General features: G+C 40.6%; 2 protein-coding genes across 2 annotated transcripts in view; one reads left to right on the top strand and one right to left on the bottom strand.

Moving 5' to 3' along the window:
* RNF11 (ring finger protein 11) overlaps nucleotides 1-10,883 on the top strand; it is a 32,905-nt gene extending 22,022 nt beyond the window's left edge. The window contains exons 2-3 of the mRNA XM_026086885.1: nucleotides 8,919-9,088; nucleotides 9,671-10,883. Of these exons, the coding sequence (XP_025942670.1) occupies nucleotides 8,919-9,088; nucleotides 9,671-9,842 (342 nt within the window). The 3' untranslated portion in view covers nucleotides 9,843-10,883. The remainder of the gene's footprint in view (nucleotides 1-8,918; nucleotides 9,089-9,670) is intronic.
* Nucleotides 10,884-17,225: 6,342 nt separating this feature from the next.
* Nucleotides 17,226-58,494, bottom strand: TTC39A (tetratricopeptide repeat domain 39A). Its single transcript, XM_026086938.1, has 19 exons — nucleotides 58,360-58,494; nucleotides 53,088-53,219; nucleotides 52,343-52,419; nucleotides 51,761-51,828; nucleotides 49,169-49,233; nucleotides 46,645-46,744; nucleotides 43,023-43,088; nucleotides 36,632-36,740; nucleotides 35,601-35,668; nucleotides 35,411-35,470; nucleotides 34,479-34,640; nucleotides 32,672-32,763; nucleotides 31,479-31,599; nucleotides 29,024-29,135; nucleotides 26,164-26,278; nucleotides 25,347-25,463; nucleotides 19,017-21,461; nucleotides 18,105-18,296; nucleotides 17,226-17,313 (listed from the first exon to the last, which is right to left on the bottom strand). Exons 1-17 carry the CDS (start codon nucleotides 58,440-58,442, stop codon nucleotides 21,341-21,343), a joined length of 1,668 nt encoding a protein of 555 aa, XP_025942723.1. The 5' UTR covers nucleotides 58,443-58,494; the 3' UTR covers nucleotides 17,226-17,313; nucleotides 18,105-18,296; nucleotides 19,017-21,340.
* Between the last annotated feature and the right edge of the window lie 13,595 nt (nucleotides 58,495-72,089).

Here is a 72,089-nt window from a genome sequence, read left to right as displayed (position 1 = left end):
TTTTTTGCCTGGCCAACAGCTCCACAGCAGTGAACGACTGAGACGCAGGAGGTTTACTGAGTTGTACCCTTCGTCACCTAGCAGAGGAGACCATCTCACCGAGAGGCTGGTTTGGTTTTGGCTTCTCCCGCTACTGACTCGGACCAAGTGCCTCTGTTTTATTTTTTTTCTTCTTCTCAAAACTTCAGGTTTTTATGTGCTCTTAAATCTGCTCCTCATTTCTCCAGCTACCATGTGTGGTAGCTTGAACCATGCGTGGTGTGTTTAATATAGTTACAGCGTTATAATAACTGCCTCTGCCTGCCAGGCCTAAGAAGGGGTTTCTGCAAAGATAACCGCTTGGTGCAAGCAGGAGAGAGAAGGCGCCAGCGGTACAGATGCTGYGGTTTGCTTATGGGTCGGGTGATTTGTGTACGCGTGCTGCTGCGCTGCGCTTCTGCCACCAGCTACACAAATGACTGTTTGCCCCTTCCGCTGGGTTTCCTCCTCTCCCTGCCAGCTGCTTTGCTTCGTAGTCTTCGGGACGTACAAGTCCCGCGAGGCCGCGCTTTGCGTGCGAGTCTCCTTAATTTAATGCCTGGGGCAACTGTTGCGCGTTGGCTTTGCTCGTTGCAACGGCTTGACAGAAGAGCGGGGATTTTTGTAAACTGTTTACGGATCCTTCCCCTGCCCGTATAAAAATAACCTATTAAAGTAAACACCACGCTAGGCGCTGTGGGAGGAGGGCTCTGTTATCTTAGAGGAATTGCGGCCTGATGCCGCAGGTCGGTCTGTCCGTGGGGCTCTGCCTGGAGATGGAGCCAGTTCCCCGCCGAGCAGCGTGACGGATCGGGACTAGTACGAATGTTTTGGTGTCAGCGTTATCCGTTGAGGTTTGCATCTTTCCAGGCGAAAGGCTCGTCCTGATGTGTGACGGGATCAGCGGAGAACGGAACCAGGAGAGCTAAAACTGATAAACTGGTGAATGAAAATTCGTTTAGTTGAAACGTACCCAAGGATAAGGTCCCGGAGCCAGAGAAACCCGCTGTGCAGTCTGGAAATGTAAAAATTGCCTGGTTGCGTCAGGAAATTGTGCTTCTAGGGATTAATTACTACTTTTTAATTACTGCTTTTTCCCTACAACTCCGTGCTGATCTTTTGTGTTTGTTTGCGTTGATGGTTAATCAGATTTTAGAACAGCAGGTAACGGCCTCTGCAGCGCACGACGAGGTGTTTGCACTGGCCGAAGCGGGAAGGGCAGAGTCAGCTCTCCGTCTTGGCAGCGGATGGCCGCTTTGGTTTTGCGTGACAGTGCCTGTAGGAAGCTTGAAAACGAAGCCCCTGGCTGAAGTAACTCCTGCCGCTTGCTAGGAGAGAGCAGGCGGCGCGGTCTGATCCGAACCTTCCCTCTCCAAGCCCCAGCCGCGTTTCCAGTAGCAAAGCTCTGCTCTGGAGACAGGTAACGTTTTAGAGTCAGCAGCCGGTATCCGCTTTTTGCTTGGTGCTTACGTACCCTTTGTAACGCAAATGCGTTTCTCAGCAATCTCAGTGGATTAACTGTAAAAAACGCAAGGGACTATTTTACAGTTTTAGTAACGGGTTAAATAAAGCTGCTCCATCAGTGCAGAACCACTGTGGCTTTGACCAAAAAATACCACCCTCTGAAACAACAGCGCTCAGACCAGTTGTCGCTTCTTAATTGGTGCAGGCAGCTGGGGAGAGACATGCAAATTCCTTTCCTCCCTTGCAAGCAGTTTTCTTAGTCAGTTGTTATATTAATTACCTACCATATTTACAGGGCCCAATTCAGAATTTTTATTAATCTTTACATAAGAGTGCACTGGTAGGAAGCATGTACAAAACTAAACGTGTTCGAAGTGAAGAGAGGTTTTATTATTTCGTAGGGGGCTGTTCGTCTAGCTATGGACCAGTAAGATGCTAGTGCACACATTTATTTCTGCATGAAAATTGTTTAAGTAATTGTAATACTAATTAAAAGGGAAAACTGAGATGTGAAATGTTTTATGTTGCGATTTTCTTTTGTCCTTCAGTGCTCTCAGACTTAGCAATGAATGCTTCAGAGGAAAATACAAGTAAGGTGGATTTGTTTAAAATCATCACAAACAGTTCAAATGAGCTTTCTCTAGCGAGCAGTGATAGCAGAGCAATCCCTTAATACATCTTAAAAATGAAATACACGTGTATTGTCTTAAAGTTCCAGATAAATCAAATATATCTTTAGAATTTCTATTGTATGATTAGTCGTCCTAGGGAGAAATGCGAGGATCCTGAGAAATGCAAAGAATCAGAGCCATGGTGAATATATATTTAGCAGAGTGGTGCAATGAATCTGTTTTGAAAAGTATTATCATCATTTGTGCATTTGTTGGGAGAGGACTACTTGCGTCTTCGTGCTTCTTACATAAGCAAAGGACATCAAAGTCTTTGGCACGTTTGAAAATCTGGTAAAGAACCAGTTGCAGTTTTACTTAATACAGTGTTAATTTAACAATTAATCTATTTTCTGTCTGCATTACTCTTAAGGGAATCGGGTCTTCTAGACAAGCTCGTTCTTCAGACCCCAGCTTACGCCAGGACTGCTCTTTTGCCGGTGCGTGGGTCTAACCTGGCTGTCGGTCCTAGGTGTCTCTTGCAAATGGGAGAGGTGAGAGGAAGGAGTTTTCCTTTCAAAAGGTCTCGTTAGCGCAAGTGCTCAGCTATCGCAGTTATTTAAATTGCCTACCTGGAAGCAGCGAGATAAAAGATTGGGTGACAATTTCATTACATTATGTTTTACAGCAACTCGTATTCAGCTTTGTAAATGAACTGTTCTCATCTGTGTGACAAGAAAAGCTTTTTATAGCTGGCAGACTGCTCATAATATTCAATATTCTAAAGATTATTAAAGTAAGCTGTAGTATAAAGCACAGTATAATGGTGAGTGGTTTTAAAGTAATGTGTCTTGGGAGAGGATATTATTTTGGAATGTGTAGTACCACACGGATGGAGTTCCACCAAAATCAAAATGGCATTTACAGAAAAGGCCTCTGGACCCTTATCCCAGTTAGTCGCTTATGAGTAATGAAGTAAGGAGAAGAGAAAATTTTGTAAAATGCAGTGGGGATTTTGCCAAAAACACAGAAAATGGAAGATTTTTTTCTTATTTTTACCACCTCCTGACTTTACGTACATAAATGTAAGACTGGGAAGCAACAGGGCTGAAAACTTCYGTAGTGATAACAAGCGTCGTAGTAAACGGTGCCGCTGCGGGAAGGCCAGTGCCTTCTGCAGGCGAAGGTTTGCAGGCGCCGCGCTGGCAGCGGCGAAGCACGTGTGGCTCCGGCACAGTTGTCCGTGAAGCAGCGCAGCTGCTTTCCGGCAGCACGTTTCAAGAAAGACGTTTGCATGTGGAAGGGATTTCAGAGAAGAGCTGTGGCAACAACTGGGGACGTTCAAATGGAGCTGTTCCGTTCGTATTGATTGATTATTCAGCRGCCGCCCGCAGCATAAGCTCTTCACCTGCTGGTGCCTGGAAGCGGTGGTGGGGACGGTGGGTCTGCTTGGTGGCTCTGTCCCAAGCCCCCAAGGAACGTGCTCTCCAGTGCAGGACCTGCCACTTGCTTTCCCTTGGCTTGTATCGCTCCGTGCTCGGGGGAATGTCCATGGTGATACTGCCTTGCTTTCTGTCTGAAATGTCATCATCAGATTAGATCTTAAGTCTCCGTGCAAAATGTTTTTAAAATAAATACAGATATTAAAATTATGCTTGCCCTTCTGAACCTGTAATTCTCCCTTACTGCTCCTCTGTCCGTCTCTGGTCAGTTCGTACCTGAATTAACGATAGAAATTATCTGGCCAATTTTTGTTAACCTTACAGAAACGAATATTTTCATTTATCTGCATTCTTGTTTTGCTTTTTATGAATTCAGTGGGGAAAAACCTTATTTTTATGCAGTCAGGCAAAAAAAAAATCTGTGATTTTTTGCAGCATTGTAAGAAAATAATACTGGTGTTACCAGACTTCAGACTTGCATGATTTTTTTTTTTTCCTTTCAGTTTAGGAAAAATACAGAAACAAATCACACATCTAAGCTATAATAATATAGCTGTGTTTTTTTTTTTTTTTTTAAGTATCATTTAAGATTAAAATTCACTTCACATTTTAAATAATGTTTATCCCCCCAAATATGTTTGTTCCTCACAGCAATCACTAGTAATTCCTTCTTCTGAAGGGCAGACAGATGGATCTCTGGGTATGTTATGAATTATTTGTCTCACCTTTTACCTTCCTGTAACCTTGTTGAAAGGGTTTGTGCACGTTGGTGCAATGATTTAAAAACAACAAACAGAACAACCCCCTGATAACACGATGCTGATATGTGGAGTAGAGGGATCTTAAAATAATCTTTATCCAAGGATTAAGAGTTTCTGATCTACCACTGACCTGTTTTCGGTGTATTAGAAATTCATTACACTTGCAAGAACAAGACGAAAATGTTATAACACAAAAGCCAAGCAGTTTTACGGCAGCGTAAGCAACCAAGTTAAGCTGCACTGATACAACACTTCAGACTAACCACGGTGCCTTAACGAAACCTTCTTTTTCCAGGCTGGGCAATCCACCCGCAAACGCGTCGCCTGGGCCTTTTGGGCAATGTGCAAAAATGCCTGAAGTTTTCATTCCTAATGGAAACAAACATCCCGATTCCCCGTATGATGGTTTTTCTCCTGAAGAGGAGGAGGAGGAGTCAGGGTGCGATGGAGACGTGAACGCAGCTGCAGGCCTCCAGCCTGTTGTTTAAGGACTGGATAAACATTGGGAAAGAATTATTTGTGCGCACAGACAGCCAGGGGAGCTTGTCCTGACACCTCCTCCTCTGTGGGCGAGTAGAAGGTTGTGCCTCTCCGCGACTGGCGCGCTGAGATGTTTCATCATTATTAAATTCATACAGGAAAAAGTAATTAATTGATTACAGCAAGCTGAGTGCCAGAGAGTGATTTTTACTTTGTTGGCTGACATTAATATGTGATTTTGGTTGTTTGTTTTGGCCTTTTCTAGTTTTTTGCATGGAGGAACAGAGCTAACATGAAATTCATCTTAGCCTGAAACGTCTGACATCTTTATCAAATGATAAATAACAGAGGCTTTGGCTGGAAATTCAGTATTTCATAATTATGTCTGCAAAACCATTTTCTGTGGTAGATGAGAGAAAAGTGAGACAAAAGAGCAATAAATTCACGCTCCTCTTTGCAGTGTAACAACGCTCACTTGGCTAATGAGCTCATTTGTGTGTGGATAGATGGCAAAGGGCCTCCAGCCGCAAACGTAGCGGGACGGAGGCCCGGCGCCCCCGAGCCCTTGCTCTTCAGCAGCCCGGCTGCGTTAGCGGGGGTGAGAAAATTAGCCCTTATAAACTGCCAAAGACTCGCGGAGGGGTGACAACCCCCCACTCTGTCCTTAGGGCTGCGTGGAATTGCCGTCGCGCGGGGCCCAGCTCCCCRCACCGCTTCCGAGGCTTGGCGGCGGAGAGCAGAGGCCGCAGCTCTCCCCGTCTGTTACCGAGACCCTGCGGTAGATGCTGTCGCGTGGCCTTTGCCAGAACCGAGGCRGAGAAAGCTGGGTTCTCCTGTTCTGATGAATAAATAGTGTTTTTCAGAATAATACAGATATGAACAGGCCTTTTCTTAACGCCTGTTGGAGGAAAAGGCTGATTTGGAAAGGCCGTTGTTGGTGTAACCTATAATTTGACTCACCGCAGTGTGTGCGGTTGTGTTTTTTGTCTTAGTAGCATGTTTTTATACAACGGACAAGCAGCTCAGTTTGGGCAGGCTTTTAATAGTAATTGGAGAAGCGATTAAGGGTCCCATCAGCCGTTGCGTGTTCAGGAAGGGCACCAGAGCACACGTATGGAGCTGTCACTCAGTTCTAGTTACAATAACGCAATTTATGTGTTTTTCACAACTGCTCGGCAGCTTCCCCCCCGCCCCCAGCCCACACACCTTTATTATTTTTATATTCACAGGTGTGAGGACCTCATGCTGCAAGCTAGCACCCTTCTCAGAGTCACTCGTTTGACAGGAGACTCTGGTGCAGTATGCGCAACTGCAGACGCAGAGCGGGCGGCTCTAACCCCCCCGAACAGGGGACGTCAGGCACGTAGCCGCAGTCTGCCTGGCGCGCGGAGGGGCACCGGGGCGGCCCGGGCCCCGTCCCGCCGCGTCCGTCTGTCCGTTCCCTGCGGGGAGGAGGCCGCCGGTGGGAGAGGGGCCTGGAGCGATGTGGCAACAAGCAGCAAGCAGCTGTAAAGAACTAAAACACAGGCGCGTTCTCCTCCTTATTTGGCCTTTAGATGCTTAGAAGTTGTGTTAATTTACTGTCCAAAACTTAACTGAAGCAGTCAGCGGTTGGGCATCGTGATTAATTRCACATTTTGGCGTTGTCCAAAATGCATAGGTTTCACTCACAGCAGAGTCTTATTTAATGAACTGTAACTTCATTTGCTATAGAATTTATAYGGCTTTGCTAGACTTCTGAGTTAGCAATTCACTATCAATTCAGTGTGATTGCTGCTTTTACACCTTTTAAGAGCATTCATCTTCTTTTCTTCCTGTTTTTTGCCTTTCCCAAATGATCCTTACGTTCCTGTGCAATCACTTGCAGGCACAGGTCTACCAGTGGGCAAGGTTTTGGGAATGGGAATAGCCGCTGCCTCTTCCTGTCCTTACTGGCACCAATCTGTGCAATGCACCTAGGTATTTACACCTGCTCCCCTTTTTTATGCAGCAAGGAGGGTGCATCTGTGTCCAAATGCTGTGTGTCGCGTGCCTCTTTCTCCGTGCCTCCGAAGGGAGCCAGCACTAACGTCCTCTACAATTAACTGAATAGTCATGTTGCCATAGAAGTGCAGCAAAGCAGTCAGTATAAAAYGTTGTTGATGATTGATAGTTTGTGGTGTTAACTTCTTGAGACATTAAAACAGGACGGGGCTCTTCCTCACGCTGATGTGTTTAGTGCAGAGGGTCTTCAGCAGCTGGGAAGGGGAGGACTTGCTCGCCCGGCACCCCAGGCTACAGAGGCACTTCATGAACACCCCATACCTGCCAGGTCACCCCCAGCTTCAGTGGCAGTTCTTCCTTCTCCAAATAGCGATTGGAGAATACTTCAGAGAGTTTAAACTATTAAAAGGCAGCTGAGCTGGAAGAAATACAGCCTACAGTAGTCCAGAAATTAATCAAACTTGCTGAAGGACTTTTTTTTTTTTTTTTCCCCTGAATCATGGCTGTACTATCACTCTCTTCCCACCTTCTCATAAATCCTCTGAGTTCTGGGGAATCTGAAGGGGGAAACCCTAGTGTAGTGAAATTAAGGGGAGAAGAAGACCATGGATTCCCACCCYGCAGCAGAATTGCAAGTGGCAGTGTTAAAAGAAGAGGTGCCAGACAAACTTGTACTTTGGACTAGTGTTACTTGTAAACAAGGACTGCTGTCGCCAGGAACTCCCGGCATCGGTGAGCGAGACCCTGCATGTCCTTCAGGATGAGCCTTCTTTCCCAGCCTTCCGGAGTCTTGTAACAACTCCTGTGGGAAGCTACAGTCTCGCTGCTTGCCATCCCTGCTAGTGGTGAAAGAGGAATGCCTTCAGCAGGTTTTACAAGCTCCGTACTACACGTGCATTTCGCAGAGGGCGAAAGCTGTGCCTCTCCCCTGTCAGTGCCAGCAGAGCGGGGTGGGGAGAGGGGGGCTTTGCTGAACGGGCCCGTGCCACGGCAGCGCTTCCCGCGGCGCAGCCTCGCGCTCCTGCGACCTGCTCAATTTGCAGCAGCGTCCTCTGAAACGTGAACTTTTGCTTTTTCCAAACACACTGATCAGTGTTACCATGCCTCTGAAACACCAGGTTTATTTTCAAAACATTCCTAAAAGTAGAAATTTTCAGTTTAAAAGAGGCACTGTTAAAATAAGCTTATTGCAAGGAATTTTCTTCCCATTAACAGTAGATTTATGTTTATTAGCCAATACTGTCCTAATATCGCCTGTTCAAATTATTATTCATTCCCCAAAACGCGATTTAAATGTATGTAAAATAAGTACCATATTAATATAAAAGCCTAAATAGCTGATCTAAAGTTCATTAATGCTCAAAAGAAGTCTTGAGAATGTGGCAGAGGAAAGAGTGCACAACATCTAGAAGTTGCATGTTTTTTCTTTGGGAAATATGTATTCTAAATATATGCCAGTTGAGATCCAGCTTGGGAGAACTTGTAAAATCACATTAATGTATGAGAACAAGTGTAAAACTTGAAATACTAATTTAAGCAATTCTTTGCTTACATTTTTAAGCATGCAAGAATTAAATCTACAATTCTGGATCGTTGCTTGGGTGGCCTAGACTAGTTCCCATTATATATATATATATATATATATATATATATATATATAAAAATTTATTTATTTATTTATTTCAGAACCAACCAAACATTCTTCGCTAAAGCTCTAAGAACATACACTGTCCTTATCTTTGCAAATAATTGCTCCTAAGTGTAAAAACAAAACTTTTTTTTGTTACAAGTACTTGGGTCTCTTCCTTAGCCATTACATTGTTCAATTCAATATCTACCACTTGGCCAAGCACCTGGAAGGTTTATTATTTACCTGTTCTCATGTGGCATTTGTGCATGTATTGAATCTCTGAATGACTCCTAGAGACAAAAGCCTCTGCAGAGAACAGCCAGGAGGAGCTCCTTGCCCGTCTTCCTAAGATATTGGCCTTGCGTTTTATCCCTTTCTCCATATAATTATAATCCACAATTTGCAAAGCAGGATTGGAAAATCCTACAACCATTTGTAGGATTAAGAGAGGAAAGAGCTCAATGTATTGCCTATGTTGTGCGAGGAAATACTAGGAGAGCAATTTTTTTCAACTGAAATATTTTAATTTTAGGAGCAGGTCCCTGTTCCCGTTTATCATCCGACGCCTAGCCAGACTCGGCTAGCAACGCAGCTGACAGAAGAGGAACAAATCAGAATAGCGCAGAGGATAGGCCTTATTCAGCACCTACCTAAAGGAGTCTATGATCCTGGAAGAGACGGCTCTGAGAAGAAGATCAGAGAGTAAGTTATAGAAATTTAACTGAACTATTTTGGGTGATGGGACGTTGCCATGGGAAAGCTGATCATGTGAAATAACCTGTTCCTTTTCTCTTGTCCTCCTGTTTTTGCCCTATTTTCAGAGAGTAGAATTTGATGTCTCCAACACGGTTGTGCAGAAGTCACTTTCCTTTATCCTTCTTTGCTTTCATGTTACAAAGCAAACTTACTTTCCTCACCATGTAATTCATATCCTTTTAGGGTTCTTCCTTCTTTGTTGCCTCTTCATGGGGGAAATAAATAATTTCAAGCCGCGGCTACTTCCTCACCTGTAGGGCTCCCTTTTGCACGCCACGGAGCTGCCCCCTCCCTGCCTACAGACGGCTTCCTGGCCCCGCTAACACGGGAACGGGGGGGATGGTGCAGAGGGAGCACCGAGAAAGCTAGTGCTGGAGGCAGCATCGATGGGGCTAAGAAATGCTCGCAGTATCTGCGAATAATACAAGTTTGACACAAAGATAACCAGGGTGGATGTTCTTCCTTTTACATTTCCAGTGTGGTAACAGCATTTTACATGTTTCACAATTTGTTTGTTTTTCCCTCCAGATGCGTCATTTGTATGATGGACTTTGTTTATGGGGACCCCATCCGATTTCTGCCGTGCATGCACATTTACCACCTGGACTGTATAGATGACTGGTTGATGAGATCCTTTACCTGTCCTTCCTGCATGGAGCCAGTGGATGCAGCACTGCTTTCATCGTATGAGACTAACTGAGCCAGGGTTTCTCCACTGAACCTTCAAAGAGACCATCCACTTTACTGGGTTTGATCCTTTTGTCATTCAGCCCAAAGAGCCAGGAATTAGGAATTAAGGTCATGCACAAAATATACATTTCCTAAATAAATAAATAAAAATTATTCCTGAATGGCTGCAAATATTGGAAAAAAACATAATATTTTAGAGACTATAGAAAAAGTAGGTTGTTATTTTTAATGTAAAGCCTTGACCCACCATTGTCCTTTAATGTTTGTTCTTACACCCATATATAGGAATTGTGTAAAGTGTTACAGCAACTGTAAATGTTTAAACTGCGTGTATCCAATTTTATTAGCAGCAAGATAAGAGTATTTTTTCCTAAATAAAGTAACCAGTTTTGTTCTGATTCTTTTCACAAGTCCTGGCATTTGGGTCAAGGCTTTATTAAAATCTACATTTTATAACACTGGCACAAAGAAATAGTTTTAAGCTTGTTTGCACAGTTTTGTTTTTTTTTTCCTTTTCCATTGGAGATGGAATTCATTGCCTTAGGTCTTTTTAATAGTGTGTTGTTATTGTTGGGCTGGCTCTGTGCTTGAAAACCAGTTTATTTATAACCTGTTAAAAGTGCTATATTTTGTTTGCAGTTAGGAATATGCAGAATTCAAAGTGATCTCCTAGCTTGTAAGCAAACTGAGATGCATTATCCCTTTTCTGCAAGTGATGCTAAATAAGAAGATATGAAACAAGTCCTACACTAAAATTATGGTTTCRTGGTTTTTTAACTTGCTTGGCTTTCAATGAAACAATGATCCTTAAACTTTAGTATGTCGTCTTTAACTTGATCAAGTTAAAAGTGGGCCAGATAGATAGACAATAAATGCTATCACGATTGGAAAAAAAAGTATTTGGAACAAATGTAGTATTAGTGTTGATAACTTGCTCAACTTTTTTGCTCCCTAAAAATGGTTGGTTTTGATCACAGCAAAAGGATACTGCATCTCTTGTTCCTGTAGTTCTTAGGTTATCAGAAGTTAAGAATAAACATACTGTATCTCAGTCTCCTGTATTAACTGTATCTGTTAAGCCCTGCTGGCTGACACATCAGTCCACCAAGCAGCTATGGAATCAGATATGAGAAAAATATATTTTATGTTCTGCACATAAAGGCAAAGTTTATATAAACACAGAATTTCATAGTAGCAATCGAGTGGGGAAATAGTACTGCTAAAGCCAGAATGACACAATTATCTAACTTTTGCAGCAAAAAGTACGTGCTTGTTAAGAGATGGTCTAGCAAAGACTGTAGCTGTAAAGTCCTCTTATCCACTTAGCATGTTTGTTTTTTTCTTAATGTACCCTACTGTGACTTTTATACGTTCAGTGCAGCACCGATGCATTGAGAAGTCTTGGTCTGGCAAAGTGAGATGCAATCTCAAGTTAACCACAGCAAATCAGGGATCATTCTTGATTGTTTTGCATATATAGTTTGAGTACTTGGTATAACAAGTTGCGTTTAAAGAACCAAGTGCTTTGAAGACTCTGTGTACTTACACTATAGAGGAGTTACACGTCATGGATAATTTTTGGAGGGTTGGTCAGCAGAACGTAGAATCAATGTGTTGGTTTATTTATTACTCCTGCTGCTGACAGCAACCTGCTCTCTTAGAGAAGAGCTCCAGGGAGCCTTCAGAAGCAAGCTGAAGCAGCCAACAGTTCTAGATTCACTGAAATTGCTACACAGTTCTCCGGCCACAATTTTTTGCTTAATTCATACTTACTTAATTCCATTCAGCAAAATCTGAGAAGGCAGATCTGAAGTTGTGCAATATTTTTCAGTGGGAAATCGCTGTTCCTTTGCATCATTCCATGTGTGTTCTTTTGTGTCCTTCTTTTTGTCTGTTTGTTTTGGGGTTTGTTTTTTGTTTTTACATAAAACATAATGTCCACGTAAAATATTAGTTTCTTTTATCTTGTTAAAACTGGCAAATGAACAATTTAAAAAAACACCTTTGTCCTGTTGGTATTGGTCTTTATTTATTACAAGACTTGATTAAGAAAGATCTGAAAGAAATATTAAGTGACTGGTTACTGAGCTGAATGCTTTTCTAGGCACTTTGTATAGCTGAACTGTTAACACTGATATACTTACCATGCTAAGAGGAAAAAATTACCTTTACTAAAATACTTCTTTTTAAATAACAAAAAGGTGTGAAGGGCTAAAACTAGAGCTGATCACAGAAGAACATTCCAAAAAAATCAAATTTTAGCTTAAAAAAACAGTTGTGTAAATATAACAAATAAATCAATTGATTTTTCAAGTTTTTAGGTGTAATGCTGTTCTGGATGATTTCTCATTCAAAAAAGTAGTTTATCTGAACTTAATGCAAAATAATGTGTAACCTGAGCTTTCCAGTCACCTGAGTTTAGAGCTGTGAAACCATATCTGTCTCTTGATTCCACCATCTGTAAAATGAGGATTATATTTGCCTCCTGCCTCAGAGGTGTCTAATAGATTACTTACACTTCCAGCGCATTAGGCAGCCCAGTCACAGCACAGCTGTTTCCTAACCAGTGTCTACTCCAGCTCAGTGAATAGCTTAGCTCTTTCTCCTCTGGACCTGCTTGACCAGAGCCAGCCCTACGATGTGGCTGTATGCTTCAGGGCAGGCAGGGCCACAGTTAAATGTCTGCAAAGTGTTTTGAAGAAGAAGAAAAAATACTCTCACAGCTACTGTGCACAAGTAACCAGGACTGTAAATGCCCTATTTGAAAACGCGTAGCTGCATCAGGCTTAGCAATAGTCAGCAAGCGAAGCTAAGAAAAAAAGTTGCTTTAAAGCCTTTCATGGGTGGTCTGCTCTATCGCGAAAATGTTCAGTGCGACACTGTTCACAGTTTAGAAACTACCTGGCAAAACGAGCACAGGGGCGCACACCCCAAAAGGACTGAGTGGAGCATGACGCTCAGTCCCCTGCAATTTCAAGCAACAACCCAAGAGCCAGCGAGTCTGAAAGGCCACCGCACCGCTCCTCACTGCCAAACACYGCACTTCCTAACAGCAACCTGCGGTCACACTTAAAAAGACCAAAAGCTGAACTACTCAATAACACAGATACAGAGCAGGGGAGGAGCAAGGGCATCAACCCACATCCCAGATGCTTGCAACAGCAGGGAAAGTGTTAGGTTATGGTCTCAGATTGCAGGGGAAGTGGGTTTTGTCTCATAGAGCAGAAGAAAACATTCCTACAAACCTGAAGCAAAAAAAAAAAAAAAAGCAACGATAAGTAAAGGGTACTCAGTTCTATAATGACCTTTATGTTTAAAAATGATTGCATGCTACTGGGATTACCATTTAAATAATTTTACTTCTAAAGACAATAATCCCTATTACTTATTGTCATCTCATGATGTAAATCTGAGAGATATAAACATTAAATTTTTCCATAAACAAAAAAAAAAAAGTCCAGAGAATTTTAAAGTCTGTGAAGGGCTAGAGCTGTAAAAAGGCTTTAACTGAGTAATATTTTAAAAGTTCCTACTATCTTGCAGCTTCCCAAGGTTGAAAGCAATTACAGGTTTGGAAAGCTGACAGCCCTCTTTTCTTGCAGTGGTGGAAATTGCACGCTTCCAGGCTAAGGGATTACGAAAGGCCGGAACTTCAACTTGTCACAGATTGAAGCCTTGATATTTCCTGTCCTTGTGCAATCTTGGTAAAGATGAAAATTCTTCTGAGTCACACTGTCAGTTAAACAAATAGATGGCTGAAGCCTAAAATACAGGGCCTCCCATCAGTTAAAGCCTGGATTAAAATGGCCTTACAAAGTGGCAATTAGTTAATTGGAAATACAGGTAATTACAGACACCTTATGAGTGCACACACCTCTTGGACACCATTAGAGACACCACATTTTTATTTAAAGCATACATACTAGTTGATGACCTATAACAAGCTGGACACAAAAAAAAATCTGTCCAGAAGAACACTTCTTGATTTGATACCCAGACTAAAAATTAGCTTCAAGGATTAAGTTTTCCTTTTATATAGAATTTTAGCTTTGAGGAATATAGTTTCTGCTAAGCATCCCTTGCTGACTATCTTGCATTTAAACCTATTCTGGGATAAGAATTTGGGGCTTTGGAATTCTTTGCGTACAATGCAGTTTATGCCTTTTGATAAAAAGCATAGTCTGCAGAAGTGTTCTTTTGATTTAAACAGAACTAACAGTATTTGCATTCTGCCAACAAATTCCTCACAATATCCGCTTTGCATATAGGCTCGGAACAGCTAAGGAAAAACTGCAGACGTGAACCGATACATAATGGAAAAAATATTTTTGAAAACGCCTGTATCTTTTTCTAGCAGTGCAGAGGTATGTACGTGCCTTACTTAGCCGGAGGGGACCAACCATATTACAAACAAACAAAAAAGCGCCCAAACCTCTGTCCTCTCGGTTGAAATAGAAGAAATGCCTTCATAAACCCGTTCTTTCCAGCCTCAAACCTTGGAGATTCATTTATTTTTTTTAATAAAGCATTTCAAAGAGAACTGGGCACACAACAGTAAACGTTGAAGCTGCCACACATATTAGGTGTACTCTGGCTCACTAGACGCGTGTTTGCCAGGGCTCTCACTGCAGGACAGGCACTTGGAGCTTCTTAGCATCTTCTGTCCTTCTGCCACACACCCGTCAGTGGTAGCTGCATGGTCGTGCTTGTACAACTCTGCAGCGTGTTGGAGATGCTGCTCCTTTTTTGTATCTTCAGATGCTATCAGCAGAGGCAGCCGTTAGGCAGTGCCACAGTCGCAAATGAAAAATCTATATATTGCATCTATGGCACTAATATCCCCCAACTTCAGCACGAAGCAGTTCCTTACCTCCACAGCCCCCACTTGTGCTGCAGAATAAGAGGAACACGGTGAGCGATGAGAACCGTCCAGAATCCTGCAGCTTCTACTCCTCTTTCCCAACAGACGAAAGGCTCAGATCAGTTATGTGCTTCAGCAGAGCAACTGAAGTCCTGTAGGACCTGCTTGTGTCCCGGATGCAAACACTGCATATGCTGCTCAGGATCATTTGGGAGAAAGAGCCAAATAACCAGAAATTCAGCAAGCTGCTTCTCTGAAAGAACTGAAAGAAGAAAAGTGAGTGTTTGAGCAAAGCCAGATCATAGGATACTAATCCAAATTCCATGAAACTCTCAGTCTGTATTTTCTTGGTAGCTCTTGTTTTAAAATACAAATCAAAGTCCTTTCTGGATCTTACAGTTTTTAGCTTGCATTCTGGTAACTACCTTTTCCGTTTCTGGACAGTTTGGTAGGAATAACATTAGATTAGAAAGCTGTCCATCAAAAAGGGTTTGCAAAAGCGAGAAACCTATCTGGGCAGAAAGGACGCGTTTCACCCATACAGCAGCACCCTCGCACGGGCTGGGGCAGGGATCCCCGCACCAGAACGATGCAGAGCGCAAATCTGTGCACTGACCTGCTCGTTTCCTTGCCGACTTCCAGACTGAATGGAAACCTTGGCCCTGCAAGGAGCGTTCAAGGATGCCCACACGCCTTGCAGGAGCGCAGCATCCATCTTAGGTCCACACAAGCAGAACCGGACTCTTCGTTACCAAGCAGTTGAACAAAGAACAGGTTGTTGCTCTCCAGCACCCGCAGGTGTTGAAGCTGTCCTCTCCGCACAGTTCCCAAACTGCCTCGCTAATCTAAATGATCGCGATGTTAATGGGCCCAGAGACTCCTAATTTTCTGGCTTCTTTAATTGCTCCACTGCCGAAAGCAGAGTGCATGAAATGTAGGCACGCAACGCCGGCACAGACACAGAAATGGAATCTATGGAAACTATGGACTCCAAACAGCCACAACTACTGTATCCTACGTAATCCTTACTCCAAAAGCCCTCCACCATCTGCATTCCAGCAGCTTGCCTGTGCAAAAGTTTAAGGGACAAGTAGCATTTTTGATAAGTATTTAAACAAAACATTACCTGTGCTACCCAAAGCAGCATTTTTATAATAACCTTAGATATATTTTCTTAATAAAAGGCTGTGAGCAAAGCCCTTTCATCAAGGGTTTTCCATCACTGGCATCTACTAGTCATCATCTTTCAAACTCACAAGCTATGAAGTCACGAAGAGGTGAAGATATCTTATATATGCAATTTACTTGATTATATTGCTTTTCTCGGTAATAAAAAATAAGTCACACGCATAAAAGAGAGAAAACAGTGTTGCTTTTCTTTTTTCTTACAGTTACGATTTACTTTTGGCATAATTACAAACAACTGCATTTAGTGCTAGYTGCCAACTGCAACATAATTAGAAGAGAAAATCCAGAGCATAGAAATAGGTCTTTCTGCAGATTTTTCTGCATTTGCCACAGCAATTTTGATTCACTGTTAATAGAGAAGTTCAGAGAGTTCAAAAAAAATTACCTAATTCTGCAGAACAGAATAGCATTTTCCACTGTCCAAGTCAAAAACACAGGCCCTAGATGCCTTATTTATACATAAGTAGTAACCTTTAACTATCATTGTCTCCCTCACTAGTACTGAATGTCAATTTAATAGATTCAAACACTAGATATTTCCTCTAAAATAGCTGGACATCATGGCCCCTTCATGAAGCTCATTACTAATTRGATTAATAGGTCAGAAACACAATTAATGTAAAAGCAAGAGATAAAAAAAGAGACTATTACACTACTATTCATCTGCAGACCTGAAACAGTTGTTACAGTACTTGACTAACATGGGATAAAATGTTTTTTGGCTTTTTTTTTTTTAATTGAAGTAGCCAATAAAGACACTGTGCCAGGGGGCTTGGGAACACTTAGTTTTGTATTCTTCCTGTAAAATAGCCAAGGACAGTGAAAGCACTTGGAATTCACCACAATCCATAGTTTTAAACAAGCATTTTGCCTATGTCTAGCCAGCAATGAAAGTAAGTAGGTTCAGAGATTTAAAAAGCCCAGAAAATAATGGAACATAGCCTAGTCCTACAAAAATATTGTTGAATTTGGAAAAAAACACCATGCAGATTTTTACCACAGTGCAATGCAATTTATTAGCTCTGTTCATAAGTCTTTGACATAGGGATTTGCTGGGATTTTTTTTTTTTTAAAGAAAATATTTGTATCTGGCTTTTTTTGATGCATTTGAAGCGAACCTAGAGAGCATCTTAAATTTACAGCATCTTTTAAAAATACTTTACGCTGACAAATCATTCAGTTAAAAAACTCGCCAACATACACTGCATAKTATCACAAGAGGGTATTGGCAGAACGTAACTCAAGAAGCAGCAAGTTCATTTCTAGTCTGTTCAGGTTTTCAGATCTTGTTCATCAATGACATTTCCAACTCCTTCCCCGTAGAGCAGTAAACAACATGACTCACCTGTTTATCTCCTCCTCTTCCTCCCAGAGGGGGGCCGCATCGTTCGGGTCGTCTCACGTACATGTGCATTGCTGCTGCGTTTTTACGCTAGAGAAGGGAGAGAAACGTATCTTGCAGTTGGAACCGGGGGCTGCGAGGGTTGCATTTAAGGTCCTGGGGTGCCTTCTGCACTCCGGGACTGCCCTCTAGGAAAGCTTTGTGCCATGAGGAGGAGCACTACTGTTACTGCAGGTGCTTCTGCTGGGCCACAGTCATGCAAGGTGCCGTAGCTATCAAGCCGTTACCTTTTAGCTGTTTGGAGCCAGGCCTTAGATCAACTAGCAGGGAAATAAAAAGGCATGGACTTGATATAGAATTGAATGCAGAAAGCAGTGCGAAAAGGGAGGAAAGGTTTGACTCGATCCTGTTTTGTGCTGCTATGTTTTATAAATGACAAAGTCTCCTAAGCAAAGTTTTGAATGCTGTATCACTCCAGCGTAAATAACCTGAGGCTAGGATAGTGTCTGTCCGAATGGGACAGTCTTTAAACTAACCATCCATGACAGAAGGCATTAACTGGAGATTATACAACTGCTTATCTGTAATAAATCAAAATGTGCTCCTATGCTATTGGTTTAGTTAAGCAATCATAAGTGGGTGCTTCCAAATAATAGAAATTGCATCATGCTTGTGAATTCATCAAAATACTCTCCTCTGATCATCAAGAAAACCTGTGTGCAGGTTCAGCTTTGCCTCACCATTCTTCACCCAACAGGTTACTCATCTGGTGTTAGTTATAGGAGCTAGGTGTTGATGCATACCTAGAACTCAGTATGAGCTGCTCACTGATGACTTGTCAACCCATACCTCCCTTCCGTTTACTGAGAGACCGCACGTACGTGAATTCCAAATATCAGATGTAACGATGAAGGCGATCCTCATTTTACTGTTTTTCCCTTCCTTGCCACTACCACATTCAGATGAGGCAGCAGTATCACATGGTGAGTCACGGTAACAGCTGCAGAGATCCAGGAAACCAAGTATGAATTTCTTCTCCTCAGCTACTGACAGGAAACCACTCATCAGTGCTACTAAATAAAATACATAAAAAAAAGAAATACAATATGTAAGTTTTACGATCAAGGTCCTGCCAAGTGCAGAATACTATTTTCTGCTACATGAGCTATTAGCTTGCCTTTGGTTAACTTCTTTGGCTTTACTGAGGACAGAGAGAGTTGATACCAGCAGCTGTTGGCTAAAACCTAGCACATGGAGTAGGTTTCTCAAGCATTAGCCAGACTGTAAAAAGYCTGAAAGTGGAATTAATCACTCCTTCTGCAAATGAGCTACTGGCTATACCTACCTGAAGAAGTATTTACTCTTTGTGAATCTTAGGTCATGCTGAAAATCCTTGATTTTATTCCACTAGCATATCCCCTATTTTTTTTGGTAGGTGAATATACTGAACTCTAAAGCTGTTTGAGAACTTCTCCCACCARTTCTGCTTTCCCTAATTCATTGTACTTGGTAAGCCAGATTGATGAAGCCATTTACCACTTTGGAGAGCTCCTCCGGGAGGAACGCAGTAGCTTCAGTAAAAGCAACAGGAAGATTCTCCAGCCTGAGAGACAACCCCAGGACAGACCTTCCAGATATCGTTACATTATTTGCAGGCCAGACTGACACTGAATTTTTGCTTACCAGCCAGAGAAGAGCATCAAAATGAAGCACGCTCATGGACAGGGTGCAAGGGTGGGCCAGTCAAAAGAGAACATATCTAAAATCAAGGCTAATATACAGTGATCACATACCAGATCCTCCATTCCTCCTTCCGCAAGCAAGGTGTTGCTTTCCTTTAGGGAGTTCGGAATATTACAGTCTATGAGTCCTCGTTGCACCAGGAAGGTGACTCTCTCCTATTGGTTGGGAGCTGAAGAGTCAGAGTGAAAGGACAGACTACTCGATAATGGCTAACAACAAGGTTCTTAATGGAGATATCAAAGCTGGAGATCAGGTCCACGATATGACYGGTGTTTGTGCTGAACCAAAGATGACTAGGAAAGTCTTTGGATTTTCACCTCTGCAAAGCAGCAGGGAAGTTGATTGCATATTACACAGTATTTGTCCTTTGTGCAATGTAGTTGACAGCATAAGAGAAACTCGGATGTGGGCGAAATTTCAAAGAGTGTTTCAGTGGCCTTGTGAGATGAATCTACAGTCCCAAGGATTGTTCACTTTCTGCAAAGTACAAGATATGCTAATTTTCATGGCACTGCTTGCTCCAAAGATGTTTAGACCGCCAAAGTATTTGAAAAGGACACAACTGGAAGAAGAGGCGTTATATGCATGAAGTAGAACAAGAATCTTTTTTATTATATACAAAGAATGGCTGAATTTTTACACTTAAATTTTGATGCACAATACGTAAATAGTGTAATTGTTCGTACTGAATTTTATTTATGATCATCTGAACTGAGAAAGTCACTTCTTTAAAAAAAATGCATTCTTCATCTGTGATTTTAACTTGGGAAGACTTTTATGAAAGGTGTCTGTTTTTAAGACAATGCAAGTTCTCAGTGTTGAGGAACAGGCGGTTGTCTCCTTGCACATGAATTTGCATTATAAAACAATGTCATTTTCCTAGAGGAGGTAAAAGCAAAGTTACAAACTGTCAATTTTCTCTTCTGCTAGGAACAGTCACTTGAGAAAGAATATTCACTGTGAGATACATAGACAGGAATCTTCCTGACAAACATTTCCATTGGAGAAAAAGGGTTGTCAGAGGACCTCCCATCTCCATATATCAGAACAGGTCATGGGGAAGAATCTCCTTCAAAAGGGAGGTAGAAATCTGTCCCAAAGAAATCCAGGAGTAAAAGCATGGAGCTAGCCTTGAGAACAGTAAATACAGTGCAAAYCTGTGTTACTGCTGGCTTTAGCAGTTTCGCAGAAAAGTAGCAATTCTATGGCAGACACCATTGGAAAGAGGAGCTAGCCCTTTGCTCTATCCTCAATCCCCCTCAAAGCACCTTCCTCACAGATTCCCCAAAAAATCAATAAAGATCAAAAAGAGTAAGTGTCCTCTTTTGTAAAAAYGCAGAGCACTGCGTCAAGAGAGCTTGCTCCAACCTAAACTTCCTAACAAGGAAATGTTGCCATACGATCTCTTTAAACATGGACATCTCAGCTAGGTAAGCCTAAGAACAATCATTTTAAGGAGCTGACTGTCACAGGAACTTTGTATTGYTGTACAGTGAGTGGCATATTGCTATTTCTTAAGTGATCTTCAAGGACTTGTGTTTTAAATATGATATAAATTCCAAATCATGTTCAGTCTAACAACAGAACTGGTTCCTAAGGTCCTCCCATTTTTAATCTTGTCAAAGAAGAAGTGATACAGTTTTATACTGTCATCTTCATTTGTTTTTTTTTGTTTTTTTTCTAAACTTCTTGGTAGACTGTAAATTATTCAGCCATTACAAATGACAGGCTTGACATGAAGATCAAATTAAAGAAAAAGCCAAGATACCCGCACAAGAGAGACCATTTTCTTCACCAGCAAATTTCTTACAGCAGCAAAATAAATGACTAGTAAAAGCTAGTAAAGAGAAGCTTTCTGTGCACAACTGGAAATGCCCAGGATTCAAAACCGCTCCCTGTTATGCTTCTTGCGCACTGAGATTTTCTCACACCATTTCAACTAAATAGGTACCTGGAAAAAGTGATGCTTCCTTTTCAACTGCTAGCAATATAAATTCAAATTAACATTTATAGCTAACACAGATTAAATCTGTGATCCTTAAAAGTTTTTTTCAATTGTTCTGCTTTATGTTCTAGCTTGCTTAGTAAATGTTGTGGACACCAGAAAAAAAGGCATACATGAGTGGAAGTGAATTACACAGATGTAAGTATTCAAAAAGCCACTTGTTAAAAAAAAATTTTTTTTAAGGGTTACGGTTGGTTTGATTTTTTTTGCCRTGTTGTTACATTAGATTAATGTTTTATGCATCACCTTTAAAATTTTAAATGATTTGGTTTCTCACTGACTTGAAAGAGAAGGAAAAACAATTTCTGAAGTATCAGTAGTTTTCTGCACCAAAGTTTGCAAACAAACAGGACGTCAAAGAAGAAAAAGTTACGACACTGCTGAGGCTCCGGAGTGCATTGGGTTTTCTGGGACGGATTTGGCTTGGTGCAGGGCAGCTTGAATTCGGAAATGTGTTCTTGTTTCCATGGAGTAATTCTTGTAGTTTTGTCTAAAACAAAAGCAGACCACTATGATGAATATATATATTTTAAACATTTTCAAGTTATCTCTATGTTACTGTTTTAAGCAAAACAACTGTAGACAGCAAAAAGCCTTTCTTCACAAGCTCCTTTGTTGCCTCCTCTAAAACACAGGCATGTGCTCCTAGACAAACAATGCAGCTCTTTGTTCTTTATTTGTAGTTCCACTGTCTGGCAATTACCAGGGAAAATATAGTTTAATAAGAAATTGAATCTGTTCCACTCAATCAAAGTATTGAGTCCATATTAAATATCCATARCATCCACTTAGTTTACATTCAGAAATTAGATTTTTGCCTCCCAAAGTATTACTGACAAATTTGAAAACAAACATTTTGGGGATTTTTTCCCTCATTTTAATAAGATAGTTAGTGTGTGCTAAGGGCAAGGATTTAACCACTTGGCAGCAGTGATATGGACCTTTGTTAGCTAGAGTATGGACAGGAATGAGACCGACAGCCACTGCTAACTGTTAAGCAGTATAGAATGAAAATTACAATGAATTAAGAATTTATTCACTTTCTAGATATATTAAAAAAGGGATGAAGACTTCAATTGCCTATATTTGGTACAGTGGTAACAGGAAAGACATACGTTTCAGTGATATTGTTTCTTCTGGATGCTTTCAACCATCTACCACTTATTTTCCAAATACACAATAAAAGAACTTAAGAAACATTTTAAAAGCAACATGTGGGGGAAAAGAATAAAGCTAAGACTTCCAAAGAAACTAAGGGAGCATCATTCTCAATCTGGAAGTTACTCTTAGATCATAAATGAGCCATCATTCCCTGATGTTAATCAACACAAGCAAACCAAATCTTGTATTTTTCAAGTGCTTCTGATACTGGAAAGGAGAGATGCTGCTGAAGTTCAGCAGATGCAAAGCCTGTTCAGCCATGCTATGCAGTCCTACTCACCCCCGTCCCTGTACTACCTACAAAACACTCCCAAGAAGAGACGAATGTTGAACTCATCTTAATTCAGCAGACACATTTCAAGGACAGAGAGAAAAAATGAGAAAGAGAGAGAGAGAAGTCCTGAACCTGAAGAGAGAAACCCCTTGTCTCCATCCTGTGGTTGTCAAAGATGTGTTACAGGAGCACCGCTGTATCATGTGAGCGGGGAATAAGGCCAGATGATCGGCTGCCCTGGAAACTTGGAAAGAGAAAGAGGGTGCACGCAAGACTCCACACAGATTTTCAAGGAGCAGTACGCCAGCCCAGGGAAAGACTGGCAGGAAAAAAAGGAATTTCTTCCTTCCCCCACAAACACCTAGTGGCTGGCTCAGCGGTGTCATCTGCCTATAGCCTCCAGTAGCTAAGTTATGTTCTAAAGAGCCTTTGAAGAAAGTGTAGACTTTCTAGGAATGAACATTTCAACTCTTGTAGGACAGATACAGGATCTAGACACCAATGGTTGTAAGACTTTCCTAATTTTCTTTTAACAGAATTTGCCATTTTTCCCCTACAGAAACATAACATCAAGTATTAAACAATCCGTATATTTTAAAAGCATTTCGGTTCAAAATTCATAATTTAAATCAAGCATGAAAACATGGTATCTGCCCCATGGCAGTCTCTTTGTGGAAAAAGAGGAATTCCACAGCCATCCTTCATCAGCTTATAATATTATGCACGCAGCACTCAAGAAGCTGGCTGAATAGAGGAAATGAACAGATTGTCCTCTACGCTGATCTGAAACTCTCTGGAGTTTTTGCTTTAAATTAAGTAGACTTTGTCAAGAAAAAATAAAAACCACCATTTGTTTTTCTCATCAGTTGGCTGACATTCTTGCTTGTAGCTTATGGTAATACAAATGGAAATGATTCTGTGCATGATCAAGACAAAACTGTTTATCATCTCATTCCACCCTTTCTCCTAGAGCTGAAGCATTGAAGCCAGCAGTAGTATATGGAGTCAGCTCAAGCAAATCAAGCGTCATCCACAAGCAGAGTGCTCATCTCCACTCTGGCCAATGGCAAACCTAATTCTGCATTCCCGAAACCCACCATGGACAACACGTTCTCCCTCTAGGGGCTAAAAAGAAAATCAGCATTTTAAGCTGAACGCTTAGAAATACCCGTGCATTCGGAGTTAAACCTTCGCTAATCCCGATATTGCTGCTGYGGCTGTGTCTGATGATTTGTAGAAGGTAAAAGTGCCCTCTCCTGACAGACATAGCATATTCTCTCGACTTACTGATACTACCTGTGAGTTGAACAGCTTTAGTTTGGAATAAAAAATGAGTTTGGACAGTATATGAAGGACTGCTAAGGATACCGTGGTACACAAAGGTCTACTCTGAAATTAAGGTTGAAGTTAGAGTCCCACCACAGGTGCCTACATTGCAGAAAGGCCACATGGACCCAAATCATGTTGGTACTGTGAAATACTKGCACTTCTAATCAAGTATAACAGCCACAGGTGACCATTTAGGGACTGCATTTTTTATAACTGATTGAAACAAGACTTCTATATTTTGCATATAATTTCAGTTTCCATGGGTTCTTTGAGCATGGCACACCTGCGTATGAGTTTTTCATACATTGGGTAACAACATACTTAAAGCAGCTATCTGTTGTGTTCCTCTTCAAGCTTGACTTCCGCCCTTGAAGGGGTCTGTGCGCTGAGCCACAGAGCRACAAGTGGGAATGCGAATGGCTCAGCATGAAGTGATAAAAGGACTAGACAGAACGAGAAGTCCTGAATTATTAATTTCTAGGCCTCTTTTAAGATAGATTTGAACAAAGAAAATGAGAACAGAAGGAAATGTGTGCTTTGAGGAATGTGAAACTGAGTGAAACACTTTCCAATGCATTTTCTAACAAAATTTTTGCTATTGTTAATATCTTCCATGAGTCTACAGAGTCCAGGCTCACAAGCATAGAAGATTAAGAACTGCAATGTTTCAATTTTTGTGTTGACAGGCTTTTGGCATAATCTTTAGCAGACTGATTCACCACTCTTCCTTGCATAGTGGACTGATGTGGACAAAAACCTCAACACAAAAACACGATCTGACCTCTCTGAAGCTTGGGGCCAGACATCAGTTTTGCAGCCACTCACACCTGCAGCAGTGGTGGACTTGACCCTGTGCACTGAAACGTGCAGACATCTGGAATCATTCAGTACTCAGGCAGAGATACGGACAACCCTGCTTGGACAGGATGCTTGAAAGGTGGTTTGGTTTCGATAGTTCCCCCCCAAGAAATTTTGGCTCAGCAGAGAAGCTAAGAGTGAGACCGAGGCACAAATATATTTTGTTAGTTCTACAATAAAGGACATACGTGATCAAGTCCAACTATTCCTGATAAACTTACTTTGACAGAAAAATCAATCACACAACACAAATACCAAAGGCAGGTGGTTCAGCTGTATTCCAGATGCAGATAAAACAATGAAGCAAAGATACTAAATGCAACCTGAAGAGTTATCTTTAAATGTATTTCATCAAATAGAATTAAACAGCACTGTTAGCCATCAATTTGAGTAATGCTATTTCAACCATAACACGGAGTTTTGATTTCATTTAATGCATCTTTTATGAAAAAGTAAGGAGCCTACAAAGATTATTTAATTTTGTCATACATGGATTATTTCTCATGGAAGCCCTTGACAGTTATATTAAGATCTTTAAAATTACTTTTTCTCCTACAGGAATGGATGGATAGCCATAGACTGAATAATCAGATAGTGTCTACCATTAAAAAGGCCCCAGTCAAAACGAGGGATTTCAGTGAATAAACAAACAATGAGTTCCCATAGTATTAATCAAATGGTTTTGCTTCTTGCTTTTCAGTAAAATACCATACTGACCCATCAGACATCAGCACAGGCTTTTCACTTGCTTACTTTGCTCTTTCCAGTAGTTTTATTGCTTCTTCTCTTCTTCCCTGGTCCAGGTACAGTACTGCAAGCTCCAGCAAAGCATTTGGAATTAGATAATGGTCGTATTTTATCTTCTTCTCACTGCATTGGAAAAGAAATAGCATCAAGATCTTGAAATGATATACCGTTTCCTTCATTTAACAGCTCCAAACACAAATAAATAAGAGATTAGCTAAGATCTGAAGGAGTAATCAATCTCTGTTACAACACTCGTCATGTTCTCTATCCAAAACTACCTTCCAGGTTATTAAATGTGTATTTTGCATAACCATGCTGCACAGTATGTTATTTCTCAGGATTATAAAACATCRCCCTTATTATCAGGGAAGAATTAGAAAAGGTGACAATATTATGAGCCCTATCCATGTGAACTGACAAAAAGAGATGCCTTTCACTGCATGAGGTAGAGAAGTTCCAAGTACAACTGTGCTGCCATCTGTCTCTGCAGACTGCGTTTGGCTCTTTGGGCATAGCTTCTTCAGGACTGATAAGGTGGTGTGGGGAAGCACTGGTATCTCACAGATTTTATGCATGTATAGTCCCCCAAAATGAGAAAATATCCCAGTAAAGACTGCAGATTTGCAATCCTTCTTTCTTATATGCCTAACACCACCAGCAATTAAAATTGTGATCCCTTGACATCAAAGCAAGTGAAATAAATAGTAAAGATTCTGTAGTCCTCTCCCTTCTATTCATAACAATGTTTCATCTGCCCTTGCTTAAAATGAAGAGTTACTGAGAAATTCAGGAGTTCTCCTGTATGCCAGCTATGAAAACTTACTTTAAATGGATGTAAGTAAAATGATCTTCTGCCTCTGAGATCTTGCCCAAATGCTTGAGGCATAAACCCTTTAACAGTTTTATCACGCACTGGTCATCTGCTAGTAACTCTGTAGCTGCAAGGTGAAGGAAATTATGAGATGGCACATTTTAGAAAACTGTTTAGAGCATTGGAGATTTTCCTACCTGCAGGGAAACTTTTACACAGGTAGGTATGAGTATGATTTATTTACCGGAAGGCAGGACAGAAGGAACCAACTGGTTCATTTAATTCATTTAGTGCCATTTTCTGCTATCACAAACACGCATCATCGTTTTCATAAACCGATCAAACTTTGTCTAAAAATTGTTGAACTGTTCTGTCCCCACCGCCCCAACTGAAAGGCAATTCCACAATCTTATTGTTCTGACACCTAAAAACTCTTAAAGTTTCTACTTTGGAAATACTGAGGTCCAATTTATAATCTTTCAACTTTGTCTTCACTGTTCTTTAGTAAATACAGCTCTTCTCCCTCCTTGACTTTTAGCCACATGATCTGTTCATAGGGAACATTTTTATCAATTCTTCACCTTTTGCTAAAGAAAATACGCCTAACTTTGCTGGCTACAGTTAACATTCCCTCATTTTCCTACAGTACCTTCTTTTCACCTGTTTCACTTTGAGTTTGTCCTTCTAGCCATGATTGCCCAGAATTACATATGCTAGGTCTTAACAGTGCCTAGCCCAAAGTCATCACTAATACCCCTTCTCTATCAGGAAAATTTTGCATGGTACATTTTGAAAACATCTGTGTAATAACTTCTCCACATTGGCAGCTTAGTTTTAAATTTATAAGCAAAGCTCATTTCCAACTCATGAAATACTAACTATTAAGAATTTCTGCAAAATGTGTAATACCGCATTTTGGCTTCTTGAATTTCACCCTGTTTCTATTACTGCATTCCTCAAGGTCACACAGTTCTTCCTCTGTCGCTCCAGCTGATTAAATGCTGGCACCCACAGCATGAAACAGTCGCTCCCCTTTGGGGTATGCAGTTAGAGGCCTTGATCTTACAGTTGGATATGCACTGAAAAACTCCTGCACCTACAGCAATACACACAGTCACTTCTATTGCTAAGTCCTACAGAGAAATCTACTATACCATCTAYGTATATCTCCAAAGCAAAACCCAGGGAAGATGACCAATGACTATTCAGAAAACAAACTTAGAAGGAATGGGGAAGAGAGCAAAAGTCGACACACGAAGTATGTCCACAGCCAGATGGCTCAGGGCCACAAAAAAGTTTTCCTTATTTCATTAGAAGAATAAAAAGCAGATCAATTGTTCCTTCTGGCCAACTTTTCTATGAACACAATCACATGCATATATTTTCTCTACTTTTAACACATCCTGGACAAACTGCCCTGGATTATATAAACAAACATTTAGGGATCTATCCTAGATATAATTATGTATATCAGATTTATATTTCTAGATGTATTTCCAATAACTGACTTCCTTTGACTCCTTATACTGTATAACACTAATCATACGCACATTTTCAGGCTTGTAATTTTATAGCATTAGATTCTTGCATTAAGAATCTAACAATAAGACAGAGGACAATATTTGAAAAGACAAGAAAATACAATAGTAAAACCTCAAACGCTGTCAGGAAAGCTCAAGGAAAGCATGATGCCTGAAAACAGCAAGTCACTACTTGAAACTGGTAATACTTTAAATTGTTGATGTCTTTAAAATATATCACACTTTCTGACCACAGGTCCTCACAGTGTTTTACAAAGATGAATCAACCTCAAAAAATCCCTGCAAAAAGTTAGCCAGCCTTATTCACAAAACAGGAAAAGAAGAAACAGAGTAATAAATCACTTATCTAAAATAATGTAGCCAAACGAGAAGGTGAAAGAAGGCTTTGTGAAAAGCCTTCCAACATGTCACCTTYACTGCAAATACTTCTCTCCTGTCTTTTTCAAGGATTTAAAAAGGAGACAGCTTTAGCCCCTCTTTCGAGCAACATCTTCAACTCTAAACGAACACCTGTGTAACACCCGGAATATGCACAGGAAGACTGCAATGCAGTGATTTAACCTACACTCCTTTGTCACGATGGGCTCGATCCTTTTGCAGGAAGGTAGTATATAAGAAGATCACATATTTAGTAGGAGGAAACACTGTGAGGAAGGCTGTGAACTCCCCTATGGGAGTGTGGTTGCACTCCCATAGGAGCTGGGAAAGATTGGCAAGAAATTAACAGCAGTTAGCTCTCTCACGGATGGCTAACTACCAGACTGACAGATGTGGCAGCAGAGCCTGTTCTAGTTCCATACAATCCCYCTTCTTGTGCTCATTCGTCATACAAAGGAAGCCCATCCTGATGTCCTAGCTTTCTACAGCATACTGTTGACGTACAAATACCATTCAGCCTTCCAAGGTCTTGTCCTAAGTCAACAGCATTTTTAAAACAAGGCTGATACTTTGTCTCCTTTCATTTATCCTTCAGAACTGAAATACAGTCTCTGAGGATAACAAAACTTTCTGGTCCAAGTAATCAAGTCAATGCATATGCTAATTTTGATCTTTTAAAATTAACAGATATAGCAAAATAAACAAGCCTTTAATATATGTCATAGACTATTCTTCTCACCTATCTGYAGATGTAAAACAGTTTGTTACCATTATAAGTTATTGCTATACTGAAAGACGAAAATTATTCCCATCTGCATTAACAGTTTATGGTTTCATTATTTGCCTTCTGCCTACGATCAGATTAACTTTACTAATGAGACTTTCTTTATACACAGATAGTATCTTCAGCTATCCCATTGTAAAATACCTGCTTAAACCATATCGCTGTTTACCTGAACTTCTTGCCAATGCTGTTTCTGCTTCAATTAAAGTCTCTAACATTCCTTCTGTTAAGTCTGGGCATTTTCCAATTACAGCATAGCCATTCCAGATATACATCATTTCCTAGGGTCAGGGAGAGAAGACAGCATTGTTAATTATGGTACTGGATAAATTCAGATATCAGGTACTTCAGCTTATCTCTATCCATGGTGAGAAATTTGCAGATTCCTTAACTAGAAACTCAGTTTGTCAATACATATTTTCATTGTAACTGAAAACTAGTTACACTCATTTTCAGAGTAAAAGTTAGTCCTGGAAAACTCCTAAAGGGCCACTTACTTCACATGACAAAGAGGATTGYTCGAGTAGAACACTAACTCGCTTATAAATAAAGGCCAATACCAACATGAAAAACAGACTTAAAACCCGAATGCCTCATGGATAAATGTCCTTTGAATAAGGCCTCCTCTTGTTTTTCAGTTCTAACCTAACCAGGTCTGTAATAAATACAAATAAATTATAATATATTGCTTCCATAGAAACTATGAAATCTCAGAATTTCAAAACAAACCAACCAACCATCAAACAAAACCCTCCAACAATCTTTAAGCCAAACTTTAAACCAACCTACAGAATTTCTAGAGCAGAATTGTAAACCTCTATTAAATTTTTCAGGTTTGTTTGAAGTTCCCTCAAAAAACAACTTTTTTGTATTCTGTATACTGTAAATGTTTTTCAGAGTAAATGCTATTAAAAGCTATTGGTTTAATTCCTATTTGTTATTGGGGATTCTCCCTCAGAATGCCTCACCAGACCAAATGTGTTAAAGTGCCCATTACTACTGGCACTCACAAAGTCAAAGATGGAAACAGTATAGAGACCTACTACAGGTCCTCATGACATGTGTTTTTGTTTGTTTGTCTTATAAGASCTGGTCTGTATTTGATAATTTAAAGCTTTTCTATAAAGTTCCTGTACAGAATAACTGAGTTCTGGAGCTATAGGACCGAAAGGTGTCAGGATAGAATAGACAAAACAGTGTTTTAACTCCAGTCATGTTTTCCTTCACAATCTGATCTGGAAAATCTGTGTTGTATCTAATGTAGATTTGGTAACATGGCTTAGACATAGAAGTACTCAAACTACATTTATTCTAGGCTAAATATTTGAGTTGAGACCTCCCTCCTCTCAGCAAGTCCATTCACAGTGAAAGGAAAAACCTGAGAAGCAACAGCTCAGTTAAGACTCTGCACCCCAATTCCACACATCCTCAGTGTGTTTTTAACTGTTCAGCTGCGGCATCTGCTGCCTCTGCAATGCAACTGCAGCAGAAGCAAAGCCGGCGCAGTGCCCCCAGCGCACCACGGAAAGCCTTTAGCAGAGAAAGCTGCTCCGCCAGCAATCCCATTGCAACAGCCCGACCAAAACCCAGGCGTGCACGTTTCTCACTCGCCACAATTTCTGAAACCTGAAAGGCAAATCAAGGTAACCTGATTATTTCTCTCATTTCAGTCTTAAGAACTTAGTGGAAAGTGGCCTCTAGTGAATATCCATGCTATGCTGTAATTCATCCGCAAGAGACTACGTTTCTGTAAGAAGCACTGTGTCACATACCCAACTTACGGGCTAAGAAATCACTACTCACTGGCATCTCCAAGAAGCTCTCCTTGTTCCGGCATTTTCTTAAAGAGTATACACTATTATCCATCTGTTTCTCAAACACAACCGCTCAAAGCACTGAAAATGTTAACTCCACTGCACTTGGCAAACCTGTGGAGCCAAAATCTTTTCATGTTCTTTTACCCATTCTTTGGGGACAGATTTTTGTAAATGCTACGTACTAGGCAAAAGGGCACCTTATGAAGTGGTTTTTACCTGGCCATGGGGAATCTCCCAGCACTACAGGCACAAAAATCAATCAATGGAATAGCTTTCTGGATTGGCCAAAAAGAATTGGCTGTATTTCATCCTGCCACCCATGAGGTGCTCTGGAGAGCACCAAATTGCAAACACGCAGGGGTATGTAAGCAGATGCTTACATGCAGTCCCCTAGTTCTTGCACTGTTTCCTTGATTTTTTTCCCCCTCTCTTGTACCTTAAAGTCTTCATTTAGTAGCCTCAGTAAATGACATACATGACAGAAGAGACCCAAGGCAATGTTCCTCAAAAGGTAATCAATGAAAGCTGTTAAAGGCATGTTAGTCTAAAGCTGGAATCATGGGTTACACACGCAACACATTTGCGTGTGACAAACAGCTGGCTTAGTTCCCTGTGGCTGATGCATGCCCCAGTTTTACAACATTCCTTGCATTCATTTGGCTTTGTTTTGGGAACATTCCAGTCTCCTGCAGAGGTTTTACCTTAGAAACATGGAAAGATACTATTATAATAATCTYATTTTCATTTCCATTTTATAAGTTAAAGAAAAATTACAATAATGGAGAGGGAGGAATATTTCTAACTTACCAAAGGTGGAACTGGCAAAGGAATAGGATTTGAAGAAAGGTATCGTCGAGCTTTACGAATGGCAAACTTTTCCGTAGGCAGTGATTTCCCTGCAATTTTCAGTTTCAAACTGGGAACGCTTCTGAAGGTTAAAAAGAAAATGAAAATAATTTTTATTCTATGAACCTCTGGGGAAAAAACATTCAAATAAAAAAAAAAAAATCAAACTGAAGAGAGTTTATAAAAGCTGTTACACACTGAATTATTGCTATGTCTGGGGAAGCAGGGCAATGCATATTCATCAAAGCTGCCTTTATACAGGGGAAGCATCTCTCTTTAGGCTTCCTCTCTAATCAAGGAGGAGAAAGAGGGATGCTTCCCCCCTGCAGTGAATAAATTAGGTGATGAGCCTAAATTATTATAACTCTGCACTGACATGCAGCAAGGCCCATGTCTTTCACAGACTGAGGAAGAGACAAGCTAGATTTTGTTAGTCTTACTCCCATTCTCCCAAAGACTAAACTAACTCACTTCATAATGGACCCCAAATCCAATGAAATCTGCTTGTAATGATTAGATAAAATATGAAAGGCTTGAAAAGTATCAATATATTGTAAGTACATAAAAAGTGATATTTAAGTTTTATAGAAAATTTTTCAAAAAACAAATTAATTGGTTTTCTTCGGCCCAACAAAATTCAGGTATTTTTGAGCTTAAACATTACAACTAGATTTAATTTATTGTGTCAATAGCACATATATTCACTTGCACTTTTAACCAATTCATATTCCTCTCAGATACAAAACTCAAGAATCAAATTGTATTGAWGTTGTCTCCAATAGCTGTTATAGGAGGCACACATTTTGTAGCACGATCTATTTAAGGTTTTGAGATTGTACATCACATTGATTAAAGGAAACAACTGAAAAAGCATGTGAACGTTACATACAACAGCAGCAGCCACTGTATGGCTGATAAAACTAATATCCTGCCTCCAAAGTATTTCTAGATCAGGAGAAAACTGCTGTCTCAATTCAGGATCCACATAAATCTAAAGGGAAAGTTTCACTCCCCAATTACTTACCAATTCAAATGCTATTTGTACAGATCTTCCTAACTGCACAATGAGTAATTTTCCCTCTCTTCCCTTGACACTGTGGCTTGAAAGGATAAGAAATTGATTACTGTCAGAACTGGGAATTAGTAAATTTTACCTAAATAATTCAACTTCATTATCTCCAAAAGGACTGCAGTCATCTGGACCAAACATACTGAGGTAGGCAGCTTTCATGTAAATGTAGGTAGCCTGCAAATGCAATCAAGAATACCTGTACAGTAAAATGAATTTACATCATCACCATTATTGACGTAAAGAACAAAACAGCAACAAAGARGAAGACATTGCTGCTTTTGCTTGTCAGCAGAAGTAATTCTACAAAATTTTAGGCAGAAAATCTGCTTTCAAACACTGGTTCCAGTATTTCAAAAAGGGGAGAAGAGCAAATGATGAGTTTTGGGGKTTTTTTTAAACCATGTATGCCTTTATTTTCTTTGTACCAGTTTCTGTTCACATTCCAAGAACAACTGTACAATTAAATGTCATACTTGTGTAAAGTGAAWTTTTTATTACCCTCAAGAATATACACTAGAAAACTTATGAAAAGGTCATGCTCAGAGAAGAAAATAATATCATATGGTCTACATGTTCAGTCACAACTTGGTAGCATATCTCAAATATCAAGTCCTAGAGAACATCAGCTGGTTTTTAAAGGGCTTCAAGACTTCAGATTATGAAATGTACTGATCTCATAGGGATTCCCGAGCAATCATATATTCAGAAACCAAGAAAGAAAAGCAGCAGAGGACATGACAATATTTCAGTAGTTGAGAATAAGAGTTGGTGAATTCCCGAGTACTGATTTAAGGACTATACAGTATCTGTAAGTTTCAAGAGTTTTCAAGAGCATATTTTAAGATGTGGTTGCTTATTTAAACAGAATCCAACAGTCCATGTGTGTGGCCATCATTCACTTATTTGTTATTATTTTGCCCCTATCATATTGCACTGTAGGTTACCTATTAATAAAGAAACAGAGATGCTTCCTAACCCCCCTGAAATATACTATAAAACTCTACACGCATTTTAAAAGGACATACATGTTAATATTAATACTACAGTGTTTCAGGTTATTAAAGCTCTTAGTTAAGTAGGGCTCCCCTCCTAGACAACAGTTCCGTAGAACTACTCAGACTAATGCATCTGGGTATCCTACAGCCCAATGCAATGCTGGAATCCTCTGGGGTATAAGGAGTTTATACTGCAATTTTTAACCTAAGTGGAAGCACTGCAAGAGTTTCTCTCACCTGGCTGTTTTGAGCTTTTGTCAATTTTGGTTGCACTTGGCCAATACATCCAGTATGTAATAGAATAAACAGACAGAGACACCTCTCCCCCCACCACACACACACTGTGATCACACTAAGAAGAAACAACCCCCCCCAAAAAAAACAAAACCCCACCCCCAGACCCTTCTGACAGATTTCCCTGGGGCTCAGGTGAAGATGGAGGAAAGAAAGGTACCAGGGTTCTGGATGAGAGAACTTCTCCCTTTCAGATGCACAAGGCAAGGTACCTCTTCTAATTTCATTTATTACCTTAGAGGCACCATCGGGGCTAGCTTCACTCACCACCAAAAGAGCTCATATCCATAAATGGCAACTTGTCACTAATTGCAGTGTGTTGGCTAAAGGACCAATCAATCCGCAACAGAGCATCTTTAACAGTCTGCTCTTCAACCACCAACCAGGCCCCAAACATACCTGTTTTCTCAGAAATTGTTCAGATTTGAATGTTTGCACTTCACATTGTTTTGTAAGAGCTAGAGCAGACCAGGTTTTGTTTTACAATCTTCACTCAGTTCAAAGCTATAAAAAGTCAAGTCAATCCGACTGAAAGTTAACAGATACTACAGGGCCTTCTACCCTTTGTTAAATATTTTGTTACTGTTCCACTTAACTTACCTTCGACCAAGTGTTTTCTTTGCTTAGCAGGTCTGCATAAAAGAAGGCCATCTTCCACTGGCGCTTGTAGGTGAAGCACCACATGAGCTCCCAGTAACACATGTGATGAAACTGCTTCCAGTATTGCTGAGCCTCGCAACATTCTTCATACCTATTAACCGCCTGAACAAAGAGAATTCCAAACACAACCTTCATCACCCRTGAGCGCACATACACCAGCACTGTGACAGACACTGGGACTCCATGGTCTGTCTCCATGGCTCATGCAGCTTCCAAAATAATCAGAGCCCAATACGCCCCCAAATCATGTCTGTTRGCTTCACGTAATCGGATGAGACCCATGGCTCCACAGTCATCCTGGTGTTATCGAGTTTACCCCTACAACAGAGCTCCCCATTTTTGGAAGTTGCATCCAATCCTAAGTACAGGAAAAATGAGTGTTTGTTCCTAGAGGAATTAGGAAACTAAAGTCAGAGGAAAAATACTCAGCTGACTTTTATTGTCATAGCTTCAAAGACTTCAAGAGAGCTACAGCACTGCACACCAGCTGGTTCTCTGTCTCAAAGTATTTTGGACATGTATTCTTCACCTCTCTAATTCCTTTAAGTCTTATGTGACTCTCCATCCAGACTGAAGGCAAAGGAATACCACTGGATGTTATTAAAGGCACCACTCACTTCAGGATAGAGAAGTCAATGAAAAAAACGTGTCATTAATACTGGAGGATTAAGTTACCACCAAAAATTGAGAAGGGTAGAAAAAGCAGCTGRTCAAACTGTTCAAAATTGTTTTCAAAATTTCTATTTGTAATTCAAAAATTACAGATAAGCCAAAGCCACAAGACACACTAACCAAAAAGGAAACATTTTTCTTGGAGAAGTTTTTCCAAAGCTTTCAAGACTTATTTTTCCAAGAGTAAAAGGATGACTTACCGCATCAATATTACCCTTTAGCGTTTCTATCCTGCCTGCAAAAAACAGGAATATGGCTCCCTGTAATAAATAATAATAAAAATACAAGTATTTTATAACAATTTTCAGGCTGATCATACAGTCTAGTTCTTTGTTATTTGGCAGGGAAACACTAAACAGTCATATCAAACTAAATTATGATTCATTTTACCTTTGGATAGCGAGCCAAGTAAGGCTTAAGTAGTCTTTCTGCCTCTTCAACATTTCCTTTTCCTGTCCCTAGATTGCATAAAAAATGCAAGTGATAAAAATAGTCAGAAAAGAAAGAAGTACAGGAAGGAACAGTACTGATTAGCCATCCTCACCTGGCCAACACATAAATTCCTCTCTCTAATAGCAGTGAGGCAAAAATACAGGTTGGTGCTGCACTAGTCAGGCATAAAGGAAAGAAACACAAGGGGGCTTCCACAGGTGCACTTCCAAAATGTTGACAGCAGTTCTGAGTTGCCAGAAACAACCCCTTTCCCTGCATTACATCCTTAGGTCTTTTCCAATTCTAAATCTTGGGCTAGAGAGAGAAGAAAATGGAGATCAGGTAGGATTTTGGCCTGACAGTGTTGCTCAGCTAACAAGGAGACACAGGATATCTACCTTGTGCCATGGCAACCCTGTTAAAAAGCAAAACATGAGGACCAGTATGGGATGGAGTAAGGATCCACTGGGCAACAGTGAATGACTTCCACTGCTGTGAAGAGCCAACATTCAGGAAGATCCTGACAATGTTGTACTTGGGAACTTGAAAACTCGCTATGCGTAGATCAACAGATTTTGTAGAACGCTCTAAGAGTAGATGACAGGGAAGAGTATTCCTTCCATGGGAGGAATACTCCCAAAAAAGACAGGGATGAAAAATAAACATGAGCAAAGTATTCAGAAAGTCATCATTTATAACCATTATTTTTAACATAATGCATCTGACTAGAGAAGATAGATTTAGTTCTCATGACTTATTTTGCTATCCCCATCTCCTCCCTTCTTCTGTATTAAACCAAATTCTATCTTGAAGATTAAGACACTCTCTTCACTTATAATCACTGTTGTAAAATCATTCACAAATGAGTTATATTTAATCTGGTCCTGAACAAACAATTCACCAACAGACAGGTGATGGAATCACCTTTTTTTCCCTTCTGTGTCCCACAAGAACTAATCAAATCCAAGAGTTATTATAAACAATCTTACCTAACACAAAGGTCATGAAAGTATGATAGCAAAGCAACAGCATGGTACACAGCACCGACCTAAAGCTGTATGATGATGCTCCTTCTTGAAGCTGCAGCAGACCATGCTCCTGTGCAAACAGACATGTGGAGGACAAAGTATTGAATAATAACCAAACTTGTATTTTGCTAGTTGGATAACTTCTGTAGTATCATCTATAGACTGCACACTCACCAAATGCCAAAAATGAACTGACATAAATTGCTTATATAATGATCAATGAAAAAAAACACACTGATGAAATTATTTAACAGTTTTTCATGGAGTTACTGCTTGGCTTCTGGAAAACATCTGTGACAAAGCAGCAAGTTGGGGATTATTACCTGGTTAACATAAGAGAATGAGACAACTTATTACCATCATCCAAATGCTGTTAAACATCATTCTAGAAATAAAAAAATAGAAGGAGTTTTGAAATGCCTGACGACTAGCATGTATCACCACTGTGCATTGTATCTGTGTTTGTTGTTATTCACTGCATAAGTCAAAGACCTCAAGAAAAAAAGAGTGTCACTAGCAGGGCAAAGGATAACAGGGCAAAAGGATGCATGTAAGTATATCAAGAACAAAAGAAGCCTTAGCAAAGATGTAGGCCCACTACCATAAATGGAAAAATGTGATGGAAAGAAGAATACTTCTGTTCTCTTGGAAAGAAGTAGAGCAATCRAGTATAACACTGCAGTCACGTTCAGTGAGAGCAAGAGAGTTAAGCAGTGCTAGAGATTCAAAGCTACTGAGGCAACAGCATTTAGCAGCCCATTCTAGGCCTGATTCCACAGTATAAATAACACAAACATAAAGATGTAAATGTATGAAACACGAGATCTGCCTACCAGTGAATATGCACAATAAGATGTCCACTGTGTCCCAGGGCAAATTCTGTTTAAATTATAGAATGATTGTAATGGAAAATTATTGGAATCCAACGTATGTGCCTATAAGGATTTCCACTCAAACAAGCTACGCTGAAAATAGCGACCCTGAGGGATGTTTATTGGAGCCACTGTGGAAGGTATCACAGAGAGTTATCAGAGCATGATCTGAACACAGACTTTCACCTTTTGGGTGTCCTTGCTGATGGAAGGGTGTTACACTACATGACTTTTACCACTTTGTAAACCCTGAAGCCTGCAGTCATATTCTAATTTTGGTCATACATGTATATTTTTACATACTAGTGTAGTTAATTGTTTTCACATGAACATAGTTATTTTGTGTTTTAATAAAGCTTAATTTATTGGATTAATTACTGTTATGGGGAAAGGGACCATTTACGCACASATCTGCAGGTTATTTAGTCTGACATCTGGACAAAATAATGAAAATACTGACTTGAAGTATCAGAAGAATTAAAAAATAGGAAAATCATTACTGAAAATCAACACGATTTTAGGGGAATCAAGCTCTAGCAAATAAACCCAGCTTCATTTTCTGCTGAGAGTAAAAGTTTGACTGATACAGGTAACTAACAAAATATGATATATTCACCTTCTTTAAAGTGCCCAGATTAATACCACAAACATTTTTTCTTTTTAAAAGTAGCACTATAGCACCACAAGACAGCAACAAGACAAAACATTCTGTGGAATAAACTCTGGCAGAAAAAATTTCAAAGTGTATTTTTAAAGCGAAATATCCCCAGCCTGAATGTTTCAATGAGCCATTAAGGACATCAGTACTAGGTCTTGCAGTGCTTGACATCTTCCATATAATATAAAACTACATAGGAAATGGCTGCTGATCACATTTGTGAATAGCACAAAGAATGACAGAGAGGCAAGTGATATTAGTCATATAGAGCAATTTGTTAAGCTGATCCCAGTTATGTATTTTAATCCCAGAAATGTATTTTAATACCACCAAACTCAAAGTTATTGTCTCTATGAACAATGAATGCAGACCATACCCACCCCATGCAGGACTGTGTCCTGGAAAGCAGTAACTGTGATCTCAAACTGAGTAGCTGCATGGCTTTGGGAAGCCCACTGAGCAAGTTAGGTCACACTGTGTTACAGCTATGATCCTATTTTGTCCTCTACAGTTATTACAGAATGCTTATTTTTGACTCTGTTCCTCAAACACACCAAACTTTCTATATTAGAGTAACAACACAATCATAGACACGGTCTGAAAAAAATAAATTAGAAGTAGTTATTATTATTATAGCATTTGCTTGTAGAAAAGGCTGCAACAACATTTCTCCCCCAAAACCTCTTGCAAATTGCTGCTGTTATGATGAGATCACCAGTAAAGCGGGATCATGAAGGGTGTAGCTGGGAAACATGTTCTAGATACCAATTTTAGTCTGCCAGTCTCCCTGGGCTCCCTCTGTAGCTGGTGGAGATGGATGCATTCCTCCAAGGAACAGTTCAGCACAGAAGCCTAAGTCAGAGATTATGAATCATCTTCACAAGAGCCTACTGTTTCTTCACACGGAGCCTATGGAGATTTGTCAGCTAACCTAAGCTAAGTGAGGAGTCACGAGGCAACACTATTACACCCATATAATCTTCCGTGGGGATCAAACTGAGGATCTCAGTACCAAAAGCACAAGCAGCTATTACCTGAGCTTAAGAAGTAACTCTGTAAACAAACTACACTCACTGGTGCTAGTCACTAAGGGAATATATTATGTGTAATTGTTCGGACGCACCTTCTAACACACAAAAATACCTCTCTCAACTCTGCCACAGGTGATATGAGCAATCCCAAAACACCAAGAATGTGCTTCCAAACAAAGTCTATTACAGAGCATATTGCTACTATATAAAACAGATGTCAAGGCAAAAAGTGTTAGTAATTTCTCCAAAATACTTAAATGACACATTAATACATATTTAGTTTTTGTATTCAGACAATATTTAAATTACTCAAGAGCAACAGGTCTAACACAGAGCTGGAAGCAATGACACACTTTTCTTACAGACAAATGTTGTGATCCAATGTGACAAACTTATCTTTCTGTGAAAGTTACTCACAGCATCCCATGCTCTTTTAATTCCCACTACACGACAGGAAAAGCAATATCCCAGTGGTCTGAATCTTGCTCCAAGACCTCCACAGTTCTGTCATCCAGGACTTCCCCCCGGGAGCAGTGGGGGTTCACACAGTGAGTGTGGGAAGAACAAGGACAATGTTCAAAATTATTATTAGACAACATACAGACTGGTTCATACCTATTTCAGCTGTGACTGACTAAAATCACTCTCTTTCCTGAAGCAAAAGCTCTTCACCTTTTTAAATTAGGGATCTTTACAAAAAAAGCAAAACAAGATCAGCGTTCATATGCCAGGACTTGACCATATTACTTCAGGCTTAGCAAATATGATGGATGTTACTAGCTTCTATGAAGACCTGACTAGCTAAACTGGTAGACAGGGCATTTGAATGCACTCAGAGAAATCATTTTAGATTTAACTTTCATTTAAAATCTACAGAAAAGACCAAAATGCAAATAAAAAAAATGCTTAGTGGGAAACTGGAATTCAATTTATTACAAATTGAGACATCAAAAATATCCTCCAGCTCAACTGCTTTGGGAAAAATGCACTCCCACATCAAACAGTATAATTTAAAAGAAATTGGTTCTCTCTGAAAATCTCCTGCCTTCCCCTGAAATCACATTGTCAGCTGACCCTCTGCCAAATTGCATTTAACATATGGAGGATTCACGTCAAACTTTTCTATGGTTTAGCAGCACAATATTTGTAGCATACTATAAAATAAGAACAACAGTAAATATGAGCCTGAGACCTGGTAGAGGGTCAGTAAGAAGGGCTGACTGTTTGGGGAGAACACAGAAGTGATGGCACAAGGATTCTTGAGATCTCGTGTCACAGGGTAGTCTCCATTAAACACAGAAAGTGTGGATGGGACACGTTCTCCAAGAACATGAAGCGGGAAGGCAAGTCTCCCCAGTTAGAGCACCGTGTAGTTGCCTCTGTGCAACATATACCTCAGCCCACAAAGAATTTCTCATGAAATCAGGCRCAACTACATTCCTGCGCCTCGAACCTCAATACCCAAATGCAGGGCTATGCTATTAAACACAAACAAGCCCTTAGTTTAACTAATGACGTAGGGGAAAAAGGACCTTGAGCAGTGAGTATGGCACAACTGGCACATCTTGTAGTGGAAGGGAACAACGGTGGCTTCAGGCTACTTTTATACTTTCTTGATCTACCCTACCTACTGTTTGAGGTTCCAGACTGCTGTTGATTGCGTTGTTCACCGTGCCCACAAATGGCTTAGGAAGTAATCAAGCTTTGGGCATGTCCTCATTTACTAGCAGACACGACATGTTTGAGAAACAAGGAGAGTCCCTAGGGGCAAGTCTGCTGGCTTCAAGACACATTAGTGTTATGGAAGATATCTCAATGCAATTTTCTATCCGGTTTTAGTAAGCACATAACCCACACCAAAGGCAAGCCGTCCTCCAGTGCACTAGAGCCCTCTCAGGTAAACTATAAGCTGCTCAAGGCACTAACCAGGGCGCTCTTGGGTTTCACACAGCCTGATGCTTACCATGAGCATTTAATTGAAAAGACCAAATGATCAAACACAGATGTATTCAAAATTCCCTTCTTCCGGAGGGTGTGCAGCACATGCCACACACACTTTCCCTCTCCTCCTCTGTTACTGTTTCTTTCACCTTCAAGACCCTTGTCTGTACTGCAGGGGACAGGTTCCTCTTGCAAGCTCTGGAAAACCACCACTGGGAAGGATTACACACACAGCTGCAATTTTGGTTCTGGCTTTGGGCATCTGACTGACAAATGTTAAATGCAGAAAGACTTTTTTAGGATGTTAAAATAAATGAATATCAGCAAACTTTGATCAATGGTGTCTAAAATATTCCTTTTCTATGGTGTGGAGAAAGGAGGTTTTTGCTTGTATTGATGGTAGTCTAGGTCATGCTTCAGTCAGTTACCAAAAAACTGGAACAGGAGCTGACTCATCAACACAAATACTAGCCCACTCACAGCCACATAATTCAAGAAATTCAATGAGAAGGGAAAGTTTTTATCAGTAGTAAAAAGAAGATGAGCGTTCACCAAAGTAGTCTCAAAACTCTCCTGGTATGTGGACTACACTTACATTTTCTAGGTGAATATTTTGCTCTCTTTTTTCATGGTTAACAGGTATGAACTATTCGATTTTTATCTCTGCTGCCTGTAAAACTGGCAGATAAAGCTGGTTAACTTCTGCGAATTTCCACGTTCTAATCCACACTCTGCCAAAAACTCCTTGCTTTTAAACAAGACATTTTATTTTCAGATCTAAGATCCTTCCTGTGAACTAATAAAATGGTGATGACAATCACCCATCTGCCACCTTAGGGTGCAACTCTTGATTAAGGAAACACATGCTTCTCCTTGAAACAGGCTTTGTAAATAGAAAGCTTTATAAAAGAGTTAAGTTTAAAATGTTTGTATAGCTTCTGCCACGTTTGCAGGACATTAAACACTTATCTTACCCAGCATTTATGAGATAAATGTAACTAGTAGTTTAGGTTAAATTTATTATGTTTTCCTATAATCCAGGAACCCAAGTTTCAGTGAATCTCATGTTCTGGTGTTAAAACCAGAGACAAGGGCAGGTATGAGGTATCAAGGTCAAGACGTGAATAATTTCCATTAATTTTAGTATCCTATTTTGAAACAACAAATCCACAAAAACCTAGCACAGCAGGAGTATCTCTTTCTGTGCATCTGTCCTGCATTATAACTGAGGTTCATGTGAGTTTACTGCTGTGTCATTGCTAAACCTCTGTCCTCTACTGCACGCACAGACAACACAGGTCAGACCAATTACTCTTTATGCACAGATTCTGGGGAAATTAGGTACCACGTTCAAGTTATCAGTTGCTATTAATGACATGGAGGAAAAAAAAAAAAACAGAAGTGAAACTGAAAGTCTTCCCCTCCCCCCCACCTGGATGTCATGCAGGAATATGTCAGGGACATTCAGATAAGGTGATGACTGTATAATTTCCTAAAGGCTAAGAATACACGTTTGGCTATGGCTTTCTAAGCACAAGTATATATCAAAGACCAGTAAGTAAAAGTAAATAAAAAAATTAAAGTGCGTCAACATCATTGTATTAGCCATTGCCTTCTATCATGTTTCATCCTTCCTCACTGAACAATGGTATCGCCGTCTTTGAAGTGTAATAGTTTGGACAGAAATGTAAGAGAAAACTGAGCTGCAAAAAGCATCAATGCCAACAATGATCACATTGCAATACCAATCAGAGTATTTCTGACTGTTATAGTTAAAGTGAGGAAGAAGAGAGAAATTCCTGTCTCCATTTTTTAATGAGGGAAATGTATCAGTAATATTTCATATTTACCTTGTTTCCAGAAAATCCAACAAACTCCAGTAGTTTCAGAATTCGTGCAGGAAACATGGACAATGTCTACAGAACGAAATGCAACAGTTATGCAGTAACAGTTTCCACCTCCCAGCTGCAAGTTGACTGATAAAACTTTTCTAAATGCAAGCAACAGTCAATAAAAATCACTAAAAACCTCTTTATATGTCTGAGGATTTCCCGGGTAAATGTACACAACTGTTATATTTTACATATGATTTAAGCAGAAGTATCAGTTACCCATAGGGCTCTTGCATCTCTCTCCAGGAGTCCCTGCACAGGAATATGTTCTCCACAGCGCATGCTCAGTAACTCCAGTACTTCTGGGAAGTTTCAGAAATACTGTGTGCATACTGCACAGTACATGTCTATTCCATGTGTGCAGTAAATCCAACATTTGGGCACGTGCCAGACTCTCACATACAGTAAGTAAGGCAAGCACTTCCTGAAAGCACTAGTTCTACTGTATATGAATATATGTATATGTGCAGCACTCAAGCTCAATAGGTGCAATCAGACTGTAGGATCCCCAGACTTTCAACACAAGTATACGATCATACTCTGCAGTCATGCCTGTGATTCACATATAAAGTCAAGCCCTGTGTATAAAACTACCAGCAACTCAAAATTATGTTGTTTACTGCATTTTGCAGAGTTGTACTTATTCCTACTTACACTTAGCACCCTTGGATGCAAGCTGTCAGGTCCCATAAACTTGTATGTATGCTATTTGTACAGATGGACCCTAACTCAACCTTGCTCTACTTTCGGTAGTTTACCATTTGCTTCGTCGTTGCTTAATGGCATAAAGACTTGGGGGTTAACTTTACCCAAGAAGACCAAGAAAAAGAAGGCCCAGAGTACCTCAGCCTTCTGTATGTTATTTGTAACTAACCTGCCACCCCATTCAGCAGCAAACCTACATCTTCCTGGTACTTCCACTTGCTACTAACACACCTACAAAAGCCTTGTTATTCTTGACATCTCTTTGCAGCTTGAGCTCCAGCAGGGCTTTTGCCTTCCTAACTGCATCTCTGAATGTCCAAGTAATATTTCTATATTCCTCTTTGGGAACCCATCCCCTTTTTCATCTCTCATATGCTTCTTTTTTGCATTTGAGCTTTCTCAGTAGCTCACTGTTTAATGAGGTTATTTCTTGTTATGCCTGCTCTTTTTCCCGCATAGGGGGATGGACCACTCTTTTGCTTTGCGGAGGTCTCAGAAAATCTCCTAGCACTCCTGAGCAACTTTGTGCTCTAGAGCAAACTCTAATGGGATGCCTTCTTACAGTTCCCTGGAGTAAGCTGAAATCTGCTCTTCTGCAGTGCAGGGTCTTTATATTGCTACTCATCTTCCTTACATCCCTTAAAATCTTCAACGCCACAATCTTATGTTCCCTGCAGCCAAGGATGCTCTTGATGGTCATATCTCCGAACACATTTTCCTTATTTACAAGCAGTAGGTCCGGAAACACACCACTTGTGGATGGCACATCCAATAACTGCATTAAGAAGTTGTCCTCAATACCTTCCAGATACCACCTAAACTGCTTGCGCATAGCTGTGTTGCTTTCCCAGCAAATACCAGGGTAGGTGAAAACTCTCATGAGAACAGGGCCTGCAGATCCAGGCTGTCTAAACAAGGCTTTGTCCACCTCTTCTCCCTGATCAGGTGCACATACCTACCACAAGGTCTCCTTTGATGGCAGTCCCTCTGATTTCCACCCAAAGGCACTCTACAGACCTGTCAGACCCTACAGACCTGTGGGAGCCTCCCCCATTGCTCTGTTCCACATACACTTTCACTTTGTCATCTGTGTCTTTGCCTCCAGGCTTTGGACACCACCCCCCATTAAAGCTAATTTAAAGCCTGAGTCACTAAATTAGCCAGCCTACGGGCAAAGATGTCCTTGCCCCTTTTTGGTAAGTGAATCCCATCTCTCCTCAGTATTCCAGTCTTCAAAGAGCATCCCATGCAAGCTGAAATCCTGCCAGCGAAACTAGCCACACCTGCCAGTGAAACTAGCCCCACAGCAGGGTGCTGATCTGCACGGTATGTCTGTTTCTGACTGCACCCTCCCTTCGACTAGCAGGAATGAGGGGAAAAAAACAGCCTAAGCACCTGTCCCCTTGTCTTTGGAGTCCAGATCTCTGTAGTCCCGCTCGATCTTTTCCAGGTCATGTTTTGTAGTGTCACTGGTGTTCACACAGAAGAGGAAAAGGGGTAGCAGTCTGTGCACTTGAAAAACCTTGGCAGTCTCTCCATAGCACCCTGGGTCTTGGCTCCAGGCAAGCAGCAAACTTGCTAAGACTCAATGTCAGGTCAGCAGAAGGGAGTCACCCATTACTAACGCTAGATGCTGCCGTTTCTTTCTCCCTGCTGGTTTTGACTGGTTGAGCAGGAATTGTTTGCCCAGTTGTCTTTTCCAGCAGAACTAGAACTCTCTTGTCCTCCCCTTCTATTGCCAGGACGTTGTATATGTTCTTTATCTGAATTTTGCCAGACACGGGCCATTTTCTGGTTGAGATGAGTCACAGGTTTCCAGATTGCTTGTTCTGTGAGTTGCTGTCCTCCTGTTTGACCTTGCTTCTGGTCACCCTATTCTGTCTGCAGCCTGAGAACTCAGCTCTTGCCCCTGCAGCATTGCTGCTAGCATCCTCTCAATTTCCTCCTCACCCTTCCTGATGAAGCATAATCTGATGACCTCCTTCCTACAGTTCTTTCCTTCACCCACCTGCTCAATGACAGCTCTGGGCACACCTCCAACAGGTGAGGTTCACACCCTTCTCAGCCCCAGGGAAGAGTACCAGGCACTTTCTGCAGCCCATTGCCTGAACAGCCATGTCTCCTCTCAAGAACTCTAGGTCACTGCCTCTGACATGCTAGGAACTGTCCTTTTAGCTGCTACACAAGACTGTGTCCTGTGTCATGTCACCACCATTTGACCACCAGCTTCCCTATCAGAACACAAGCAACAACAGCGAACAGCAGCCAGAACAGCATCCCAGGCCCCCTGCACGCACCCTGCCCTGCCAAGTTCCCTTTTGCAGCCCCCAGTTTCTCCCTAAGTGGCAGTTAAAAGGCAAATGGAAGCCAGGCACAGGCACCTGCTGCTCCTGTGAGAGGCTTCCCCCAGGTCAGCAGTCCCTTCTTGCAAGACTACATCCCCCCACCCTCCCCAAAACACCTCCCTACACTGGTCACTTGGCTACTGAACACCGTTGCTGTTCTTATGGCAAATGGAAGCTGGGCACAGACACTGAGCTATATTGTCAAAGAACATGTCTTTAGCCCATGCCAGATGAGATGATTTCTCAGTTTTTAATTGCTCCATGGGATGCGCAAGTGGAGCTGCACACACACAGAGCTGCATTACCCAGGTTACGGGAAGCAGACTCATGCATTATTTCTAAAGTGTATTATTACTATCTGACAYTGTCAGACCAGAGACTTGGATCCTGCAAGTATCAGCGCACATACCTAATTTTAACCATATGATTAGTTTTCACTGACGTCAGTAGAACTTCTCAGGTATTTAAGTTAACAACATTTTCAGGAGTTTGCAGGACTTCATCTCAAGTGAAGAACTGCTGGTACATACCAGATTAAATGCTCCAACTCCAAGCTTTACACCTCCTTCGAAATGAAGATGGTTCTCGCCTTTGACATAATGTGGAGACTGTATGAGACTGTCCAGCTCCCTGAAAATGCAGAAGACTGTGTCACAATGTAGGTGAATAAAATGGTTAATACTAATTACAATTCAGTAAGAARGTAACCCAATTACCTTGAACTATAYAGTAGTTCAAAAAACRTCWAATTTTTCATCTCACCCAGGTCAACAACACCTACAACATTTTGGTGAGTTAATCAACAAACCATTYCATTACCATCAATTCAAAAATATGGAGTTCTGGAGGTGATTTCCTGTCAAACACACATAGTCAATTTACAACCATATTTCTGCCTGAAAATGTTTTAAGGATGGCAGTTGGGAGCAACACCAACCTTCAGTATCACAAAAGGAGATGATGGGCAGTGCAGAGGGAAGAGAGGATTTTGTAACTTTTAAATTACTAAATTTGATTTGAGTTTCACTAATCCCTGGACGAATTATTCCTTTTTTGTGCRTGTTCATTCAGAAGAAGAACATTTTGTTACAGATAGGAAAATATGATTGTAAGAAATATTTTAAAATGGGGCAGATGGGATAACTAAAAAATACTTTTCACTTATTTTTCTAACTTTCCTAGATCCCAAGTTTGTAGCAYCCCCTTACTTTCACACTACTGTTTTAGCTTATTTCATCAAAYACTGGGGGGACGACGACGACATTGTTTTAAGAGCAGCCCTGTGTTTGTGTTTAGGCTGTCATGTTTTTATCTGCTGGTTGTTGCCAACAGATATAAGATTATTTATTGTAACTGCAGTCTCAATAATGGACCTGCCTTCAGAGCTACCTTCATCCCAYACAACCATGGACACTGTCATCCTTCCCTCTTTCAGTATATTTCTGGAGAACCCAGTCTAGGTGCTGTTCTGTCTGGTACATGTGTGACTTTTTGTGGCTGTTCCAAATTTAAAACCTAAATAAAAAGAAATAAGATGACCTAAAATGAAACAAAGTATGATGCATATTTAGCTTTCACCTTTTTAAATTATTCATATAGTCTGTACTGCTGTACAAGTTTCCTCATACTTTTTAATGAACTGACAACAAGCAAATGTTTCATTCTGAATTATTTGATTTAATTCCATCTTTTATAGTGTGTGGCATCTTTTTCTCCCTGAAAAACAGTTTTAAAAACTGTATGTTTGCAACTTTTATCCTGCTGTCTTTGCCAAGGAGGCTGTTGTTGCAGATTACCAAACTGTGCTGGAGGCAGTGGGGGAAGAAAAGATGGCTTTTTATGTCAGAAACTATGGCGTGAAAAATACTCCATTCTATATTTCATTAAGTTTTCCCTGTAACCTGATGCACCACTCGCTCACCAAAACTACAAACAATATTTCTTGACACATCAAACATACAGTACAAAAATCCTAACTAGCAATCTCACATATGAAGTTTCCCTTTGTCAAATATGTGTTTTAGTACTATGCAAGTTGATACTTATACTTCTTCAAAAGGAAACCACMTAACAGCTACTAGATTGATAAGACTTTGTCTTTACAAATACTAGAGTTGCTGTTAATTTATCGAGGCACAATTAAGCGCATTTCCTATGGACTACTTTGCAACGTACCTTTTTACAATTTACTACTATACTTCAAAACGTTTTGCACATGCTGAAAGTGGCTCTATATACCTTTCTGAATGAAGAGAGACCTGCTTAAGCAGATGTTTTASGCTTCTAGACTCTAAGGGTTGGGTGTAGCATGAGTTTCAGCTTTGCTTATCGTGTTCAGTGGCATACACCTTCTCTGTAGATCYGCCATACTTAATCAGGTTAAAGGTCCAGCTAACCCAGTATTTCACTCAGACAGTGGAGATGCTTGGGAAAGCATCCTCTAGGAATTGACTGTTCAGGAACCTCATGATGTGGAGAGATTGCATCCATTCTATTATGGTAACTAGCCCCAGTAAACCTATTTCCTCTGAATTTGTTCAGWCATTATTTGAAGCCATTTATGCTTTTCAATTACAAGTTCTTCACTTAATTGTCTCTTAAATTTATTTTAGTTTCATGCATTTATTATTGAATTATTTGTGCTTCAGCTACTGGTTTTGAACGTTCGAAAGGCAAAGTTGCAGCCAGAACTATACARAAATGCCATTTCAAATGTCTGATGACCTGTGAGTCATCCAAATTCTGCTGTGAGACAAAATGAACACTACACCATTTAGAATAGTTTTTTTGTTGACATAATGTTAATGATATCGTATTTAAAGTAGGCAAACCTTAGGAGTGAACAGGGATAGGGTCCACTGTCTTTTTTTCCATTCACTGTRCATCTAAGACAAATTTACAATCTGAACCAAACACAATATCACTGTCCTTTTTTATGCAAAGAATAAATTAATTAATACAACAGTAATTGATTAATTTGTGAATTACAGAATTCCACCAGCGGCACTTTTTTATTGAAAGAGTATGTTTAACCATACCATCACTCTGACTTACCTGTACGTTTGGTAACTGTTTCTGACTTTGATGCCTCCTTTTATGAAGCTAACCATATTCTCATCCTATTAGAAATGAAACACATTAGCAATACAAATTTGTGAGCATTATGAAGGGCTTTTCTTTTCTGAAGATGAACACGTCTTGAACACAATCATCACGAGACAGACAATATAAGTCTCTAAGAAACARTATGTGGGTTTAGGATTTCCTTTCYAATTAAAATATTTTTACTGTCTTCAGACATACTCACTTTATTTTGATGCCTTCTGTGACTAGTTTTTCCTCTGTGGGCCTCTGATGGCATCCTCCAATGTCCTCTGGGCCATTAAAATTTGCATTAATGGCCACAGGAACAAACCTAATGAATGGCATCTAAGATATACGCACTTGTGTCTGTTTCAAAAAATAGCTTTCTGTCATTTGTCCTCCAGCACAGTTAAATTCTGAATGTTTCCTGGCTCAGCACCAGATACAAATAACTACCTGCCCTAAGGAGTCTACAGAATATAGTTTCACATACTAAAAAGGAAGCAGAGTAAGCAAAGTTATGCAGGCCATGCTCTTTGTGACCCAAATATTCAAGCATATATGAGATCCATGCTAGTATTACAAGCTGTAACAAACTGAGAACTTGCAGGAAAATATTTCTGCAGGACCTTCAGTTTATAGCTGTATCTCAGAGAGATTTCATCAGCCTCATAACTTTCTTGTAACAGTTTCTTGCCTCATTCATAACATCTAATCTGTCACTCTGATTGGTTTTGATACCTGCAGTTACTTTAGGATAGAAAGACTACATGTGTTTTAGCAGATGATTTTTCGATAACTCAATCCCATCAAAGTTACAGAAAAGGAAGTTCAGAAGCAGCTGAACTGTGAACTAGTACAGGAAGCAAGATGTGACCCTGTTTTCCTTTGTTCAGTAGAAAAAAATCAGTTTCTTGTTAGCAAATGCAGGTGCGTCTGTGGCGGGGAGGTGGGGGGRTTGTGGCATACCTAACCATATCTAAAGGCCTGGTTATATTTTCCTTTGAATGAAAAGTACATTTTCCTTTGAATAGAAAATGGGGAGAGGAAAGAAGATGTTTTAAAAAAAATGCAGTATTTACTTCAGTTTCAGACTAAAAATKGAGAATACTCATTGTTACCAAAAACAGGGATAACCAAAATGAGAATACTCCAGCTCCTGAAAAATCCTGAGACTAATTTCTGTGTGTGTTTTGGTCATTTACATTAACGATCAAAACTAACCCACTTCAGTAGCTGTTGGAACCAAGTGCCTTTGTTTAATTTTTAAAACCCATTCATGAAAAATTAAACACAGAAAAGAAAAGGAAGCATATACACAGGCATCCTGTACGCAGAAGAGGACAAGAAATTATTCTCTTACTCATAAATAGYTCATGTATCTATAAATGTTTTTTTTTAAATAAAGATAATTGAGAAAACAGCATTTAAAACCAAAAGACCCTGCAATAAATAATCCCTTCTTAGAGCCACAATGGGCAAGTTCTGAAAAATACTGCTGCCATAGCTTAAGATATCACCCTAACAGTCCCCAATGCCAGAAGCCACTAATCCCACAGCAGCAGAAATAGCCATTTCAGTCAAAGTCCAGCATCTTCTCGTAGAGGCACCATTATTAGCACTCTAAAAGCCTTCAGAGGTCACTATTTCTATTGCTGGCCTTGCTATGAAGCAACAGGTCCCAGCAGAGGGGCACGGTAGATAGCTGAGAAAGCTGACTTAGTTCATAAATTATCACAAGCATTTATCAGAGCCCATCTGGCAGCTCCCAAAAATAATAAAATTACCACCTGCACTTCTTTCTCTATCAGCATCTTCGAGCCAAGAATCACAAGCCCCTTCATGAATGCGACTTTTATTATCTTCTCGCCATAGATGAAGAGGCTTGCTGTCATATAGCAAGTACAGCCAAATCAAGAAGAAAAACCAGTTATTCCAATCATCATTAACAGTTTAAATTGCAAGCTGGAGCCCAAGTAACTATTGCTGATGTTGATTCCTGAAGCAAATCAAACTTCTGTATTCCAGACGGATGAAATACAAAGAAGAGGGAGCGTGCTCCATCTTTTAAAGGCAGGAAGCACTGACCAGTGAAGTTCATGTGTAGAGCCTAATGGCAAGGCAGGCTATAATACACGTTCAGAATAAAGAAGCGAGAAAGCAGTCTTGGGAAAGCAAACATCAGTCCAACTGAAACAAGATCTCCCTTGCATTCCAGCACAGCACAACTACAATGACCATCTCTTTTTTATCCGATATCCCAACACACAATATTTGTGGTGATATTTCACACATCCAAAGCGACTGGAGAAGGACATCATGAGRTATTCAGTGCTATGTGTATTGAGATAAGCATTTTTAGATAATCCAGAGGCATAACAAGACATGCTACTATCTCCCCAGCAGATAACTCAGAAAAAATCCAAATTTAGTTCAGATGAAAGAGTCTAAATCCAATACATTAAACTAGGGTCTTCTAGCATTTTACTAATTTTAATAAAGGAAAACAGTATGTGGACATTGTGCTGCTTATTTTCCAAAGAACCACATAGGAATCTGTACCTGTAGGAATGTGAGTGCTGCTCTCTGAAGTAAACATTCAGCATAGCAAATTTCTGCATGGATTTCCTCTAGCATCACACAGAAGGAGAAAGAAAAAACAAATTCAATCAGACAAAAACTAATTTAAAACATTTTTGGACCACTTATATAGGAATAAGCTCTCAAATCAAAGACTGAGAAAATTCTTTTCCAAATTGGCTGCAGTGTTCAGTTCTAGGCTACTGAAGTAATCCAAAGAGTAATGACACATGGTTAAAGAACCTTCCTAGAAATTTCCCTGGTGCCTTCCAGGAATTCTTGGATCTAGAACATTTCTAGGTATTTCCCCACTTCTTTCTAGAGATTTCCTCACCTAGCAATTTTTGGAAATACCGAGTCAACAATGAGCAAAAACTCCCTTTTTCAAAGTGGTGATACAGCAATTTGCCAAAACAGCAAACCAGCCATGTTGCAAACGCCAACTCAGCAGTTTTGTCAGTGACGCGGCAACTTGCAAAAACATGCTGGGTCAGCAATTCTACCCAATTCCAATTCCAGGGGAAAAAGAGGAAAGCATTAAAAGCACGTCAGAGGTAGCGTTACCTTCAGTAAAATGTTCAAGGCTTTGTCTGTGCACAAGGCTGCTGAAGGAATCAGCTACTGTAGATTTCTTCCTAAACCTACAGAAAAAGTCCGTTTGGTCATTCTGACAAGAAGCACAACCAACAGAGAACCGTACCTTTCAGCTGGCCATCCATACAGGCATTAACATTCCTCTAGTGTTAACAAACCCTCTGCTATCCCACCATCTATGCAAACCTGAGCACCCTCCATATAGAATTTTGCCAACATGGATATCCTGGGATCTGTCTTTTTTACCCCCACAGAAAAATGTCTTGATGGTGGAAGGAGATAAGCAGGCTTTTTGATTCATTTTGTACATGTGTGTAGAGAAGCAGGAACATGGCTGGTTCAGAAAGGCAGCTGGCTACAGCACAATTGTCACCAAATGGGAAGATTTTGCACTGTTTATAAACAGTAAATGGCCTCTAGACACTGCAGAACTGGGAGCGGAGAGAGGACTAAAATCTAACTGACAAGAAAAAAATCAGATATTGCAGGAAACTGAGGTTTTCAAGACCAGACTGGTAAAAACCCGGGGTAGCATCATCTGACCTCATAGCTGACCCTCCTTTGAGCAGGAGGCTGGACTAGAAGACCTCATGACATTCCTTCCAAGCTRAATTTTCCTACAATTCCTATGAAATGACATGCCCTCTTTTAATCCATACATCTTTCAGAACTTTTCCCTGAAGGGACTATGTCGACTGAATTTCCCCACACTTACTTTTGACAGGTGGCTTGCGCTTCTTTCATTGTGTTTCCTGCATTCAGTATATCCTGAGGATCAAATGTCATCATAGCTTGCATTTCCAATATGGTGGCGTAAGTGAGTGCATGATACATACTGTCTTTAGTTCTGCAGGAAAACACAAGATGCTGAAGCATAGCTGATTTGATTTTATTATTACTTTTAAAAAACTAATACAAATCCAAAGCCAGGACCATATTAGTCTGATGGGAACTAGGTCTAAATGAACTAGAAATCAAACACAAAGGACATGCAAGAGGTTAACACAATCAAGAAATGCTAACAGATTCCTGTTTGTACAGTAAATCATGTCTACAGCTCCAGAGGCAGTAACTGCTAAAAATATTCCAATTCTGAGCTGAGGATAGGTATTTATCATACATAACAAAAAGCACAGGAATTAACCACACAGATAACCATTCGGGACAAAAGAATCATTGTTTTGTTAATGAATTATCTAATGAACACTATACCATGTGACAAGAATTCAGGCGYTATTCTTCTATTTTGGGACAGTTACTCAGGACAGAATCAAGGAGATAAGTAACACAATACTACAACAGTGGCCAAAGTAGAACCTTCATCACACAGATCTTCCTATCAAAATTGTTCCAGTCTTAGCCAAAGACTACAGCCTTTTCTTCCTCTTCCCTTCTGACAATCTCCCACCCCAATTTGTCCAACTTAAATATTTTTCTGCGGGATTTCAGATGGTGTCTCTTTTAAATAAAGCCAAAAACTTTGGCAAGGATTCAGGGAAAACAAGTAACTCCTATCTGCAGCCATTGCAAAGACCTCTCTTCCGGCAGGAAGAGGGTTTATAGATTGCACACACTCTCAGCATTCTCCCAGCACCCGTGTAGGTTATAATAAAAATGAATCAAAATGTCTTCCAGCCTAGGAGATCCAGTAAGAAAGACTTGGGAAACAAGCTAAAGCGGAATCTGGGATGAATTCCTGCCACAGAAACTCTCTGTGGACCTTGCATTTAATTCACCCCTGAAAAACAGCATGATTTAAAAATTGTTGTTCTTCAGCAATATTTTTCTAGTTTAATTGTTTACACTTTTAGAAGGGATCGGTTAGTTCTATATAACATGGAATATTCAAATATGTTTGCAATAAAACAAGGATATCCTTTCAACAAAACCTCCACCCTCAGTATACCCATTCTTAATACGTGTACTTCACATGTTTGTTTTTCAAGACAAGCCACTTCCTTTTCTTTTTCTTTCAAGGAGAAAGTGGCTTTGTTTAAAGGGGAAAAGCCAAACTTTAAAGATATCTCAGTCCATTTACTTTCTCTCCCTGGGAATACATGTGCCTCCCCAAATTTTGATACCTGGACTGAACTGAAAGATAATTTTAAGGTTAACTTTTAAGACAGTCCTAAATTAAACAGTGATTCAATAACTTGCTGTGATTAACTGAATCCTTTTAAGTTTTCCAGGTATTCATACACTGTTATACATTAATTCTGTTGCTCGATGGAGTGAGGGAAATACCCCTAAGTATCCTCAGGAGCCCCTCATGTTTGGTTAATGTTTTTCAGAGCCAAAAAATAACCTTTGCTACACCTGAAGTAATCCCCTATCAGTGATACTGAGCAACTAAATCACCAAAGAAAAAAAAAAGTGATGATATGATCCGGACTTACTTTGTATATATATTTCTTGAGATCTAGATACTAGAGCTTCATTCTTTCTCTCCATGTGCTTCCCCCTGCTCTTTTACTGYTCTCAATTTCACACTCACCCATCTTCTCGGTTAGAACCGTTCCCAGAGAAAGTCCCTCCACCCTACCRAATGACCTCATTTTTGCTTTTCTTCTGCAAGGGCAAGCATATTTCACCACCCAATGAAGACAGTTACTATTTCAACTGAGTATTTCCAATAAAACCTTAATAACCTCTTTAATTTTTTTTTTTAATCAGAATGCACACAATAGCATCTAATATTGTAATTTGGACTTATTTTAAAAATTGCAGTGGTGGTAAACTGGTACCATCGAACACTAACAAAGGTTCCATAAGCAACTAACAGAGAGGTAACATAACCTCCCCACACCTACCTGCAATACTCATTCATACATCCATATACATACAACCAAGGACTGAAATTACCTTTTCAGACATCTTGCTACTAAAATTAACATTTCACCAACACTTCCAGGTACTTTTGGGAGATTATTCCCAGAATAAAGTCAACTGCCCTATGTTTGTCATTCTCAGACGTATAAACCTGTAAGCAGCAACACAGATGTGTTGCATCTTAGCCAGTGATCCAGATTACTCTACGTCATGAATTTATCTTTGTCATTTACCGTTCTCCCAAATGGTTTGTCATCAGCAAGCTATCAGGTAATTATTTCATGCTTTCCTTCAGAATGTTGATTAAATTAAACAACATTTGTCTTGGGGAGGGGAAGAGGAAACCTCACCAAAAATGACTCTTTGAATGATGATGATATGTTTGCAATTACATGAGACCTAAAAATCTACTCAGCTTTTAATTCCTTTACTGTAGGCATCTTGGGGTTGAGGAAGAAGATGAGATTTTCCCTGCCCCAATAACTGGACAGTTTCACAGTAATGTTATTCATTGTCACAGTTAACAGGATACATATCGAAAATCACTGTTGTGTTTGTTGATTTAATTTAAAGAATTTATTGGAGTTTTTAGACTTGATATGAATATTCCATATAAGAGGTTAAATTAATTAAACCTAGTGCAGAAACCATGAGAGAGTTGGAAGCCACTGTTGTGTAATGAATATTAATAAGAAAGAGAAAACTGACTCTAAAACCTAAAAGGTAGCTACAGAAAAAAAAGTTATGTAACATGAAGCAAAAAAAAGCCAGATTAAAATATTTATGAAATTACATCTCTTCTTTATGGAGGATATGTTTTTCTAACAGGAAAAAAGAGCTTTACTTCAACACAAGTCTAGACATCATCCCTGGATATTTATTTTTAAGCTGCTAGGAAAGATCTGCTGGTTTTAACTTTCATACATTGCCAAAATCTGCTCTCAGCTACACATGGTACAAATCAGCTGGAGATTGAGAGTGGAAGCCAAATGTGAGTAATTTAGTGAATCTGCAATAATGTAATACAAAGCAGAGTATGTCCCACAACATAAGTGGAAAAGCTGCAAAATCTAAGATGAGAAATTCTTTACAAGCGTGTAAAAACTGAGAAGTATTTTTTAAACAAAGATAGCATGTTTATGGACTGTGAAAACCAATTTCAAATCTCAGCATGCTAAAAGGCAACAGTGAGGAACTGATGATTCCCAAAGAAAATACTCAATATTACCACATGTGCCTGCTTTACAACCCTTTTCATTCCCTAAGGAGATGGAGTGTGTCTATAATGGATATCATCTGGAGTGAAATCTAGCTTCCTGTTTCTGCATTACACTCACAAAGATCAGAATTCTGTCACTGCCAAGGGCCAACAGGAATAGGGGCCTCCTCTTAACAACACGCTAACATGAAAAATCAGTTTCAAAATGGTTTTGCAACATGCAATACATTCATATTCCAGGTGCAAAGACAGCATGTCAGCCCATGTAATGAATTCTGCAGGGCCTAACAAAGTAGAATGAAAACCACATGCAATAGAATAAAAATGGATTTACAGAAAAAAACACACAGCCTCACTAGCTTTTGCAGTGTTTTGGAAACTGCCTCCAGCACAGTATCTCCCTATTTTTTGCTAAGCCCCGAGTAAGTGTTTCCAGATGGGCACAGGGGCTTTACTATCAGAATTTAATGAGAACACAGTTATTCTTCTTACCATTTTTATGATATCTTCTGATGACATATAAACACAAAACACAATACTGCTGTGAATAAAGCCAGTATTAGGAATATATCCAAGCCCACAGTTTATCAAGAATAACTTTTACAGAGTACACTTAAATGGGTAATCTACAGATTTTGATACCAAAAAGTCTGAGGTTGATACCTCAGTAAAGCAGATACGTAGTATTTACTGTAGTCATCCCTGATGTATAACAAATATACACTAAGTCCCTTTTGGTGGCTCCTGCCATAGCAGTCATATCTTGAGGAGGACATGGAAAGAGGAAGGGAAGGAGATGCACAACACTGAGGACTACTTGCATATAACATATCTGAGTGAGGTGAGTAAAAGAATAATCGGGCAGAAAAGGCAGCTGTTGCAACCTGCTACTCTTGCTACTTTTCAGGATATCTGAGGCCTAATCCAGGTATGCGCGAATGCAGACACCATGAGCCATAATATTTACAGAAAAGCATTTGTATGGGTTTTCACTGAACTTTTGCATGTGAGAAACTGGAGTTCGGATTATGTGATCCATCAGATCACTGACAACCTGAAACACTTCTGAACAAATGCAGTCAAGGATAAAGGAAATGGCAAACTGAAGTGGTAAAATATATAACCTGCACTACCTATGAATTACACTTGCTTGATATTCCAGTGACCTGAAAGATGGCATGATGTAATTTGCTGATGGTTCAAAAATAAATGAAGCAAACTGGGGGAAGAGATGGAAAATAACAATAGACTTACAAGCCAAGAGCACAGGTAACTTCAGGACAAGGTACAAAAATAACAGAAACTGGAAAGAGCCAAAACTTTTAGAAGTTATTTTATGATGTCACTACCTGCAGCTGGGCCAGTCATGTAACTTAATTTTGAAACAGGGTACATGATCATAACGCTAAATTGTAAGATAAGTTGTCAGAATATTTCTGAAAGTAGGTATCTATCAAACAAACAAACAAGAAAACAGGCCACAAAGCAAACTTATAACATGAATTCAAACCTATAGTAACATGCCCCAAACCTAACATTCATGACCAGTTGCCAGTTTAGACACAATTTCACAAACTCCCCCTGTATGCACRAAATACATTAAAAGACGAAAAAGAAAAGACAGAAGATAGATTTTTTTTTTTCTTTCAGGAGTAAGAATCTCACATACTATTCTACAGTTAAAGGGTTATTTCTTTAGACAGCAATTCAGCACTTTCTACAGTTACCTCTGATCAATCCTGTTATTTACTTACTCAAGTGTAAAGTCCTTCTTCTGTCTTCTCAAAAACTTAGCATATTATTTACTACCCCTTTCCGAACCAGAACTATACAGTCTAACGACTACTGACAGAGTACAAGCTGTCTAGTCCATTCTCATGAAAGATGGAGAAGCAAAGAAAAATAAATACAGGAAAGCTAGTAAAAGTAGTCAACTTACTTTGCTTGTAAGGAAGCCAAAGCATCTGAGAACCTGTTGCTAAGAAATAAATCCAGAGCCGCCATGCATTCGTGCAATGCCATGTTGAGGTCTGAYGTAGGTGACCTGCCAGGAGAGAGAATAAACTCAGCACATCTGTTCTCCTTCCGCTGGCACAACACTGCTACATTTGCATTTGTCACCTTCAGCGCTAGCCTTATTCCCATGTGAATAATCTGCTATTTCATTTCTAATACTTGCAAAAGATGAAGGTGTCTTCCATTTCAGACACTGGGGTTTTTTAACCAAACCTTTACACTGCAGCATGTGGAAAGCAATTCAGGTTTTCTCCTTTCTGAAAGAGAAGCATGTGCTATAAATAAGTACTTGCACATGTGGAAGTTACCATGTGGGAGCGTGGTAATTTGATGAGCTCAGCTCGCAGGAACACAGCAGCACTGGGTGACAGCACACACCTTGACTGGGTGCAAGTCTGACCCAGACAATAGGCTAGTTGCATCATGATTATGCCGTCGCTTTGTTAAAGGTGAAATGTTTCCGTACTACATCAGATTATTATACTCATTGCTACTGGAACAGATGCTTGAGTTCAGCTCATACTCAGTACGGTTCCTGACCAATAAACTACTACGGTCTTGTAAGTTGGTTAAAATTTTGCATTGTGCGCGCTCCTGGGAACACACTTTCCCTAAAAAAGGCTGTTGCATCTCAGAGTCAGAAGATTATCTTGGTAGCTTAGTCTGTATTTTTCTCCTGTACAACATTCAGATGTCAGCCTGACCTTTCCTGAGGGTTCTCAGCTGGTCTCTGGGTTACTGGCAATAGGATAATACAGACCAGCTGAAAAAATCTGGCCCAAGTTCATCACCATCAGAATTGCTGTACAAAAATCCAAAGAAGAAAACATCAGACTTTACACTAACAAAGTCACGGCAACCTGGCCAATTTCAAGGCAGGTGGAACATGGGCATCTTGCATCTCATGACAGAAGAACTATATTGCATTAATATGCGGTATAGAAGTCTGTACCAAAAAAAAAACCCAAACCCTCATCAGTTTCCTGACTCCAACAGCTCTAACTGATGTGAACTGTCTTGTGACTTGGAAACTGTTACTTCCTTAAAAAATGGCAAAACACATAGCTTGCTGGAAAAAAAAAAAAAAAAAAAAAAAAAAACAGAGAGCAAAATCCTGGTATCATCTTAAGGAAAATAGGGGAGCACAGAACAAACTGACAGCATCAATAATAACCACGGACTTCAGCATAGTGTTCTGGGTTTGTTTTTAAGAATAATTACTACAAAGAAAAAAAGAGCATAGTTATATTCTATATATGAAAATCAGGATTATAAGTTTGAGAGACTCATTACATAGTAGTGTTCACAGTAGCTGTTGTCACCAYGCTTCAGATGCACTGCAAACAGCCCTGCTCCCAAGAGCCTCCCAAGTGCTTTGCAAACATTGATTAACCAAGTCTGGGCATACACGTGAGCACCCTGTCTCATACAATATGCAGTATCATGTCCGCCTAACTCCTGAAAGCTGCTCTGAGCCTTACTTACCATAATAATTAAAACTTTGCCAATTATTGTTTGCATGTTAATTACAGTTTGTATCTGCCTTTTTTAAATCTGCATCCCTGAACCAAACAGCATATTTAACACTGTAATAAACACACCTTCATCTGTTTTAAAGTCTTTAGACATTATTGTTAGTAACATTTTATCTGTTTTTTTTTAATTTATCTCAATGCAGGAGAATTAAAAAAAAAAATACAGTGAACCTTTTCAAAATGCTCCCTTTTAAAACAGACAGCTGATTAAAAAAACAAAAAAAAACAAACAAAAAAAGCACTGTTGAAGTTCAAAGCACAGATAAGATATGTTAATCACTTGACATCTTTTCTGGAATAAGAATAATGAACACAGTGCCATCCCCAGCAGCAGCAGCAATAACGTAAGTAGCTCACTTCTCTAATGCTCTAAGGAAACCAGACATTTGATGTGGTTTCCCAGTAAAGAACTTAAGACCTGAACTAAGATATACACCTTACATAAATACTACAAATTCTCATTTATTGCTGTTAACAACAGGGCAAAAAGAAATACTTTTATCTAGAGATTGCTAAGCATTTTAGCAAACTGATTAGTCATGCTTCAGTGGGTTGCAGATTCTCTCCTATTTTCAACTATAAGATCAGAACCGCCTCTAATCCAAACGGAAAACACCGTGCATTGGTACTTACCTTTCCGGTACGTCTCTCGTGTTTTCTGACATAGTCATTTGTATGCCCGGTCAGCATTTAAGTAAGAACATGCGGCAGCGGCAGGCACTCAGTGCTACTTAACCAGCTCGGAGTGACAGTCACACCGTGAGGCAGGGCAGAGCCTGCCTGCCTGCCTAGGACACTGTACTCTCTGATTGGTCATTAGCCATGTTATGATTATACTTACGAGCCTCAGTAGTTCAGTTATAGTATGCTATGAATGAGTGATTTGGAAGCCATCCCAGGATACATTAAGTTCATGTATCATTGAATACCACTAATCTGGAGGGTGTCAGTCACTGCCAGCATATCTCTGATCTACAAGCTGTCACAGACCTGTCAAAAACTAGTGACCACGTCAGCTGTCTTTCATTCTGTGCAAACAAGGCAGAAGTCACATATCCCTGTAATTACAGATTTGAAACAAAAATCACTGCATGAGGTACTGAACCACTTCAGAAACCTATGAACAAGAACAGAGAGTCGAATTAGACCGGCTGAAATGGAGGAGAACTGAGGCCTTAATTGCTGCGAACATGAGAAGCAAGGAGGTAAGACAAGAAAGCATTTCTTCTTACTAAGGATTCTCCGCAAAGCAGGCTTGAATCCACAAGCCAAACTGCTGCTTGTTGTTGGTTCCTATAAAGTTGGGAGGTGGTGAGATTTTACATGTTCTTTGTAAACTCTCTTTAATTTCAGGCAAAAATGAGATGGGTTGGCATAAACAATTTAAATCATTGGAGTGAGCTCATCTGGCTGATTTTGTCAAAATAAAATGGTGTGCGCTCACAAACTGCCCTGTTGGTGGATCAGCCGTACTGTTGCTATACGTAAGAAAGGCAGCCACAAGCAGCAGACGCAGTATCTCCATTACAACAGCTATACTGTAGAAGTTGATCAGTTGTGATCTGATTTATCTAAGAACTAAGTTAGTTTCTCCAAAGGGTTATAGTTTAATGTTAAAAATTAGACCTGTCTTTTATCCTACACATGGTCCTATTTGTTAGGTTACACAAAGCAGTACCACTAATGGAGACATCAACTGCTGAAGGAGGACCCAAAAATGATGAACAAGGGAAGGAGAATGTCAGGAAGATACTCTGAAGACATTAACATACCAGATTAAACCTTTTGCTGTTTTTATGGTGTCCTGCATAGGTATAAGAATTATTTTAATAGACACAGAGGCTGTCCCTTTAGGAACTGCTACAAGTTCAGAACAGCAGTATGTGCTTGTGCTACAGCAGGAGACAAAAGACATTACTGTTCCCCCGCCCCAAGTTGGGCATAGCTACTGCTTACAACTTAAAATTAACCAAGGTGCTTCTACATCATGGTCATGAGCTAGTCTAGAAGATTACCCACTGTTTCCACTAGCTGTTTATATACTTTCTAACTGATACTGTATTTCCCAAATTAGTCTTTAAAGTTCTGTATGGTGAAGGGTCTGCTTGTTTCTGGTAAATTCTTCAAGACTTGACTTGGCAGATTTCAGGTAAGAATTACATGCTTAGACAACCTTCAGCCCACCCACATCTCTCTCTCCTTTTTTCTTTTAAAACTAAAGCCAACAAATCTAAACAGTTCAGATGAGGAATATTTTCAAGTTTAGGCTGTTTCCTCCTTGGTTTTAGAAGCTTTTCTTTCTTTTTTTGCCTTTTGGCAGCAGGTCTTACAAGGACAAGCATATGGTTCTCATTGTGATTTTAGTACTTATGAAATCATCGTTCTCTGCCCTGGAGACCACAACCGGGGGTGCTTYACAACTCATGATTACAGGATATCCTATGGCTTAACATCAGACTTGATCTCTGTCCTCCATTGCAGCCCCGCCGCCTCCAGACAGGAGCACTCAGGACATCCTAGGCAATGTTCTTCTTGCTTAAACATCAAGTCCTTTCTATGCCAACAGCAATACTGAACACCATAAATAAGCACTAAGGAAAGTACATGATAAATTAGTTTTTTGAATATTAATGAAAAGTAAAGCATTTTCAGAAGTATAGAACCATGATCTTTTCATGGTCAAAAAGGAGGACGGTTTTTTTGGAGGATGGGAATTACCATATTTCTACATAGGTTTTCTTTATTTCACTGTGTATATGACGACTGGTTTCTTACTGTATGGTTGCTCTCAAGTGCTGAAGAGCACATATGCTTATATAAAATGTCATTGGTTTTATGGATTTCTTTAATAAAAAAAACAACAACARCACTCAAACCTTGTATTCTGCAAAATGCTGAACTACTCACTCATTTGACCTCAGTAACTATCAGGACTTTGCAAAAAAAGTTAAGTCCAAAATTGGTGCCCACAAACCTTTGCAATGCCTTCAATATTAACTCAACAGCTCCTTCAATATTGTGAAACATTGAAAGCAAGTTAAATCAGTTCATACCCTAAGATATGGAAACATTTCTCTGACAAATCTACATCATCTGCACAAGGCAATTTAGGCAGTATGCATAGATAACTTAATTTGGAGGAACACAGCAAAATACAAATAGTCAAGCACAATTGGGCTAAACAGTACTTAGTGAGAAGCCACCCCAGAGAAGCCCAACTGCTGGTGACTCAGGAGCTGACCCTCTTCTCTTCATTAGCGGGGAAGAATCAGCATCTCAGAGTGGGGAGCAACAGAGGCACATGATGCTTTTACAAATGCAGCCCAGTCACAACCATGTAAAGCAAGTGAGAGGCAAGATCAGAGAAAAGCATCTAATGGAAAGATTATTTTCCAGTCCCAAAGAAACTTCACAGCATAACCTCTGCAATCATACTAGGGATCATACTGTTTTAGGAGCTTGACCAGCATTAGCACAATTGGGTCCRATCATAACTGGCACCGTTTTAATGCTCTTCACGAACATCAGCAAAGTCGCTCTAGTGAATACCAGCCGGGGTTCTGGCTCGACTGCTGCAGATCTGTCTACATGGCACAGTTGGCTTCTGTTGCCGAGTCGTTCCACCAAAATATATTTCTTACGCAACACAATACTCCTCCTAATTCTGTATCACCTGCAAACTTGCTGAGGGTGCATTCAATCCCATCATCCAGGTCATTAATGAAGAGGTTAAACATTATTGTCCGCAGCATCAAGCCCTGGGGGACACCAGGAGCGAGTGGCCTCCAGCTGGACTTTGTGCCACTGATGACAACCCTGTGAGCCCAGCAGTTCAGTCAGTTTTCAGTCCACCTCACTGCGCATTTATCTAACATGCACTTCGTCAGCCTGTCTATGAGGATGTTACGGGAGACAGTGTCAGGCCACCAAATGCAGTAAGTACTGTCACTGGCACCAAGGTATCTTCCCCACTGCGTGTTTTCGAAAATATCACCGCTGAACACAGATATTATTTCTATTGCCATAATGCTGGACAATCACAGACAGGTTAGGAGGTATCAGATAACTGAGGTTATTTTCTTTTGCCTTTTCAAGTTTGTCAAGTCCTTTTTAAACAGTTGACTACTTCAAGCAACAATCTTCTGAATCTAAAGACTGAAAAAAAATCTCTATATTTAAAGAAACCGAAAAGCATATCACTTGGGAAGAATTCTTTTTCTATTCTGCAAGCATTTCCAAAGCCGTGTGAGATCAGAAATAATTTCATATGAACACCTATCTCATTAGATGAAAAGGAGAGCCAGTGAGCAGTTCTCACAATAATTTATTAACTCAGTTTTCAAACAACACAGAAACTTCCTCATATTCAAAAGCAAAGAAATTTATATAAGAAAAATCAATTCTAACGTATCCCTTCCTGTTTTATGTGCTACGTTAGCAACACCTCAGCATAATTTCCATTTATCTTTTTGTTCTTCAATACATTTGTTGCCTGTGACTAAGGCTCCTAGGTGCTGCAGAAACGTCATTACTTCTGATAATAATAAAGCAACAGCAAAGGTCTCGGTATCCATGTTCCCCAAATATTCAGTACGGTAATACGAAAGTGATGCAGTTCTGGAATTCTGGAGATCTTAGTCAATATTTCAAGATTGTATGTGGATTTTGGCAGGCTTTATTTTTGAGGCTAACTCTGCTCTGAAACTACCACAGCTGTTGATGCCTTGACAATGTCGAAGGTCTTTTGTTAAAAAAAACATTCATGCTTTTGGCCCTTACGTTTCAGCGAAAGGTCACAAGACAATGGGATGTGACAAAGCAGCCAAGCGAACGGAACAAAGTTCAAAGAATCAGTAGACTTATGTTCTGCCCTTGCTTCCACCACTGTTTAACTTACACCAAGCAGGATCTAAGTTGCACTATGCTGACAGCTCTCATCCTGTATTTGAATTGGCAAACGATGCAATAAATCAATTTAGATAGATTTGTTCAGGTAGATAAAGAGTGTTTGTGTCATTTTTGCATTTCCTTTTCAGCAAGCAACAGAGTTTTAGTGGCGTGACCACTCATAGAAGTGCACCAAAAGTGCAGAATTGCAGCATTTAGTGGGTGATTATTCCTAGTTATTAGAAGTGTCTGCAACAAACAGAAGGAAAGAATGCAATTTAATCTGATCAATTACAAATTATCAACCCAAGCATCCTAGAACTGTGCTAATCTATTGGAACATACAAACAAAAAATTAAACACACAGTTAAAGTTAAAAGAAAACAAATATATTCAGCATTACAGGACTTCACACTCACACTGCAATTAAGAAGCTAAGTCTGTTGAGTAAATTTTCATGGTAAATCAGTCTGTATTCATGCTTAAGTTTTAACAGTTCCTTTTCAATTCAAATGCTCAACAACCTTTATCATTTTGAAACACAGGTTTGTTTCTTTCTTTTTTTCTTTTTTTTTTAAATAAAGTCTTAAGGTCAACATTTACATAGCCTTACAATACCTATATGCTCTTTTCTCAAAGTCCTCTAACTTCTCACATTTTTACTACCTCTGGTCAAACCTACACTTTTGTCATAGTTAGTCTCAATTTTTAAAGGTCTAATCCTGTTTACGTTAAAACTAATGAGAATTCAACAAGATCTGGACGAGGCCATTGTCTTGCAATGGAGTTGAGCACATTCAGGTACAAACTTAAAAAACAAAAACCAAAAAAAATTATGCAAAATGCAAGTTCAGGTTTGCCAAGTTCATCATAAAAAAACCAGCCCAAATCAGTGGGATTTATTTTTGTAAGGAGTGCAAGATCAAGCCAGAAAGATTGCATCATTTCTGCAATGAGATTCAGTGAGAATGCAGGGAATGCTGTTATGGAATTTTCACATTTGTTTGGATTCTCCATGACCTAGTAATAATTATCTGAATAAAGATTAATTAGTAGAACACAAAATAGTTACCTACACATCCTATTACAGCGTTTCGTAATGTCTGATTTCTGATGTTTTACACTAACCTGCATTTCACTTCTTTCAGACTGCAGTGTGGTGTAGAACATAGAAGGGATGAAATACACAGTTTGGCCCAAAAGACATTTTCCTGCATTTTCCTTATATGAGCTGCCCTTTTTTTTTTTTTTTTTTTTACATTAAATCTATGTAAAGCATTTTCAAAATAAATTACTCAGTAACATGTTTTAGTCGAATTTGAAATAAAAGCATGCTCTTTTTTTAAACTGCATTGCTGAACAGTAAGCTTTCGTAAAAATATACATAGGAAGGATACAATACACTTTAACAAACAGGGGATTACTGCTTTGCCTTTAATCAGTGCTTTACGTGAAATTCCAGGTTATGTTTCCCAAGAGCTTCCAACAAACTGAATTACTGAGTAAGAGGTCATCTGCAAGGCATGCTTCATGGTACCTTAGCCAAAAACAATGCCACTTTCCCTCAAATTAAATAACAATTCAAGCTTAGCAAATTCAATAACACCTTTATAATGCTCTTGGAACTACTGGTTGGCTCAATATGCAAGAACAGAAAAAAAATGTATTAGTAGTAAGTTTTATTGGCATTCAATATTTTAAAGCACTTCTGAAGAGTTATTCTTCTTAGGCACGAGTGCCCCAAGAAGCAGATTATTATTATTCTCCCCATTTCACAGAGTGAAAAACCAACTAAAAAAAGCTGCGTGATGATAAAACAAACAAACAAACAAAACCCCCCCAAACCAGGGGGACTTCGAATTCAGATACACAGCACTCTGGGAACTTTCTGGCATTTTTTCCTTTTCTGACAGTAAACCCTGATTTATCAAAGCCAACAGCTTTGACATACAAGATTCCACCAGTTCAGGATGACGTTTTTAGTTAGAGTCAAGGAGAAAGACAGATAAAAAACACATGCAAGTTCAGCACTGCACTCTGATTCACATTCAAGATTTAAGCCATTAAGTCTAAGTAAGTATATCTGAGTATCCATCCTAACATTCAAATTTTCTTCCCATTATTGCTTTTCCACAAAAGATGACTGAAATTTTGTTTGTTACCAAAGTGAGGACAAAAGCCGAAAACCTGCACAATAGAAAGTTGCTCTCCATCAGCCTGACTCAAAAATTCTGGCATTTAGTTTTTAGTTCAAACCAGTCCACTAAACCATCCTGTCTTCCAGCTATGAGCTAATAATTTYAATCTGCTCTCAAAACAGATCTGAAACCAAAGAAAAGTAAGCTTAGTCCTGAAAAAACATTTTCTAGGATCATCTTCAGGGCCATAAAGGAGTATTTTAAGTAAATTGCGAACTACAAAATGGAATCAGTGATAACTTAATTAGCAAAAAAATCTGGCATATAATACAAGTTGTTTTTCCGGCATCTTTTAACCAAAACAACCAAAGTACTTCCCATCCTGGCACAGATCTACATGGGAATGTGACAGCCAGGTCCACTAGATGGAGCTACAGAAAGGCAATGAGAGTCCAGGACCAAGTTGTCCAGCAGCTTCAGCAAGTCTCCCTTCAGCACCACCTCCCTGCCCTGAGAAAGCTCGAATTGCTCGCTGCTCCAGGACATTTTGGCAAACATTTGTTTGTGCACACAGAACTTTCTGAAGCGTAACACGGTCACAGCCACAATCTCTCAATCTCTGCGGCAGCTAATCTACTATCAATGCTAACACAGGGCCTGGAAGCACAACAGTCTTTCAATAATGTCACTTAAAATCACTATTGCAAACACAAGACCCACCTTCGCACCCTAGAAAGTGGGAATAAAATTAATAATACTTTGTCAGTCCCTAAAAAAGTTATCCAGAGAGAATGTGACAACAAAATGTACAAACCTATTGCAAATGCTAATACTCGCAGCATTTTGGATCATTAGATCTCAGAGACTCTGTGTTTTTTAACCCTACAGCATTTCAGTGCTTTAAGTTTCACCAGACCCGTTCATAGGAATGCATAAATAGGCCTTTAATGGACTTAAGTCTAAAATGTAGTGTATCATCATCAGGAAAAAATGTTATTTACATACTGATTCAGCTTTTGAAGGAAACAACTCCCTCACACACACACACCATATAACTTTATGCATTTTAGGGGCAGCAGGAGTGCACACATGGAAAGGAAAAAGGAAAGTCACCCACCTGCAGCAGCTGGTTCATAAAAGTGAGCAGGAAAAGATTTAGCTATAGAGTAATTAACATCAACATTTCCGTGTCAAGGTGTGTTGCAAGCTGTGTAAACAGGAGCTCAAGAAAAGGGACCTGGTCTTGCAACCTCTTATACAGTCTCCAGTGACATTATAYGACTCAAATAATGCTTCGATGACCAAAGTTAAACTTGCACACAACTACCGAAGGACTGCAACACAGACACRTAACTAGCTTAAACTGCCTAATCGAAACAAAAAAAAACAAGGGAAAGAAAAAAMAACAACCCAGAAAGAGTAAAAAGACGGTTTCTGCCCCTTCTGCAATTTCTTTTCGGGCTGGTAAACTGAAGAGCAGGGGGACTAAGTCGTTTACCCAAACTTCTGTGAGACTCCGCGGCAAAAGCGRGCTGCGAGGCAGCTCTGCCCCGCCGGTGTTTCACCTGGCCGGCGCCGAGCCCAGCKGGGCCGAATTAATACCTCAGCACACGGCAGCAGGAGCGGGCAGGCTGCGGCTGCGAAGGCGCCGCCTTCCCAGAACGAGTTAAATCGGACAGGTAACAAACCCGAGAGCCTGAGAACGGGGAGTTTATGGAGGAAACGAGCCGCACTCGCGTCCCTCCGCCGACACGCCGCCGCCGGCAGCCGGCCTGGGGGAGAGCAGCGGGCACCGCGCCACCGCGGGGAGACCCGCGCTGCGGCCAGCGGCAGCCGCGTGTCCTGCTCGCTCGGGACACGGCGCTGTGGCACTTGTAGGAGACGGGGCTTCCGCAAGCGGAGAGATCCCGGGGGTCCCGCAGGAAGCTGAGGGATGTAGGAGTAACGCACAGGCGGAGGCGCCCCCCCCCCGCCCCCGCGCGGCCCAACGGCTGCGGCCCGCGCTGGCCGCGGGGTCCCCGCCCGGCCCCTACCTGGGGTCGCCGCTCTTGCTGCTCTCGGTGCGGGAGTCCATGAAGGCGTCGCCGAGGGCGGCCCGGGCTCCAGGCGCGGTAGAGAAGAGATCCCGGGGGTCCCGCAGGAAGCTGAGGGATGTAGGAGTAACGCACAGGCGGAGGGCGCCCCCCCCCGCCCCCGCGCGGCCCAACGGCTGCGGCCCGCGCTGGCCGCGGGGTCCCCGCCCGGCCCCTACCTGGGGTCGCCGCTCTTGCTGCTCTCGGTGCGGGAGTCCATGAAGGCGTCGCCGAGGGCGGCCCGGGCTCCAGGCGCGGTAGAGAAGGGAGCCAAGAGGCGAGGGCTGGCGCTGCTGTTCCCCCGCACGGGCAGCAGCCGCTGCCACCTCGCATGGTGTAAAGCGGCGGCAGCGAGCCTCGGCGCATGTTCGGGCAGGGCAGGGCCGGGCCGGGCCGGGCCGGGGCCGCCCCCGCAGGTGAGCGGCGGCGGTGGCGGCGGCGCCCGCACTCCTCGCCCTCGGCGAGGGGACTCCGGCGAGCCGCGGGCTCCTGGTGCCTCCCCTCGCGCAGCCGTCGCGGGGAGGCGGCTGCTCCTGTAGGGCTGCGGGAAAGGCGAAGCCGGGGTTGCTCTGGCCTCCTAGAAGGGCTTTGGCTACTGGAATAACGCGGTATGCGGGCGCACAGCGATACAAATGAAGAGTTTTGGCCAGCTCTTCTTGAAGTTAAGGCAATGGAGGCCTGTAATGACCTTAAACAGGGCCCAGGAACAACTGGGCATCAACCCCGCTTTGGCTTTTACTTCCTCCTCCCAACTTAAGTGAGTTTCTCCATTTATCTTTATCCCTAAAGCGAAAGAACTGCAATATATTTCTCACAGCTGTCTAGGCCTTCCCTCTCCCCCCAACCCCCCCAGGTTTCTCTTCCTTCAACAATATTGTAAGACATACAAAACCCATCAACGTTTATTCATGTTTGCCAAGTTCTTACATTATTTTTCAATAAAGATGTATATAAGCAGCAAAAGTAAGTAGCAAAACACAGCAGTCTGCACTGCATGCTCTGGCATAACTGTCTGTAAACCTTGATGCAGTATGTTTCGAATCATAATGTTTTGGCTTACAAAACATGCCTTCAGAACACTTACAACTAATTTGAGATGACGCTTTTTGTATGTCAGTTACATTAACACATAAACTAGCTAGTAACAATAAAGTTAGTTAAATTAAAAAAGAACTACATGTCATTATCCAAATATTTGAACACTTACTTATCTCTCACCACCTCCTTTCACTCTAGGCCTGGACCTCTGCCCTAGCTGTAAATATATTTCAACTTTCCACCTCTTGTGCAGCCTCCTGCAGCTGCAGGACTCCAGGCCAGAGCTCAGGCAGAGGAACAGCTGGGGACAGCAGGGATGAGACTCCTAACGCTCCCCAGCCACACAGCAGAGCTTTTCTTTGCCTGTGATGGGCCCAGGCCTGAAAAATCCCCAGGAGAGGAGAGTTCCTGATGCAAAGGACGAGCTCCTCCTGTGGGCACCACAGTCCCAAGGCTCACGACCAGACCCTGGGAGATGGAAACATGGCCTTCCCTGGCTGCTCAAATAAACTCCTTTCCAGTCCCCTCATTCCCTCCGATCACCTCTGCCTCTAAATCCGATCCATGCTCCCACCACGTCTCTCCTCCTCCTCAGGGCCTCCTCCACACCAGCTCCTCTATGCCCCTGCATGGCGGCAGGTTTGTCCACGGTCACAGTGCCAGTCACGCTGAAGGCAACAGGAAGCTACAGACGCACCTAGTGTAAATAGTCTTACTGCCATGCACACACACGCACAGAGACAGCGTGATATAACACRTAGATGTAAGCAACTATAGCCTGCAAGGAACGGTAGCCACCCCACAACCTTCAGCAGCAGCAAGGGTGCGGGGAGGCGGCAGCCATGTCACTAGGGGAAGAGCCACAAGATGGCCGCCCTGTCCAACGGCTGCAGCAGCTGCTGAGAGGAGAGAGACACCCCACCCCCCCCCCATCGCGGCACCTAAGGAAATTGCGAGAATTGGCGGTGGATTTAAAATTAAGCAACAGGCCTGCTGGGAAGCTTGGACCCAGGTCCCAAATTTCCTATGCCTAGAGTATTATTCAGGTACAGGGATTTATAGCTTAGGGAATTGGTTTTGCAGAGACTTGTAAGAGCAGCTGGTGCTGACAAAATTCCTTATTTTTCCCCAAGAGGAAAAAGGTAAATTTCTGAATGAAGCTCCACAGTTTTTATTTGGCTATCTGGAACCTCTAGTGCTCGTTATTAGAATTACACTGAGTCACATTTCTACCCTGATTTCCTAAGGGGAAAGAAAGATTTACAGTCATGTTCCACCTGTATACCAGCCGCATTGCTTTCTGCCGGGCTATCCCAACAATTTTAACACCCTGGCTGCCTTCAAACAACTTTTATTTTATTGGGGGGGAGGGGAGTAAAAATCCCCAAAGTAATCAAGATCCTACTATTTTAGTGAAAAACCCTGAAAAGAGAAAACTGGAGGTGAGCTAAGAGGTTATTGGACGTCAGAGAACCGGCACCATAGACACTTTACAAGCCTCCTAATTCAGGATTAGCCTGCAGCTATCAAGAAAGTGCCAGATACAAACTGATAAGAAACCATGCGTTGTTAGTCGAAAGTGTCATTAAAACAGAGGTTTAAATTTGTTTTTGCATCATTGATTCCATTTGTGCTGGAATTACAGCCATTAGTTAGTGTTGAGAAGCTACTGGAGCAAAATATAATTTGTATTTACTGGACTTTTAAATTAATCTACAACCTGTATTAACCTGCTGCAGCAAAAGTGTTTGCATAGGTGGAGCCATCTACTCCAAAACACAGCCGTCAATGAATTGCACAAAGGAGTAACACCCAACAGCACATACATATTTCAAATTTATCAGCTTCAATTTATGAACAAATAAATTTCAAGTACAGAGTAAAAACTGCTAAACCAACTAAACCTATAAATCAGTACACAATACTGAAAAAAAGCTGTTTTCGTTTAATACAACCATTAATTAAATATCTTATCAATCACGC

The sequence above is a fragment of the Apteryx rowi genome, unplaced genomic scaffold, assembly GCF_003343035.1.
Source record: "Apteryx rowi isolate R43461 unplaced genomic scaffold, aptRow1 scaffold_7, whole genome shotgun sequence".
NCBI classification, from domain to species: Eukaryota; Metazoa; Chordata; class Aves; order Apterygiformes; family Apterygidae; genus Apteryx; species Apteryx rowi.
Note: the sequence above shows the minus strand (reverse complement) of the source record. Positions and strands in the feature narration are given on the sequence as shown.

Coding starts and splice junctions, on each gene's coding strand:
- TTC39A (XM_026086938.1), bottom strand. CDS start 58,442: ATGGCATTGCACGAATGCATGGCGGCTCTGGATTTATTTCTTAGCAAC. Junction 46,745..49,168: donor AACAGTTACCAAACGTACAG/GTAAGTCAGAGT, acceptor CTGCATTTTCAG/GGAGCTGGACAGTCTCATAC. Junction 43,089..46,644: donor GAGTTGGAGCATTTAATCTG/GTATGTACCAGC, acceptor TTCGTTCTGTAG/ACATTGTCCATGTTTCCTGC.